The sequence below is a fragment of the Polyodon spathula genome, chromosome 17 (assembly GCF_017654505.1).
Source record: "Polyodon spathula isolate WHYD16114869_AA chromosome 17, ASM1765450v1, whole genome shotgun sequence".
NCBI classification, from domain to species: domain Eukaryota; kingdom Metazoa; phylum Chordata; class Actinopteri; order Acipenseriformes; family Polyodontidae; genus Polyodon; species Polyodon spathula.
Window position 1 is genome coordinate 26087352 of NC_054550.1, and position 54086 is coordinate 26141437.

The 54086-nt window shown below is 36.5% G+C and overlaps 3 protein-coding genes across 14 annotated transcripts; 2 read left to right on the forward strand and 1 right to left on the reverse strand.

Annotated features, from left to right (window-relative positions):
- The first annotated feature begins 5685 nt into the window (after positions 1-5685).
- LOC121329951 (cell division cycle-associated protein 4-like) lies at positions 5686-11942 on the forward strand. Of its 10 annotated transcripts, none has more exons than XM_041276066.1 (4): positions 5689-5947; positions 8130-8221; positions 9014-9117; positions 9850-11942. In XM_041276066.1, the coding sequence occupies exon 4, from the start codon at positions 9856-9858 to the stop codon at positions 10648-10650; it is 795 nt and encodes a 264-aa protein (XP_041132000.1). In that variant the 5' UTR covers positions 5689-5947; positions 8130-8221; positions 9014-9117; positions 9850-9855; the 3' UTR covers positions 10651-11942. The 10 variants fall into 10 exon arrangements, with proteins under 10 accessions (XP_041132004.1, XP_041132000.1, XP_041132003.1 ...); XM_041276061.1 differs by lacking the exon at positions 5689-5947 and adding an exon at positions 6024-6492; XM_041276063.1 differs by lacking the exon at positions 5689-5947 and adding an exon at positions 6024-6464.
- A 3521-nt stretch (positions 11943-15463) lies between these two features.
- On the forward strand, positions 15464-26804 carry LOC121330260 (SERTA domain-containing protein 2-like). The gene is made up of 4 exons (XM_041276633.1): positions 15464-15613; positions 15728-15785; positions 17087-17153; positions 25703-26804. Exons 1-4 carry the CDS (start codon positions 15530-15532, stop codon positions 26553-26555), a joined length of 1062 nt encoding a protein of 353 aa, XP_041132567.1. The 5' UTR covers positions 15464-15529; the 3' UTR covers positions 26556-26804.
- A 3008-nt stretch (positions 26805-29812) lies between these two features.
- Positions 29813-40633, reverse strand: si:dkey-229e3.2 (aftiphilin). Of its 3 annotated transcripts, none has more exons than XM_041276794.1 (6): positions 40503-40633; positions 36693-37382; positions 35729-35883; positions 35323-35449; positions 32606-32707; positions 29813-32266 (listed from the first exon to the last, which is right to left on the reverse strand). In XM_041276794.1, the coding sequence occupies exons 2-6, from the start codon at positions 36960-36962 to the stop codon at positions 32147-32149; spliced, it is 774 nt and encodes a 257-aa protein (XP_041132728.1). In that variant the 5' UTR covers positions 36963-37382; positions 40503-40633; the 3' UTR covers positions 29813-32146. The 3 variants fall into 3 exon arrangements, with proteins under 3 accessions (XP_041132728.1, XP_041132730.1, XP_041132729.1); XM_041276796.1 differs by lacking the exon at positions 40503-40633 and adding an exon at positions 39792-40446; XM_041276795.1 differs by lacking the exon at positions 40503-40633 and adding an exon at positions 39787-40446.
- Positions 40634-54086: the final 13453 nt, after the last annotated feature.

The following is a 54086-nucleotide window of genomic DNA, read 5'->3' on the forward strand; positions in this document are numbered from 1 at the left end:
AGTCTGTTAACCAATTCGAGCCCTTGCTATATAGTCAAGCTGTGTGGGATTGCAGACTAATAGTGCTCCCTGAGTTCACACATTATTGCAGCCTTATGTGGAATATAACAGTTTAACCCCTTAAGCTATGTCAGGGCAACCAAGAGAAACTTCTTTAAAACATGATTGTGTTATTGGGGGGAATATTGCAACATTAAGGGCAGCTGCTATTTTTTTTTTTTTAGTATGTGGATACAAATTTTGAGATTTGTCACAGCCCTGATAGTGTCTTTTTGGTATACCAGCTTTCTATTCTGGTTTATCTTAGCCTTGCAGTTTCTTGGTTATCTTTAAAGATGTCTTGCAGTGGTTAACTGTTAGTGTGTGGGTGTGTGGGTCAGGATGGTGTGCAGTCTTTAAGATCAGGAGAGCACTACAGTGTCTGATGTGCCCTGTGTGGACCGCAGATTTGCTGCGGTTATAACATGTTAAAAGACAACTGTGGAACCATGGTACAGATATAGGACAACGTGTTAAACTTCAAAATGGCCATGCCCCTGGCTAAGGGATTGCATTCAAATGTTTTGAGAACAGTGTGGTTAAACTCGCTAACTGCTACACGAAACAGTTCTAGTGTACGACTGCACTTTAAATTACTGAACTGCACAATGTACTGTATTTCTATCAAATGGACAGGTCTCCCTCTGCAGTCTTTAAAATGACTTACACCATGCCTCATGTCAAGTCTTGTATAAAACTTATGTTATAGGGCTGTTGAGGTCACCTCAAACATGGTATTTAAAATATATATTTCATCTTAAATGTAAACGATAATAGATTCAAAATATACACGAAGATATTTCATATTTATGTGTACAGTAGTATCAGTAAATATGTGTTTTAATTGCATTTACTGTTAAACTGCAAAAATAACAAACCTCCACAAGGGGGCACTTTTGTTCATAAATGTTTTTCTTAAACATCAACACAGTATTTCAAAACTGTTGTAAAAATGGTGGAAAGACAAGCTACTGTCTTGACTCTGGTGTAGTGTTTTACTAATAAAGAACCCTTGGATAGATAGTCAATAGACTGGTATATTATAAATCAGTGATGTTATACTGGAGTCAGCAATTATCATCATTATTACCTTATTTTTTAATAATGAGGGTTAAAATGTGATTTCACCTAAAATGATTGCTTTCATTAATGCTATACAGGTATTATAACTCAATGACACTTTCTTAAATAATGAGCAGGGTGCTTTTAGTAAAAACAAGTACAGATTTCCTTTTTTAATAAGTGTATTTCTGTCAGGGCAGTTTCATTTCAAAACATTTTATTAGCAGATAATTAGACATTTTATATTTTCATCATACTTCATGTACTTGCTTGTTTGGCATCAGACTCACCTTCTGAGGCACTTGAAGCTGCCCAAAAGCCTTCATTGATTGAATCTCTTAGGTGATGTTTAGATAGAGACAGGGAGGCAGTTTGACAGAGATAGAAGCAGGCAGGCAATTTGAGAGGGATAGAGATAGGGAGGCAGTTTGACAGGGATAGAGGCAGGGAAGAGTTTGAAAGAGATAGAGGTTGGGAAGCAGTTTGACAGAGATAAGGAAGGGAGGCAGTATCTTACAATTTTGACTTCTCAATCCCTGTTTTCTGGCCCAACAATTTAATATATATTTCTTCCACTATACAACCATGACTCATCTTTTCACTAATCGGTTTTTCACATGCTTAGAAACTCTATCAGAAATGCTATTCTCCTTACATTGTGGCACCAGCGTATAAAAATGTCCCCATTTTTTTTTAGCTTCTCCATTCTCCATCATTGCTACTAATCTGATTCCAATGTACAGTATTGTGTTTAGCAAAAATTAATTTTGAAGTGAGTTGAGAATGTACTGCCATCTCTTGAGATAAAAATTGATTGCAGATAAACTGAGTCAAAGGGCAGATGTTGTTTCAATAATACAGTATCATTTCTATCTGTGAGGAGAGGCTGCTGGATGCAATGCAACAGAAGACTGATACTACCATACTGATAAACAGATAGACCAAGCACTGCTGTGTTTTACAAAAGATTTTTGTTTTAAACTCAAAGGCCATTGCATATGCATTAATGGGTTATATTTGTTAGCTGGACTACTACAGTGCCAACTAGATTTTATTATAAGTTACCTTTAGGAATTGGACCTGATGTATCATATCATAGTCAGGCATTTGAGAAATATAACAACAAAAAAAAGAAAGAAAGAATTGAAATACCTAGCAACTTTGTGTCACCGGGTTGGTTCTGCACTCAGTCCGGACCTGAAGAGGTCTGACCTTTGTTTCAACCCTGTTCTAAATTGTCTATTTGGAATAAATCTTTTGCACATAAGGTACAAGAGCAATGTAGAACATAGTAATACAGGAAATAGCAACAGTGAAGAAGGAGAAGGGCAGAAGGTGCTGCTGGAGAAGCTGAAGAGACAGAGGCACCGCCCAGAGGAGGAGTCACATTCAAGGGGCAGGGTTAGTGATGACAAAGAGTGTGTTACCAAAGATCTTAATGTTACCTGCATACTTTCTTATTTACAGTATTAGGTGGTAGCAGACACCTGAGTGCAGCATGTATTAAAACATGAAATTAGGGATGCATTATAATCAAATATTTGGCAGCAGCATTTTGTGTAGTCGCTTTATCATTAGGCACATTAGATTTACTGTTACTACCTTATTACCTTATTTACTTTAGTAAATAGATTTTAACAATAAACATGATCACTTATATCTTGTCTGTAGCTGTTACTGGTGCATTATTATATTTACAGCCCTTATTTCATTTACTGGACTATGGGACTGGTTCTGTCTTTTTAGTGGTGTTTCAGAACCATTTTGAGGTGAATATACATCATTCCAGAGCTACAACTGGCAAACATGTTCCATAGCTGACACCTGACGTTGCACAGGACATCCCTGTAAACATGACCCCTCAGTGGGGTTTTATCCTGTATAGATATATTGAAATTAAAATAAATTTTAAAAAAGTTTCGCTCCTCTTGAAGGAGCAACACCTTGAAGAAGGATGTGTCTATATAAGGACAGCCTCATTGTGAACTGCAATATGTTATGCAATGCTAGTTGACAAAATTGGCTTATAAGGTATCATATGCAGTGGTTTGTTCTGTCAAGAAGTAATGTACAAGCTTGGCAAAAAGCAGGCTAACGTGGATCTTCAGCACCTAGTTTAACATGATCTAAGTGTTATAAACAGGTTTCTTTCAGATAAGTGAAGGTTGTGACATAACAAATTGAACAGTTATGGTCAGGGAGGTGGCAGCTGTGCGTAACTTGTTCTGGAAGGCCACATGGCTGAGAATGAGTGAAGCCCAGTTAAATAATGATCCAATACAGATAGAATACAAACTGAAGACCGTACTATGTACGTGTATCAGTTGTATACTGTCAATCAACTTAGTGGCAACTTTTTTCAGCACAATGAAGAATTCCTGCAAGCACAATTACAAATATTTCCTTATTTAAAAAATGCTTTTGGAAATTCTCATTTTCAACCCTTTTGGATCGATATAGTACATAGTATAGTGCAAACAAATAGCTAAAAGGTCAAAGAAACTTGTGACATAACAAAAGATAACAAAAGACACATAGCTCCACAGCCAAAAGCAGTTACCTGAATATTAAACAAAATTGCTGCAGCAGAACACGGAACATATGAAGACGATAGCCGTCATCAATAACGGTGTAAGGGGAAGTTAACAAACATGGAAAATGCCTATTTGCTTTCTATTTACTCTTTAATACATAGGGGAGGTAAAGGACCTGGTGTGACACGAGTGGCACATACTGACTACCCAGAAATACATCAAATAGATTAAAATTAGTAAATGTCATTAAAATTGTCAATTTAATAGTTGGTGTCTTGTTCCTGTTTTTCAAGCACTTGTCGTGTTGAATTAGTACCATGCTAGTTACATCATATTTTCAGGTCAGTTATAAGTTATAAGGGATACCTGTCTCCAAACGACATGATGCTTTTGCTGTAGGGCCTGGACCACCAGAGTGAAAGCTACATAAAGCTACCTCGCTCACTAAGAAAATACAGGGTGCAGCCACTTCATCACAAGGCAATGTTACATGAAGAATCTGAACTATGTAACATGTCATCTGATTTACTGTTCTGTATATAAGACCCATGGTAGTTAGCTGTTAATTATTTAGCAGTGATTGAAACAAGCCTGTTATTGGATGTCCAGCAAGGCAGAGAATCTGCATTCCAGAAGACAACTACTGTTTGGTGCATGTGTTACTGATGACTGATTGGGGAAGATGGCAGATACAGAGGATTGTGAGATCTGAAAAGCATCAATCAATATGAACTATAACCCAAACACTTAATATAGACAGTGAGCAAGCTGTATTGACTGGGACAGGAAGTTTGGAAAGATGGATTTTAGTACTACAAAAGTACTGAAGTTTCCTTAAGTGTCCACATCCTGGAACTTGCAATAGCTGTATGAGAGATATGGGCAGTTCAGAGTGACAGCTCTGTTTATACCAGATGCAGTCTGTTGGTATGTTAAATCATTGCCCCAGAATAGTCCACCTAGGACACAACTTTTAATTTTTACTGGGTGACGGGCTCCTTTTCAGTTGCACACTTGCCCAAGACCACATAGTCTATTTTTAATGCTATAAACAGGGGCATATCTAAGACTGGTGTCTTTCCCCGGGGGAATTAGGGGAGTGAGAGAGGGGAAATGTTTATACCACCTGCTCAGAATATTCCCAAAGTGAAACACAAAGTGTGTTATGCATACATATTCTGAATATAACATATTTAATTACTCCTGTACAGATAACACTACCTGTAAACTAACATCATCGGCTGGTTTATAAAGACGATTAGTTTATCTTATATTGGCCTACCATACCTAGTTAACAGTCTAAATACAACAAACTGACAGCAAATGTTGGTGAAGAAGGAAGCAATACTGCATTAATCTGCATCTATCTAGGAATCAAAGTTTCAGACTATATTTAACTGTGCACACAAACATGAAGAAAAGAGATATCTAATATTAGTCTTCCAAAAAAGACCAACAAACCCTAAAGTCTTTTGTATCATTGCTATGGACGGCTGACAATAATACAAACTGACAATAATACAAATAATAGATAATTTACCAATGGGCTGGGGGAAGAAACTCTGTTCAACAACTTCTGTTCAACTGACAAATGTATATGTGTATATATATATATATATATATATATATATATATATATATATATATATATATTATTATATATATATATATTCTTAGATTTCGATTGGTTTAATTGTAGTCTGCCATTTATGCATGATTTACTCTTTTAAAAAATAAATAAATAAAAAGTTATATTACACCATCTACTGGCAATATCAAATTAGTTGTAATTTTAGCCATTACAACAAATAGCATTCAAGCCCCCCAAGATGTTCAATATTTGCACCAGTTTTAGGTAGAATATAGCTGTCACAAAACTAGTGGGATGCAACTCAGAAGGTTGTGTAATTTAAAAGGGCTGTGGAGTTGCTTCTTACCAGTTTTCTGTATTTACTTTAGTATTTTCATTTCACAGAAACATGGTGTACATCGTGTTTACAATGGCTGAAATAAACTGCTTTGATAACAAACGGCTATAGTATTAGTAATCTGCGGGTCGTCTTCCTTGGCGCTTGCTTCTGGTTTCTTTGGTGTTTGCCTTTTGTTAATGTGATTCCATCTTAAACCACCGGCTGTCCATCAATTTGTATAGTAACCGCCTACTTCACCCTTCCTCTGCGGCAGCTGGAGCTCTCAACAACCCTGTTCAGCTTTACACAGCGTCGGGGAGGGCGAGAGTGGAAGCGCTGTGCCTTTAATTCTCGAAACAGCCTCTCAGCTCACCAGCAGCATATGACCACCGCCGATAAAGAGTAAGATTTAAAAAAAAAAAAAAAAAAAAACACAAAACAAAAAAAAAAAAACACAACACACACATCTAAGGTAAGCGTTGAACAACAAAATGACAGTTACTTTGTTTTCTTACTGAATGTCTGAAATAAATATGCTGGTATTTGAAAAAAAAAAAAAAAAAGCTTGCGTGTAGGTACATGCCAGCAGTTTTATGCGGAAGTGTCTGTGCTGTTTTACCTTTTTGCCACTAGGGAACAGTATTTAATCGACGCGATGTGAAAGTAAAATATATTTAAGAGAGTTTAAAAGTAGATCCGGAATCAGGTTGGCGCTGACTTTAACGGCTAGGGGGGTTATTTCCAAAGCTTGAAAAGTAACTGGACGGGAAGGAGTTAGCAAATCCAAAATGGCTGCACTCTCCTTGTTGTCGTCTCCGCAGGCTTTTATCACGTCTTAACCCGGAGACAAAGCGCGCAGTCACGACAAGCTCTGGGAAACTCGACGTGATTGTGCGGGGAGAGGACTCACGACTCAACGGTTATTATTATTCAGAGGTTATTGCGAGGTATTTTTATTTCGTTCCGTGACTGTATTAGTTTATTAAGGCACAGTCTAACCAGTAGGGGAATACCACAGTAACGCCAGGGTGCTGTGGGGGAGGGGAGCGAGGCCGGGGTGGAGCTTGACTCGTTTAGGGAATGGGATTGATTCATTGTGTTTTATATCAGTGTCGTATTCAAGAGTGCCACTTTAATTTGCTAGGGGTTGGCATTGTCAAACGTGGAGTGGGAAATTCAAAAGTGCAAATAAACACTGGTCAGTGGTTAACGTAAATGTTATAACTGTAGTTATTTTTTTTTTATTTTTTTTAAATTTGTGATGCAAGTGTAATTCATTCCAGAAGAGGCAGTGAACTCAGTGCACTCGGAGCTGAAGTCAGGGTTGGCCCAGCTCCAGCTTGAGAATATTTATGGACGGATGCCACGGGTACAACCACAGCACTGGCTCCTCAAGCACAACTGAGAAGTTACTGTTGCTAATATATGAAACAATATATGCTAATAGACGATATATGAAATAGTTTAATCCATATAATTCTGTTTTTTTTTTTTTTTTTAGCCAGATGGGGCTTTGTGGCAAAAGTGTTTTTTTCTTATTTTTCTTTTTTGTAATGTACTTAATGGAAGATGGATACATTTCATGTATGAACATATTGAAGGGACACACTTTTCTTTCAGGCTAAAAATTTACGTAATTCTTACTTGTTTACTCTTCAGTGTGTTTGTTGTTCAAAAAATCTTGGTTTTCCTGAATAGTTTATGGATCAAACATGACAACCCATTCTTGGAAACTAATCAAACCCTTGGCCTGCATAATCAAACACTGCACACATTATGCAATGCAACTTATTCTGCCAAGCAAGAAACTGTGCCTTTGTTTTGGTACGCAAGTATCAAATGCTGTATGTATTTTTTTTCAGAAATGCAGTATGGTATAATTGCAGCATATTTATGATCAAGTGCAAACCCACAGTTTTGGTGTCTAAAATTCTGCAAGTTTGCAGCTAGGTAGTGCCTGAGATTATTTGCAGTTAAGGTATTGACCTGTTGAAGCAGTTCAGGTGTATTTTTATCTGCAGCAACACCAGTGTGGATTTCGATTGAGCACGGGGCAGGTAGGATTGATTTACGATGAATTTTATTGACTGCACCCTGATTTGTGTACTGTTTATAGCGTACCTCGTGGAACTGGTGCATTTTGAAAACCCTTCTATCTAAACATTAGCAAGAAATAAAGTTCCCATATTTTTTATTGCGTCAATGGAAAGTGAACCGTGAATATTGTAATCTTGATAATATTTGTGCTACAGCACCCTTAAAAATAAAACAAAACGTGTATTCACTTTTATTGTGTATGTTCCTCAGCCTGTTATGCATCCTTCCTGGTTTGTTTTAGGAGTGCACTGAGTAAAGTGTTCCAAGTATCAAAATACAATAAAAGGAAATGTCAGATAAACTAAAAATAATTTACATGGATTAACTTTTGTAAGGTCCTCTTGCTTTGAAAATATTATGCAGTTTATGGCCCTTAATGATACAAATGTGTAACAACAAAACTGGCTGAATAACAGATCACAAAGTAAATGTGGATATTATGTATGATGAAGTGTTGGTTATTGTGATTTGTTCTCTTTGCTTTTAGATGCATGTTTGTTATTTTTAGGCTCAGCAGCCCTGGCTGGCTAGTCCTGTGACAGTGGAAGCAAGTGCCCAAATTTCATTTCAACACTAGATGTATGTACTGTGTTTTTAGTGATGCTACAGTTTATTCAAAATATGTCTGACAATAAAGGGTAGCATTTAATATTAAAAATAGAAACCATCTTTACTGAAAAAAATAAATAAATACTAGGCTAGACCTAGGTTTTCCCCAGTGCGATTTCACTACAATATTTTGGTCTTAGTGTCTTTTTTTAAATTATTATTATGTAACCTCCCCTAGTTGCTCTGAATGCATGGATTAGTATTTTGCAATCTAGTCTTTTCAAATTGATAGAATAATAGAGTATCTGGTTTACTTGCTCTATTGCTACAATCCTAAAAGTAATACCTGTAGCAGTCATTTTATTCTTTATTACTTGTAGTTGGAAGATACATTGAAGTTATTTGTTTTACTATGTACCTGTACAAAACTTTGTGAAAATGCACAAGTTCTGTAGTATTTAACAGTTCTATTGAAAGGAAGTTTATAACTTCATGGAATCTATGTATCTATTGCATTTGTAAAATCTTGTACAATTGACTCTCATAGCTTAAATATTGTTAAAAAAATAGATATTTGATTTAGTCTGTCTATAAACTAAATTGCATGGAGGCAAGATGTCCTAGATTTACTTATATTGGGGAAAATAAAAAAAACATATTTACAGTCACATGGGTGTTGTGGGGTTCATGTCTCTGTGTTATCAAAGTAGATGTTAAAATGTAATAAGGTGTTAAAAAGAGTTAGTTAAAAATCACTAGTAACATTCTGTACTTTGCAGTGGATTAGGGGCTGTTTAAAGCTTCATTATTCCACCCACGCAGGAACCTTACTTCTGACTGGCCTAAAATGGGCAGAAAGAGAGCAGAACAAAAGCTGTTTGTCGCTAGTACAAAAGTGCTGAAGCAGTTCATTCAGGAAGAAGCTGGTATGTTAATGCCTTTGCCTCTAAACAGGAAAGGTATAGCCTTTAAACTTTCAGAAAAGAAAATCAATTTCAGTCAGCTGCTTGTTGTTTTTTTAATTATTGGGGTTAAACAATGTAGTCAGTAGTATTTAAAATAAGATAATTCTATTTATTGGATGACTAATGGTTGGGAATATAGGCTGTGTTTTAATTCAAACTCAACCCCCCATAAATTTCATGCTTTAGAGATTTGGGTAGTGCGTTAAATAGTCACTTTAAAAAGCACTTTTAACACATTTTATCTGGCAAATTTATTATTGAAAAATACTCATCTGCATAAAAGTTAAGGAGGACAATCATAGTGATATATTGGAAAATTATAAGCCAGTACAATTGTGTGTACCAACTGTTCTGTACTTTTAAAAGAGCCTTTAGTATAGGGCACATAAAACAGTTTTCCAAACAGTTTTCCTTTGTGTGATTTTGAGACAACCTTTTAAGATGGTGAATGTCCAAAGTGTGAATTAAGACACAGCCAAAGTAGTCTACAGCTTAAATGACATTTTCTGTTGGCTTGGAAAGCTTCCAAAAGCTGTACAGTTCAAATAAACCAATTTTTTTTTTCTTTTTTCTTTTTGTTTTTTTACTCGGTTGTGAGTTAATGTGGAGTAAATATTCAAACTGTTGTATTTATTAATTTACAAGCCTTGTTGTATATTGGTAGCTAATCACAAGTTCTCATTTCATTTACAGAACAAAATGTTTCCAAAAGGCATAAAACGTAAATTTTCTGATGGCGAAGAAGTTCCTGATGAGAATCCAGCTGATCTTAAAGTTATGTCTTCATATAACCTTCAACGGCAGTCTCTGCTAGACATGTCCCTGATAAAGCTCCAGTTGTGTCACATGCTGGTGGAACCTAACCTGTGCAGATCTGTGCTCATTGCAAACACAGTACGGCAGATCCAAGAAGAGATGACACAGGATGGAAGCTGGACGATCATGGCTGAAGCGCTAAATTCAAGTCAGAGCCCCTCAGATCGCCTGGTTGCAACAGAAATTCTTTGCAGACCATCACCAAAGGACCAAGACGAGGAAAAGCCTTTTTCTGTCATCAGCTATGAAGGCTGTGACTCTGTCAGCTGTCATTCAGAAGAAGTGGTTGATGATTCTTTGTGTGAGCCATCCGCTGAAGCCCCAACGTATCTGCCAAGCAGCATCGGTACCTGGGAGAAAGAGGACCAGAAGGAGAACTCAGAAGAGGAGTCTGAAGAGGACCAGAAGCCAGAGGAACAAGTCTTTGGAACTTTTGAAATTAAGAACCCCACTGCCACTCCAGACCCTGCCCTTGACGAGCTCTTTTCAGATGTTGACACTTCATATTACGATCTTGACACCATGTTGACAGGAATGCAGAGCAGTCCTAAAATGGGGCCCTATGACTTGTTGGACAGTTTATCATCTCACAGTCCATCATCCATCAGTTCAAATTCTGGCTGCAGGCCTGACCTCAATGAACTTGATCACATTATGGAGATCATTGTTGGGTCCTAAAACTGACCTAAAAAATCAACTGTACAGATATGACTGGTATGCAAAACTGCTATCTCTTGACTGTCATACACTATGATGAAGTGTAAGTTATGTTTTTTAAGGGCTAATATTTTTGCATGCCAACCATTGGAACTTTATTTACATTCATTTTGTATGTCTTTATGTGGGTTATGCTTTTTTTTCACTTTATTGTAACATTTACTCTGAAAAATGATGTCTTTACACTACATAATTTTGAATTGAACAAATTGTGTACTAAAAGTTTGAAAGCTACACATATTTTTCCTAAAAAAAATGAAATAAAGTATATATATATATTTTTACAACACATACAGCTTGGGAAATGTTACAGTACTTTTAGAATTTTTATGTGAAATATGATAAAATTGTAACAGATATCTATTTGAAATGGTCTATATTAAGTCTTCCTTTTGACTTTATCCCAAAATGCAATATGTGCCTATTGTGGAAAATGGTGGAAGGCACCTTTTATATTAGTGCTTAGACAATATGTATAGCCTACATCTCAGTCAGATTATTTTGGCAAGATTGCATAATTGCTAATATATATCCAACTTACTCCTGCTTTTGCAGTTAGAAACCATATGTTCTTACATTTGTATTGCTACAAATGAAGAAGTGTGGGTCAAACCCAGTTTTAAGTTATTAGTTAATTTATTTTTTTTTAATTTATTAAATGCATGTCAGTTTGAAGTTTTGAGTTTAAACTAACTCAGAAATGATATCAACTTTATGAAATACTTAATTGTCAGGGTATACTTTGAAACTCTGTACTATGTCTTGGGATATCAGGCTGTGGCAGTTTTTCTAGAATGTAGAAATCAGTGGTTACCACTTTATAAACAGTATTTAAGTAGAGGAATAATGGCCAACAAAGGTTCAAACTAAGGTATTGTTGATTCATTCTAAAAGAATGACTAGACTGTAGTTTGGTTAGTAGTGTTTCTTCTAACATACAAGGGTCTTTTTTACTAAGAGATTCATAAGCATAATATTCATGGTCATGGCTAATTGATTACTCAGGCAAGGTAAATAAGTATGAAAAAAGCCAGTATTATGAAAGCCTTGTCAAAAATCTCCCTTCTGATCGATGTCAATTAATTCAATGCAGTTTACCATAACACCTAGGATGTAAGTTGAGTACACGTGGACATTAATACAGTGAAACTATAATAGACTATATGCAGTTTTTTATATTTGTAAAAAATACATTGTAGCAGTTTTTTGTAAATACTTTTTAATAAAAAGGTACAAGCTAATTTTTATCCCTCTTGGTGTCTTGATTTGTGTCCATTCAGATTTCTTTTTTTATCTTCACTAATTTGTATTATTTTTACATGTGCCGCACGTACACCTTTTAACAAAATGATACCTAACGATTCTTTCAGAACCATGAGATGAGTCCTACTTTTTCATTATTCTCCGACACCATTGCTAGGGGATTATTTATTTATTACCTGTATTTGAAAATATATTTCTATTTATGAATTTCGGTACTGTGAGTTTTGTGTTATTTTATGATGCGCAAAAAGGTTCTGAAAAAGCCAAAAATAAGATCCTATGGGTGCATTCAAGTGATTTAGGAATGAGTAAATTATAATTTCTGAGATGAGTGATCTTCAAGGATAAAACACTGACCATGGCCATTACTTTGTTGCTGTCCAGTTTTGTAGTTTTCTGGGCTAGGGGTTAACTGGATGACAAATATAACAATTAAGAGTTGGCCAAATTCTCATGTTATAGTTAATAGCCTGTTATTTGGAGGATCTAATAAAATGGACAATAGCAGTGAATACCCTCCGCACAGACACTAATACTACATTTACTATACATGTATGCATGCAACCGTTGGAACACACTTTACGTTGCCTCTTTTTATAATGGGTGTATCCTGTAGCTGTTATTTTCCAAATGCTTAATTCTTAGAACACGATGTTAATGTGAACTCAAATGTTTAATCTTAAACAGAATCCATGCATATTTTATCACACTGCTCCAATCTTTTGAAGGCCTTACAAACTGCATGTTGTAGTAAAAGTGTGGTAAATTATGTAAACTGTTGTCTTTAAGACGCTAAACATCTCCCACCAGAATCTTTCCAAATTTGCATTTTTAAGACCTCTGTAAACAATAAAGGAGCTCTGGGGTGGCTAAGTGATTCAATTAACGGTTCATTGGTGTGAAAAAAAGCATCATTGACACTTATTTTAGTTGTGCATTCCTGTTTTTATAAATTAAAATGTCAGGGTTTTCATTTTAAATAGTTTAGCTTTATGGTACCCCTATATTCCTGAATTTAAATAAATGCCAGATACTGCTTTGTTAGTATGGTATAATATCACTGCAGTAGCTAATCTAATACTGTATATCCAAACGTAATATATTAATAAAAAAATAAAAAAAAATGTACACAGCGTTTGAAAACGAAATTACTAAATTCTACTCAAAATAATGTATGATATCAAGTTACAGGCAAGGTGTTTCAAAACGCAATATTCGAAGCGTATTGTTCCCGGTGTACATTCAATTTTCACATGCAATCAGACAAAAGAAACATAAACAAGCGATGCAATTAATACAGGTGACAAAATCAGTAGACCCATGGACTGTAGAAGCACTTCCCTGTTTTCAAGAAAATTCAGCAGTCATTACGATTTTGTTGCTGCTTGTTGCTTTTGTAACCCAAAAAAAGAGAGTGGCATTGCACTCGCCTACTGCTCCTATTTTTAAGATCGCCGAAGGAAAAACAAAAACAAAATAAAACGCAATATGTTGATTTCATGATGCATTGAAATGCTGGTATAAAAGTCTGGACCGAGCTGATGGGATAGATACAGGGGTGGGGGGAAATATATCTACGAATAACAACACTACGCCTACATTTAATGTTATGTCTAAAATAAAAGCAGTAGAAAATAACACACAGAAACTATGTGTTATCTTGATTTATTTCTTAAGATTTGCTACCAATTATTTTGAAATATCTTTCGGTAGCAGAAACGAGATAACTCATGTAGATGTGCTTTGCTGTATCTGGCGGTTATGGTTGCATGCAGGCCATGATACATGTCCTACGGTAATCCACGTTCGATTTGGTTTATGCAATGCATTTAATGTATCAATCCTGTAGACAAGGCTAACAATAATAATGTCTTGATAAAAACCACACTGTAGCTTACTGAATTTATGAAGGAGCTCCCGAATAGATCACCCCCCCTTAGTCACTGTATGACTCATTACAAAAAATAACGGTTTGTGTTGCATTTTACTTTAAATAAACAATCCTTGTTTTACGTGAACTCCAACAATCACTATCCTACATAGCCTACACTGCAGTAGGTTTGCGAATTAAAATACTCCCAAGTCTCTCAGTTACATAAAGGCGAAGCATGACTGAATTTTATTGTATTCTGTAACTTCTATTATCTGTAATGTGATACTTTGTAACAACTGTAAGTCACCCTGGATATGGGTGTCTGCTAATAAATTATTACTATCTATCTATTTATTAATTTATTAATTATTATTATTATTATTATTATTATTATTATTATTATAGCTGAGGGAGAATAGAATGTATTTAGAACTGAGGAGCAACAGAGTGTGATTACGTCATCTACCAGAGAGAGAGAGAGAGAATATGAAGAAATTCACTAGATGTGATCGAAAAATGATAAACACTGTTTCAGAGCAGGTGCAGTGACTTTTTATTGTGCTGATTTACAATTGAAGAAGATGCTACAAAATGATCTGTGGCAGGTGTTGTGACTCCTGGTCTCCCAGTTTGTGGCATGTCATTGACAGAGTGTGTCTGGTTATATTGTCTTGCCAGGTTTGAAATTGCTGGCTGTGAGCACCCAAGACGGCTAACCTCAGTACGCTGCTTAAACCAGCCTCCAACATGCCGATTGCATGAAGGTGCTGCTCTCTTGACAGCTGTGGCATACTGTTGTTGTTGTTGTTTTTTTTCTGTGTTATTTTCTTTATTGCTTTTATTCAAGCTTGCAATTCAACAGCTGAAATCACTCCATATCCAGTGTCCAATTAACTGTCTCACTAATTAGGTGATTAAGTGCATGTCATGGTCAATGATGAATGATCGAGTGATTAAAAAGAAACCAAAAACATTTCATCAACGTCCATCATTTAGATACCTTATTTTTTTCGAAAATAAATGTTACGTTATGATATGCTACGATGCTATATATATATATATATATATATATATCTATAATATTATATATATATATTATATATATATATATATATATATAAATCCGTCAACCAAACTTTTGTCTTATTTGAGTGACTGGTTATTAGTTCATTAATTTTATTGTATTAAGTAACCGGGACTATTTTAAGGGACGTCTGTACACAGTCATTGGGTAGTCGGGACTGTGCTACTGTACAAAATAATGTTAATCCTGTTAAATCTTTTCCCTCGTTGGTCAGCGTCCAATAAACAAAAGCTTATACAGTGTGTAAAGTCTCTGGCTGGCGAGTGCTGGTGACGTACACCTATCATTTATGGCGAGCGTTTCGGGGAGGGCTCTGTAATTTCTTTTTATTTTAAACCAATCAGAAAATAACTCGAGACGACCTGACGTACAAGGATCCCTTTTTACTCGATTTTAAATGGTCACATTTCAGACCCGTGGGCGAGTCGCGTTGCCAAAATATTAACCAATGGAAAATGGTTGCTAGGCGGTTCATCGAGTATGCAGCCCAATTGTAACCAGGGCACCTGACGAAACGTCAATCAGCTGAGAGTCTTTCCCGCAGTTTCTATGCTGTCGATTGTTTTATTAACCGGCTTGTGTGAAACCTAGCCAGAGAGGGAGCCAGTAGTGAGAAGAATATGTCGTTAACACACACCACGGTAGTAATCAAGTTCTCTCTGGAAACAAGCCTTACCACACACACGGAAAGGACACAAGAAGACGTAAGGAAATATAACTGATTAGGAGTTTTATTATAAATTATTTATTGATAATGTTACGGGTAAATGGAATTTTACAAGTCGAAGAGACGCCGTCTCAGCTGTGTTTTTTTTTAGCGATTGACTGCTGGTGTTGATAAGGAAGTTTCTAAACCTAAAGTTCGTGCTTATGACGGTAAGTACAAAGTGTTGGTCACTTCATAAAATTCATAAAACTGACCCTTTTCTTACTGGCTTTGAAAAGTAAGTACAGTGGCCAGTAGTAAGTCTGTGTGGTGCTTTGTGGTATAGCGTGGAAATAAATGCGTACATGTTTTTGTATACCGGATATCTTGGTATTTAACAATGTTTGTCACTTTTGTTCGATTTCATCTCGTTTTATTTTCCTAGTATCATTGAGTACAGTTAAAGTTGGTGGATCTGACATCGGTGTAGGCAAAACATGAGTCAAAAATGAGTCGCATACCCCGACTCCTACCCCCACAGAAGTTGTATAACTGTAATTTACATTTGCGTGACAGCGTTTGAATTAAACTTCGTTGTATAAGGTTGTCCAACTTCCTAGTTATGTTTTGTAACTCCGTGATAAAGTAGGCATCCAAGTTATAGGCTGACATGCTGCGTAGTTTGGGTTTTAAGCTTCAATATTTTATTCACCCTTTGTTTCCTTATATACAATTAATATAAAATAAAAATTTGTACTATACAATGAACCGGGTAGAAGATGCTTTGAGTCACTCAGTACAAGTGAAAACGTTATTTGAATTATATTTAAATACAGTGATTTTTGACTGACTGACAATCAGAATTTGGTAAACTTTACTGACTGTTCCTGTCAGATTCGGTGAATAATCTTGTTCAGAAACATCAAATTACCTGTATATGTCCCAGCAGAACCGTGATGTCTACTAATTATATTCTGTTTCTATTAATTTGGTTCTGACAGGTGGGTTTTGGACCATTTGCATAAGCACAAGAATAAGGTCATTCTAATCAGAATGTGCTTGTGTGGATCTTCAAATTAATATGGCGGGGGTGCCTTTGCAGCCACGTGACCAACAAATACATTCTAGTTTAGCCTAACCAGAAACACCAAATACTGTTCCATAAAATGTGTAAATGTAGAAAAAGCATCAAACGCTTTGGAACTTTGCTGGTGTTACAGTAAGATCACACATTTTTCTAAGCCCCTTGCATTGTGGAAATGCTTATAGAAGTTTCCCCCTATAAGAAAACAGCCATGCCTGCATGAAGGATTAATTTCTGTAAGGAACATTTCTGTTTATTCTGTTTGACCATATTTTTGTTGATTGAGACACACCATTAGGTAGATTGCAGCAAAGATTTGAAGAAACATTTGCTCTAATCAACATTTGGGCCGATGGTTCAATCCAGAGAATCTTGGATAGAAGGGTCCGTAACAAGCTGTTTCCAGTGCATTGATGTGCGTGTTGTGTTTTTGCTTCTGTCACCCAGGTCAACTCTGCTTCTTCAAAGGCAGTGTGAAGTCAGCCAACCCGCATGACACTAGGTCCAAACCTGGGTAAGGTCTGACCCGAGTAGAGCATGCCAGAGTGAAAAAGGTTTTCAACCAAAATTCGTGGTTCTGGAAAATGTAAAATGAAGGAGAAGTTCATTTTTGCCACTAGTAGTGTGTGACAAGGACACACACACACACACATATATATATTATATATAATGTGTGTGTGTTTGTGACATGTGGAAAAACAAATGTTCTCAGATCTCTGTAGCTATAGAATAATTCTAAAGTTGGCAGCAAGATGGTGCATCACAGCCCCTCTCCAGGCAGTGGCCCACCATCTCCTTTTGTTTTGTGTTTCTTCATACGCTATCCAAATGCTGTTATTTATTTTATAAAATTCTCCACTCCTCTGTCATCAGTGTGGAATAACTGGTGATCCGCAGAGGGAATTTATTGAAAACAAGATAAAGGTTATATAGCATTACAAAAATCTGGCACTGTGACAATGAGAGAGGTAGAGAGATTCTGCCACTAGAGTTCCTGCTTGTAGATTATTTCCTACCATCTTTGCATTGTTACATGTTAAAGTACATTCCTGTAATTTCTGTAAGTGTGGCCACCCTCCTGTAGTATTGCTGATGCTCAAGTATCCAATTTAAATACTGCAGACTGCTTGTACGTTTCTGTGATTTAACTATTAAAATGTATATAAAATAACTTTATCAACCTGATATTGTTACAGTTTTAATGGGAAGGAACATTGAGTCTTGTCGGTCAATTAATGGTACAGCTTGGGGAATATTAATGTTATATCTTGCTCAAATATCAGGTTATACTAAAGCCTGTCTAGTGTTTAGTTGTTAGCTGTGGGTGGTCTGGATGATGCATTAATAACACCAGTGTTCATTTTGAATTTATTTTCATTTCGTGAATGCTGATGTAGTTCAGGTGGATTTAGACGAACACTGGGAGACTTGTGTTTTTTGTTCTAGCACTGTTTTTTCTATGGGGCAAGTTGCTTGTTTATGAGCACAAATGATGGTCTTGATGGAGGTGAGGTGTCCTGTATCTGTGGGATGATACAGGAGGAATTCTGCATCCATTCCCTAAGCTATCAAGAAACAAAGCATCAGAGAGTCAACGATTTGAAGATACCAACAGTGAATTGAACTGCAAGAGCCCACAGAGTTGATGACTATTTGCAAAACCAGAAGACTGCTTGTAAATTCAATCACTCACAACTACAGTAGGTACCCACACTGTGGTTGCTTAGCTACCAAACCAGAGAGTTAGGGAATTTTTTAAATCCTGGAGTCGGACTCTTTCAAGCTGAAACAGTGTGTGGAGAGCTAGACCTGGAGAACCACTGCAAATAAAAAATAAAGTATACATATTTGTTTGTAAGAAACAACCACAATATTCATAAATAATTGCCATATAACTTAAATGTAGGGTTTGAACAGCATTACATTACTCAAGTTACTCTTCAAAATACAGCAGCATGGTTAAAAATATGCAACACTGCATACAACAAACTAACGAGTTTGTTGTAAATACTGCACAGAGTTCTGTAACACTTAAATTTATTTTTCTAAACTAAAATAGTGAAAATGAAGAATAAATAATGAAAATGACTTTTTGGAATTAATTTGTTTTTCTTATCAGTGCTGAGCTTGGTTACATTTCTCTAAATTAAAATAGTAAAATTACTGTCAATTGAATTCAGGTTAGCCATGTGGCTCTCAGAAATGTCTGAAGGCCGTACCTGCAGTCTTAAGGGTAGCCGTGCTGTATTTAAAATCAGGATGAGCAATCCAAGGTTTTGCTCTGCTCGGTTGAAGATCTGGGGAAGTGGTTATAGAACACACTATCAGGTTTTCTTACAAAAAATATGTGACACTGCTTACATTGTCAGACCATGTGGGTGTGCATTGACAGTTGGATGTTGCTACTACACAAGGAATCTGGCATCTTGTCAAAAAAATATCCAAATGCAAGCATGTTATCCAAATTCAAACCTACTACCACTGTGCCTTTATTGCTGGCAAAGTTGAAGACCAAGGCAGTTGGTGTACTGTGTTCTGTACCTTCTATACATTGGCTGTAGAACCCTTAAACACTCAAGATTTGAGATGGAGATAAGACTTCAGCCTTTGGTGCTGTCCTTTTCTGAGCATGGAAAATGTCAGAAAGGCCTATTTAAACAGTAAGTACAGGGGTTCCAAAAAATATAGCGTTATAGGTTCCCACGTGTTGCTGCAACTGTTTAAATAATGTACCATTCATTTTTCTTTTCATTGTTAACATCCTGACAACTGTTTACATTTAGAACTGTAAACTCTGTTTCAAAGTGCTTTTCAAAATAGCTGCACTGGGGTTTGAGATCTGTCCTCTAAATCACTGCAGGAAGAGCAATAAAAAATAACAAAAAACAACATTAAGCGCTGTGGCTTTTCTGTTCTGTACCACTTCATGGATTGTTATTGTTGTTACCTGTTTGACAATGTGGGCAATAGTACCTATACTACCACTGCACTAAAGTGGACATTTTGAAAAGAGCTTTGAAACAGACTTCAAAGTTTTAAGTGTATGAAGTTTTGTCAGGATGTTAACAATGAAAAGGAAAATAACAGGTATGTTATTTAAACAGGTGTAAAAACACGTGGGGACATGTAATGCTATATTTTTCAGAACCCCGTTGTGTGGATGTAGGCTCAACAAGGGATTCATTTGCTTGAGGCACCACATCACTGACTATCCCCGTATAGGTTGTAGGATGTTCAAATTGAAAGCATGACTAACTTATTGCCACATGGAATTGAGTCATCATATTGGGGCGGAATCAGCTAAGCTTTTCTGAAATGCGCAACTGCCTGAGTTTAATGGTAAAACAGCCCTTATAAAGACATCTGTTGCCTGTCTATTGGATTAGTCAGAATGCAGCCCACTCCTTAATGCAGATTCAATCATTGTTGTCAACAGTCCCTCCCTCTCAGGGGCTGTTTCCTGCTTTTGCTGTGCCATAGTCATGTCTCAGATTTCTGAAGTGGATGAATACATGAAAGCATATAGCAGGAACATAAAAAAAAAACTATGAAGAGACTGGATTACATGTGGTTTTCTGTGCATCTTCTACACAGAAGATGATTGTTAGATGGATTATTTGGAAAAGTCTAAACACAAAGCTGTTATAGCCCATGTAAAATGAAAAGCATTTTATATAATCTGTGGTGCTAGTGCATTGGAACTTCTTAAACAGTGAGGTTTTTTTTTTACAACTTGCTTTAAACACCAATAAAAAAGCGTGGAAATCAAGCTAGATGGGAAGGAAACCTGTCTTTCCATCCATCTGTCTGCTTGTCATGATGCTGATGACTCTATAATTTTGTATTTCTTGATTGATTGTTTTGTTTTCTTATCTGTAAATACTTGTTTTTACTGGCTTCACCAGATGCAGCTACATTTTAATGTTTACTTTAGTCCAAGACTTGCCACTAGAAGGGGAACTATCTCTGTGCCATCAACAGTACATCCCAGCTTGAACTAGGCCCACATTTTGCTGTTTTGATGTTGGATTAAGATATTAGCAGGAGACTCATTTTCTAGCATGTTATTCATTTCCAGCACTCTTGTTTTCTATTTATAGAGTTGCTGTTCACATAAAGCTTCCCCATTGTTCTTACAAATGTATGCCATGGAAAGAACATCATTTCTTGCTTTTTCAGAAGAGAGCTTTAGAATTATTCTCCATTCATTGCATTGAGGTTAAACCAGCTAATAGTGTTCCAAGTAGACAGTGTGAGTAACTTGAATTGACATTTTCTCCCACTTCTGCCTACCTACTACTGGTGCACCTAAAAAGTTATCTGTACTCTGATGTACTAAACACAAAGTGAGTACCTATTTTACTTAGTTTACTGAACAGGCTGTAAAATTTATAGCAATACATAACTTACTGTTGCAGCCTGCTGTGTTGGACATACTCCCACTACATGTATGTCTGTTTTCTAAATAACCATGATATTTCTATTCCCCAATATCATTTGATTTTACAGTTTCACCCAAACTTAAATTGGAAACATGTCATGTGTTCCCCATTCCTCTCACAGAGACTATATAAAAGAATAAATTAAAAAAAAAATAATAATAAAAACAATCAGATCTATACAACTCTGCAGGCAGCAACAATACATATGTGTGAAGAAACACCTTTTAATAACACCTTCAGTAAATTATAAACCCAGTGTATTAGAAACTGAACAAGGGACAGAGCAATTTTAGACCTGGTGTTCACATAAAACCAGGTCATTCTAAATAATTTAGAAGTATTGTAACCGCTAGGGTCAAATGATGACAACATGATTCAGTTTGAAATTAGCAATTCTAAGCAAAAAGCTACGCTAACAATAATTTCAGGAAGACTAACTTTGAAAGGATGAAGCAGGAACTGAGAAATAGACTGGAGGAATGGAAGGTTGAAGTTCATTGAAACAGATTTAACATTATAAACATACAGGATATGGGTATACCTTTAACGAAGAGGTCAGAGTTTAACAAGCATTCACCAAGGTAGGTAAACGTATCAATAAAATAAACTAAGAATAATAAAAAAGTTATGCTTACAAAATCCTAAAACAATGTATAATATTAAAGCAAACTACCTGTTAAAGAGGAAGTTAATGTAATAAGGGATAAATCTAATAATATATCTCAGTTCTCATAAGCAAATGTATAATTTTCTGTGTTTTCATCAGGGAGGGTATAAACCATATACCATCACACAGTTTTTAGAGATTTCAGCCTCAGTGAAGCAGCTCCAAGAGCTTAAAAAAAAAAAAAAAAAAAAATCACCTGGCCCAGAGGAAATGTATCCCAAGAGCTTAATCAAACAAGGGTAGAAATATGTAGCGAGTAGCGCGAGAGGACAGAAATGGAAGTAGATAAAAGTATGTTTTGAATCGAAAGGAGGAAGCAGTTGTTGGGGTTTTTTTTTTTTTTTTTTTTTATACAGATTTATCAGTGCGTGGAATAGCCTATTAGGTGAGGTAATAGGATCATAAGCACTGGGAACATTTGAAAAACAACTAAATTATGCCCTATTAAATTAGATCCTCCTAGTAGAGGTAAATGTTGTGTTAAGAATGGCAGGCCTTGATGAGCTGAACAGCCTCTTTTGTTATGGTCCAAACCCCTTCACCCAAATGCAATCCGAAATGTCTATGGAGGCTAAGAGTATAAAAGTCTCCTACCATGTTCGTTCGTTTTATGTAACATTAAACATTCAGCCAGGTCCAAGAAAAGTTAATTATTTCATTTTACTTACTAAACATGGTGTAATGGCACTACAGATGTAGAATTTGAAACCTGATGGACATGATCAGCGTAAAGCACAGTGACCTTCCAAGTGTCCAGCTGCAAGACTGGATAGAATCTTGGGGAATACAGAGACCTGCACAGATTGTTCACTTTGCTGTACTTGGTCTGTGATTAATTCAGACTTCATCTCCATTTCTGATGTAGCCCATTTCAGGAGCACAAAATTCTCCCTATGGGCTTCACCCTATTGTTTTAAATAGTAAGACCTACCTGATGCAGGGAGGACACACTGGGAGCAGATATAACAAATCTAAAGTTGTACAGTTCATTAAATGCAGCAAATGAAAAGGAAGTGTAAAATTGTTCAATAGTTTTTGGATCTCTTTTCAGATCTACAGTATTTCTGGGAGGAAAGAGGAAAATAGTGAGAGGCAGCAGCACGAATAGGAGAACATTTAAAATGTTTTGCAAGAGGGGGAAAAGGGGACAAGAGCGAATGGTTGTGAATACACAAACGTTTGCACTGGAAAGCTGAAGTTAGCAGTCCTGCACATTCGGGGCCCCATGAGGGCGATTTGTCTCTGAGGAGCGAGTGGGCGTCTCCTCAGTGCAGCAGGCTCGCGCAGCTCCTCCTTTTATGTTTTTTTTTTTTTTTTTTTTTTTTTTCACACAGTAGTACCCCCCCCCCATTTTGTTTCCTCACTCCACTGAGCAGTAAAGCATGATTCTACGTCAGCCAAACCCTATTCCGTACAGTTTCTTGTTTGTCAGCTGTCTCCGCGACAGAGGGAGAAGACACAGCTGCTGCAGTTTAAAAGTATTTTTGCCTCTTCAGTTTAGCAATTCATTTTGTACACAATCGAATACAGCAATACATCACCGACTATAACATCACTAAAAGCACTGTGTACGTGCAGTTTAATCATGCTCTGCGGCAACTTTATGGTAACGTGTTTCAGTGAGGTGGTTTTACCACGAAAAGGTATGCATAATTTTAATTCTTTCTTTTTACTCTAGTATGCTCTTGTTTATTTTACAGCAAATGTAAAGCGTTCGAAACACTCGCAGCAAAAGCAATGCTGCGTTTTCTGTACAGGTATGCTTTTCATTGTGTTAATGCTAGTACCGTCTAAAGATATTTGACTACCGACTGTTAAAGAGCGATCTTTAGTGCCTCTTTGAGTAGTTTCTTCCCCATTGACAAAGTATCAAGCAGCACTAGCTACTGATGTGGCAATTTGATTAAGACCTACAGCAACGATCGTTTCATTTAGTTTAGGTAAGACTAACACGTTCATTAATAGTGGTCTCGCTCCAATAGTGTTTTGGTACTAAGTACTAAGCTTTGGTGCAGCGAACACTCAATACAATAATTATTTTAATAAAAAATAAGCATAGAATTAAACTACTGGAAATAGGCTGTTTTTTTTTTTTTTTTTTTTTTTTTTTTTTAAATATGGGTAGAATGTGCAAGAAAGCTAGCAATAATTTAGCTAACCACTCTGAATTTCACTTCAAGTTCTTCTTTACAGTTAGTAGGTGCTTTTTGCAGTTTGACAGTTCTTACTGAACTGGGTAGGTCAGGGTTCTGATTTTTTTTTTTGTTTTATATATAATGGAACCCTCTTCCATTTTTTTGTGGCAAACCAGAGGTAAGAGCTAATTTCAAAGTCACATGATGTTTTGAACATGATTGCTATAATAGTCAGCTGGCCATATTGCACTGCACAACAGCATATAGCTTTTCTTTCTCTGTCTTCTGTTCATACAGACAGAAGCTGCTCAGCCACAGTGCAGCTCCACTGGTGTTTTTTTTTTTTTTTTTTTTTTTTAACGAACATGCAAAATCCTCTGGGCACTGCCCTGCACTTTGTCTCCTTATGCTATTTCTATAGCATAGTTTTTGTTCTGTTTTGCTGTGTGTAATGTAGGAATGGATATATTTGAAGAGTTTCAGGTATGTGAGTGTATGGTACAACATGCTTGCCTGGTTTTACTCTTGTGTAATAAATCCCTACAGGCTTGTTTACAGACAGTAGAGAAGGTTGGGCAATACTTTAGAACAGCTTTGTTGTTGTATTGTTTAAGAGTGAGCTTTGTGAAGAAGCCTGCCTGTAGAAGTAGTCTCTGTGCACAAGGACATATATTGATATGAGTCGCCACAGTGATGGGAGTATTCCACTCAGACCCCACTGCTCCTGCAGGAGAGGAGAAGTCCCTTGAGACTCAGCTTATGAAACGCTGCAGAGCTCCTAGTACTGCTGACGAGTGCAGGATTATGCAGATACACAGAAAGACAGATATCCTAGGGTCTGACTTTAGGATCTTCTGCAGACTCCAAACTATTTGCAAGTTGGTCCACAGTTTCCAGTATATACATTGTGAGGGTTTGAAGGTGTTTAAAATTTCAGATCACTATTTTAACTTGGATTACAGGATTTTTAGAGTGCCACTAGGTGACGCTGTGATTTTATTACTCCAAAGCCCCTACCCTAATAACAGCCCCTAATAACAGCAAGTGGAGAAAACTACCGGTTAGTAACAAAATTAAGTCATTTCTATTTTGTGAATACCCCATGGTAGAGTAACTAATGTTTTTAGCGCATAATTAACCACACAAACAACTCTCAAGAACAAATGACTAGCAAATTTCACTCAACCAGGAATTATGTCCCATTTTGTTTGAATCATATACAAACAATGCAAAATGTTGGTACTTCAAAGTCCCAAATGTACTGTATGTGGCTTATAGGAGACGGAATGTGGAAAAACAGCTGCATGGAAGTCACTTACACAGAACTGCACCTGGAGTTCACACTATAGACTTGAAACTAACTCTTGAGCATATTATTTATAGCAACGAGGAAGGACTATCGAACACCAATCTAATGCTCATTTGTAGAGTTGAGTCACAGAATCAATTCATTACAACCATGAAGAAAAGCATGCATGTGCAATCTACACTACTCCTTTTTTTTCAGAAATGCTTTTTTTAAAAGCTGTATTCGACTTATACAGAATATAATAGAATATAATTTAATAATGCTTAGAGCATTCCAAAGATGCATACTTGCATGTACAGCTGCCACTTGATTTTCCAAGCATTTTACCTTATCATTATACGAATATGCAATGCAGCCCTAATAAATGACCTATTTTGTTTTATTTATATATTTGCTTAGATTTATTTTAATCTCAACAAAGGTGAACCAATAAGTAAACTTGGTTAATATGAGTGTATAGTGAACAACTTAATGATACACTGTTGATTTGCTCCTTTTTTTTTTCTTAAGATACATGTTGGGCAGAGGAGTGAAACGCAAGCTAAGTGACTACGACGAGAGCATGGCTGCTGGTCCTCCAGGTCCCTTTGACTCCAGCCCGGCTCTGCCGTACCCTCAGCAGAGGCAGTTGGTGCTCAACATGTGCCTGAGCAAGCTGCAGAGCTGCTGCTTGAAGGTGGAGCCCAGCCTTCACCGCTCCGTCCTGCTCTCCAACACCCTGCGCCAAATCCAAGGTGAGATGCTCAATGAGGACTGCAGCACATCTCCACTCACAGTGCAGTCTGATGGGAGCTCCTACAGTGCCGACACAAACCCCGCTGCAACTCCCGCACATATCCCTGACCTGCCCCCGTTGCCATGCTATAGTCAAGCAGAAGAAGCTAACCTGATGACAGTGCCATCTGATAACAAGATGTCTTCAACCGAGTCCAGCCATTTAAGAGTGGCTGGCTTTGTGAAGGACACAAGCCCACCGCCCGCTTGCCCCAGCTGGGCTGAGAATGAGGAGCTGGATTTCTTCTCTTCCTCCTCCTCCTCTTCTGAGGATGAAGGTAACGATCATCTAGCAGGTTCCAGATCTCTAGATTCCCTCTTTGGTTCCTTTGAAATGCCAAATTCCACCAGCTACTTGACAGACCTGGCTTTCGATGATATCTTTGAGGACATTGACACATCCATGTATGATTCCTCAGACTTCAATTCTGTTCTATCTTTCACTGCCCATTGCTCATCAGTCTCCCCCACTGAAGACAGCCTCAAGCCATTCTCCACTTGCACTTCCCTCTCCACTAATGGCATTCAGATCTGTATTACAGACTTGAACGATCTGGACCACATCATGGAGATACTTGTGGAATCCTGATATTTGTTTCGGTGGCACAGGGGAATGATTGAGGATTTATATTGTAATTTATATCTATATTGTTATACAGATCATGTTATTTATATATAAAGCAACAAAATGTCTCAAATCTAAAAATCCTGAAATACTGGACACGTTTTAAAGACTATTCAGAATAAAGGTGTAACTGGGGCGGTTTCTAACTAATCGTAGTCTTTCCTCAACATTTAAAAAAAATATTTTAAATATATTTATTATGGACTTGTTAAGAAACTCTTGTTTTTTATTTACTATAATTTAAAATACAATGGAAAGATATATATATATATATATATATATATATATATATATATATATATATATATATATATATATATATATATATATAAAATATATATATATAAAATATACAATGTATATGTTATATCAATCGTCGAGTTTAGCAGCTCAAGACTGATTGACCGAAAAAAAAAAAAAAAACATTTCTCGATTTAATCGTGACCAAATTATGGAGATCGCAGGTTCGAATCCATTGCCAACCGTGACCAGGAGTTCCTAGGGGGCGGCGCACAATTGGCCGAGTGCTGCCTGGGTAGGGAGTGCTTAGGTCGGCAGGGCAATCCATGGTTCACCGTGCATCAGCGACCCTTGTGGCTGTTAGGGTGCCTGTGGGTCTGCAGTGGTGCCATTCAGATCTGTGTTGTCCTCCGGCACTACAGGTCTGGTGGCTTCGCTGTGGATCCGCAGTGAGAAAAACGACAGATTGGCAGGAACACGTTTTGGAGGACGCATGTTTCAGCCTCCTTTTCCTGAGTCGCCAGGGGGTTGCAGCGGTGAACCGGGACAAAAATAATAATTGGGCATTTCAAATTGGGGAGAAAACCGGGGTAAAAACCATTGGCGATGACTAAAAAAAAAAAAAGGTGGCATACCCTGTGCGAATCCCAGCTTGTGCCACTTTGCAATCTATTTTATTTTGAAGAGAAATGCACAACATTTTAAATTATGCCCAACTTGTTGTGTCGCATCCAGGCCATGAATATGATACTCAAACACCTAAAAAACATTTATTTTCAGTCTTTCCAAGTATGGTTATGTTCAAATCTAATTAATTTTTTCGGTCAATGTCAGAAATCACCGATTTGAGTGTAACACACGTGTGTGTAAACAAACCATGAAGAATGATGTTTTAGCTTTTTCGAATGAATATGAACTTTATTTTTGTAATATTTTCCTACATTTTTAAAGGGTCTTTTAGTCACTTTAAATGGTTGTTTATGAAGCTGGACTGGCTCAAATGATATGGCTTGTAGTACTACAGAATTAACTCTTGAAGTGAGTGCTGTTAGTTCAGGAACAGGAAATTAATTCAGGAACAGGAACTAACACTTCACTAGGCAGTAGGTGAACCTGGAAAACGTTCTCCACCTGGTCTCTGGTATTGGCTTGAAGGTGAAATGGCTCATGTTCAGGATTGGCAACAGTATACTCCAGTTCTGGAATTGAACTCGAGCTTGTTTTGGGAGTTTTCATTTGTCTTTGAGATAATGGGTGTGTTGCCTCCTACACACAGTATCAATTTTAACACCAGGGAGCAATCTCATCTGACTAACATGTCAATTTTCCTGTTATATATTTTTTTTGAGCAAATCATTTAGAGTTTGTATGTGTGTGTATGTATATCTGTGTGGATATGTATTTTTTTGAGGTTGTTTATTACAGAGGAATGAGATAATATATGAATATAAGGTCCAGTCTAGTTTGTCTTGGCAGATTGTGAAAAATGCTGGTGCCATAAATTCTGAAGGGGTTTTTCGCTAACCTTGTCATTTTCTAGTGCAGTTATTGATCTATTTATATATACAGTAATGTATCCTGTATAATTAGGAATGTTTATTGTTTTATTTGTCACCCAAGCTCCGTTTTAATTGGAGTTGTTTGAATCTACTATAGCTCATTTAACTACAGTTAAACAGATAGTAAAGTAAACACTGTTGAAGTTTTTTATTTTTCCCTTTTATTTTGCTGTTCACTGACTGGGCTACTGCATGACCACTTTCCAGTTTACCTACTGTATGTATTCATGCTGTAATTCTCATTTTCTCTTGGAAGGTATGAAGTCATGTGTGTTGCCAATTGAACTTGCAAACGGGTCTTTCCTCTTAAACCTTAGTCCATTCCTGTTGCTCTCTTATGATGCTAAACTGAATTCCACAGCACCTGAGTTAAAGATACACAACCCCTTTCTTGTATACTTTTACACATACAAATGACCTATTTCTCTGCCAAACTGTACAGTCCACATGAGCATATCTGTCCACCTGTTTACTCAGTGTTCATATAAGACTGAATAGTTATCTGTTTTGGTTGACCTTTTGTGGTCAATCTATCAAACATGCATGCTCAATACAAAATAACATACACATTTATTGAACCACAACTTAAAGCTTGCATTGCAATTGCTAAATTTGAGGTTGTTTGGTAAAAAAAATACCAACTGCCTCTAAACTCAATACAGTATAGAATGAATACTGAGATGTCTCACTTTTATCTCCTAAGTGCAATATAAACGTATGTTAAAAACAATAAGTTGGCTAAGCTACCAGCAAGTCAGAGACATTTGACATATTCCACTTATATAGTTTGTTTTTAAAAGAAAACCTCTCTTGCATGATTAACATGCATTTATTCCCTTTTTAGGAAGTTTATTCTTCTGTTGGTGGTTAAAAGTTTAAATATACCTTTTACCATGTATGTGTTTTACATATTTTTACAAGTTTGTTTTCTTTGTGTATCCTATGCAATACTAGTGTAGCAGATCATTAAAATTATAATAAAACAAGTCATCTTTGTATTTTTCTTCACTATTTGAAATACAATTTATACTTGTGTGTGGTCCAAAACTAGTCTTCAAATAATTGTTACATAGAAAATCAACTGTCCATCTGATCAAAGTTGCAATAATTCTTAAAGATGCATTCCTAGAGATTAGCTTTTACTTTCTTCCACGAGTGATATTGAGTTCAATAGCATTCTGCCTCCATAGATGCACTAAAGCAGTATCTGCTGAGGTGGTAACTAGTACCGTTTTCACAATGACACTTTAGTGTGTTGTTGAGTGAACACTGAAGCAAGACTCACACTTATCTAATGCGTCTGAGTGCAGCTGACTACTCGACTAACTAACCCTCCTCATTCTTCTTGCTATGTAGGGCAGCTGTTCCTCATAATGCTTCAAGATGAGTTTAAATAAAGCGACCAGGATTGGATTATTTAAATACATAATTTATTACAATTCCATAAAAGGAATACAGTGTACACTAATCATTTCACAGAAGTAGTATTACTGTTCAAACTGACACCTTAACATTGTGCTTTCTTTTCAACAAAATACACACAATTTTACCTTCAGTTCTAAAGGTGTCTTACCTGAGCTACATAACCGGTGTGTGCGGAGATCTGCATTTAACTCTTTGGACCATTTGTTAACAGGGTTAACCTGAAGCAGGCACAGCAGGTTCAAATAGTCAAGATAAATTGGATATTTAGTAAACACTCAAATAGAAAGTGCAGTGTATGTAAACTGATTAAAACAGAAGTGCGTACCATCCAGAAATCCGCTTGTATCAGAAGAACAGCCTATGCACAATTAAACCATGCATTATGCTTGTCACAGTATATTTAAACTGCTCTAACTGCAATTTAACCACAGCTGTGCTTCAATCAGCTGTGTAACCATAATTAGTAAATTGAAAATTGCACTGGACCAGTTATGATTCAAAGCCAATTAAAATCCTAACACCTCAGTAAGCACCTTGTTTGTTACTGGCTGACTCGTTCTTGACATCATCAGTTTTTTTTCCTCTGTGGTAGCAGGCACCTCTGTGTTACATGCCCCCAACCAACTACACTACACTACACTACATTACACTACACACACTCACAAATCAGTTCTGAATCATACCTCCTAGGGCACCACAGTGAGAACTGATAATTAAAACGTGTTCATGGTTCTTTCGATTATTGCTTCCATTATTCAGACATTCAGATAATGTAGTAAATGGAGCATATCACAACAAGACACCTTGTAAATAATGAAATGGTGCTGACTATGGAACAGCTATTTGTCCTGGGTGAGCCTTTTGCTATAAAAACACAAACATTGTTCAAGCAGAGCAGTTCAAAATGTGCATCGGAAGTACATTCATAGAAGAGGCAGCCGTCTGTCGTCCCCCTCAGGAGAAACAGGGAAAAAAAAAATCTAAAAAAATCACTGCATATTACATCACGTGCAGCCTGCTGCAAGAATATTCATATACAGCAGTAAAATAATTGTGATGGGAGGGCGCTTCTTGGATACTTGAAGAGCTTGGAACAAGAACAGTATGTATTGATCAGCTAAGAAACATCAAGTAATATAAGCCAAGTAACATTTTATATAAATTTAACAAAGCTAAAAGGTCTTACTATTTATGGTAATAGTTTAATTTAACTGCATAAACTATGTTGGTGTATGGTGTTAAGTTTTTTTTTTTTTTTTTCCACAGATTTTACAGCTCAGCAAGATAGAACATTTACCAATTTGTTACAGGTATGATGCAGTTTATCTTCACATCCACGTTGGAAACACCAGCTATCGTTTTGTATTCTCTTGGAAGCATTAACAGATAACATGACTGTTGACAGTGTGTAGCCCGTATTCACAAAGACAGTGCTTTTCTTAAGGCTTAACCGTATTTACCAGTAAAAGACCACTTTTCTTCCTTTTGTTCTTTTGCTAACAATTCTACCCTTACAAAAATAAAGTACATTTGAAGAGCAGGAATTTATGCTCTTTAGTATTCCAAAAAATTAAGAAGATTTGTCAGTCCTGGGTGCCTGAGATCTCTCAGGTTTAGAGGAATGTTATATAAATGTACTAAATTTGTAATTAATAAAATATTTGAACATTTAAATACTAAACATTATTGCCCTACTTGTGCAGGAGGTTTTCTTCAAAATCTTTTTGTAACAATGATAACCCAATTGTTAAGTCGGTTTCAATTTGCATGTCATTTAATTAGGTTTGCTGACTCAAATCCTGGGAGGAAGCAGCAGTTCTTAGATAAACACCCAGTTATACACTTAAGCATCTAAAACTAAAGAAACTTCTTGTAAACACACGCTTTGATAAAACTGTCTTGGTGGATTAAAAAAAAAAAAGTGAAGAAGGTAAACATGGTATGTTGCTGGGCATGGAATGAACAATCATTGTCCCTGTGGAAAGCCTGAGTTATTTTTACACTTTTATACATATTAAGCATCATCAGGTCTTCATAAAAAAGTCAAATATTCCTCATCTTTTCCCCCGTCTTTCCCATGTGCAGCTGTAAGATGGTGCCCGATTATTACCTTACAAAAGAGTATAAAAAGGTGCCACCTTACATATGCAGGTTTAAACCTCTGGGCATCTAAAATGTACTGACATTGAGAAATTCTGTAAGAAATGATTACAGTGAGGTTTGCAGTCAGTTGCAACACAAACACATTAAACTAAAACAAGACTCTTTGTTCCACAATTATTCATTACCTGACTTGTAGTCCTATAGTGCAAATGAAAATAGCAATAAGAGTTAAAACAAAAAGCCTTTCTTCTTGCTTTGAATGCTCAGTTGACTGTTTATCTGTAACCACTGATGAGATATGTGGTAGATAAAACTTTGGGCATTTCGTGAACACAGAGGCACAAACAGCTGTGAAAAACAGAATAAATAAAAATGTTGGTATTGTATCAGCAGGGCCTGGCTACAGCCTACAGCATATAAACTTATTGTGAATCACATACATTTCTCTGCATTTGTCTGAGTATCTCTAATCGGATTCAACATTGTTTTAAAACATGACACAAGAATTTCTGTGACAAAATTGTAAGAACCAAGTCAAGTAGTCTCCATTACTGTACTGACTTACTGCAAGATGGCCGAGTTCAGTTTTATATTTATATATAATGGCATGTACTGTTGTTTATATTTATATAAGTTGCTGCAATATGCATGCAGCTCCACTGTGATGGTTTATTGTTATAATTTCACCTTGGTTTGAATCAGGTCCTTAGTTCCAGTGCTTGGTAATGTAGCAGTGTCAGACATTTCCTCATCGTTTTCCCAAAAGTCCTCCTTTACAGTTTCTAGAGTCTACAATGTAAATGAAAGGAAATACAGGGATTAGATTCTCAAAGCTATTTATTCATCGGCTTTACATCATTTTTTTTTTTTCAGAAAGAAAAAAAACACATCCAATAAAATTACCAAAACAGCAATAAACAACTTGGGCATTTGGTTTAGAGGCTTGTAAGCAGTTGTTGTTTCTTTTTCATGTTAGAATTGCAATTGATAGTTTAAAAAAATAAAATAAAAGAAGAAAACTCTTCTACGGACACAGATCTCTGATCTGTGTCCGTAACTGCTATAATTGCTTTCAAGATGGCAAAAAAAAATGCATACATAAAGCTTGACTGTCGTTTCTGTTTAAATATTTTATCAACTCTTTGCTCTGAAAGCTGCAAGTGGGAGGCTAAAATGATAAGAGCACACTAACAATAGGGGGTTCAAACCAGCAGTTCTTACATCAGCGAATGCAAATACACAAGGTAAATGGAAACCATTCCACTGGGACTGTGTGCTCTCTTTGAACAGTGATCTGCCTCTGGCAGCAATCACGATTGTCAAGAGCGAACACTCAGCTATTTTTAATTGGTTAATAATAATCTTATTTTGAGATTATAATAGTTTAGATGCAGTGAGTGAAGAGAACAGAGAGACACAAGTTGACCCTCCAGGGCATGCTTGAGGCTCACAGTTAGCGCTGGTGTGTGGAAATATAGGAAGGGCTTTTCAAGAGCACCTAATTTCAATACAACAAGTAACGAAAAGATGTTTCTATATGTTATTATGATATATTTAGATTATATGTGGTGTTTGTTGCGCTACTGGGTTTACAGATTTCTTTAATCTTTTATCCAGTAAATCTAACAGAACAGGACTGGATTGAATGGTCCCTACTAAAGCTATTTCCTACTCCCATCAACTCTAACATCTAACCTAGGCTCTTAGAGATGCACTCATCAGTACTATAATACTGTGTCATTTTGCTACACTATTGTGATTGCACTTTAATAAATCGGATGACTTCCTGGAAGGGTTCCCAAGCCATTGAAGATTTTCTCATACCTGTGCTATGGCACCACCTCCTGGTCATAATCTGTCCTAACCACAAACTACTGTCAGCAAAAAAATGCCTTTTTTGCTGTGGAGTTTTCATTCAGTGGGAAAACCCCATTATTTTTCCAATCTGACATTTCCTTTTTATATCTGAGTTTTTATCTCTATGATATGTAAAGTTCTTCTCATCCATATGCTGCATACATTTGGGGGTCAATGTGCAGTGCAAATAATTGCAGATGCAAAATTAAAATTGCATTGCAGCTTGGAAATTATTTTATACTGTGCCCTATGTAAACTTAAGAGTTTATTACTCAACACGCACAAATAATGATCCGCAATTATGATAATGAGGGTCTCAGCGAGTGCATCGGTATATTTAGCGGCTGCACGAGCAACCCAGAGGTGATGGAGTTAGGCGTACAGAGAGCAGTAGGCACTGTATGACATTTGTGGAGCCCAAAAAAAAAAAAAAATAAATAAATGTCAGTGCAAGGGCAGCAAAATCCTCTGGGGCACGGAAAAGAAAATCTGAGAAGGAGCTGAGAGTCTTTACGGCTGAGGTCACTCAACATGAAACAGAGTTGTTTGAAAAAGACTCAGCCAACATCAGTTATGCTAGTATCCTTAGGAAATGATATGTATTGACCTGCCCTTTTTAACATGACATCCAGAAATGTGTCTAGCACTCTGGAAAAGGTGGACTGGGCTATCCCTCCAGACATTCCAACTGTGCTCTAAAAGGAACCAGAGGCTAAGTAGTGCAGAGAACACAGCACTTTCACATGTGCAGGGATCGCGGTCCCTAGATTGACGCTGGGGTCTAGCTCCTCACTCAAATCAGCTATTAGGTCTAGGATGACCTGCAGAGTGAGAGGAACACTTCAGCACTGCATCCTCTGGCATCCCAAACAGATGACCCTGGGATTGAATATGCAGGTTCCTGTCTCTCCTCAACAAGAGCCAAGTGTTGCCGCATCAGGAAGTGTACCACAGCAGCCACCCTGAAGCCAGTGGCTTTTATAATTACTTGCTTCTACAATGGTTTGCACCTTATAAGAAAAGGTGTAAAGTTTCTGGAGGGGCACCAATTGCCTAAGTGCAAGGCAAAATCCTTACATCCCATTATAATGTTTGTACCTGCTTAGTATCCAAAGCCCACCCAATTCCATGCTTTCTTCATTCGAATGCATTTCGATATAATTTTAATGGATTAATGATGGCAAAGTGCAAATTTGATAGTGGGTGCAGAATGCCAGGTGAACAACATTCTTTACATATGCCCATTATGGGGGTTTTGCACCCGCAAATCAGTTTGCAGTTATTCTTACATCTACCCAAAGACACCTTGCAATACCTAGTCCAGTTTCATCAATCTGGGATCGGTCAACTGCATGTCAATAGCTTCTTAATGATTATAGGGGCTTTGAGACATATGTAAGGTTCTATAGAAATGTAAATTCCTGTCAAATACCTTCAGGCCACTAGAGGGCCATAAAATAAAACCCTTCCTATAGATTTGCTGGATTTTGTATCGGTTTCCTGTACTTTTGAAACTGTCAGCTTCATTTTAAAGTTTGATACTGCACCTGCAGGGTTGTGTCGATCCCAATTGTAGTGAACAGTCTCTTCTGGCTGTGAGACTCTTTCCACTGTTCTAAACCCACAGCATTGTTTTCATCCTGCAGACTTCTCCATAATGACCCAGGGCTACTACTGCAAGGGAAATGCAGCATGTAACTATATGCAGGCTGAAGAATGTATTCCTATCTTAATCAGTTTTTTCATGGTAATTGAACAAAATTCATTATGAAGGTAGAACAAGTGTTCTCATCATAAATAGTTCTCTTGTTTTCTCCAACTAGCTTTGAATGTTTTGGGGCCTAGTAAGCAGTTTGTGAGATTTCCCTTGCTCTCTCTGATTAGAAACATGTGTTTGAGACACTTAGGACTGTTTACGGTCCAACAATCATAAATATTTAAAAGATTAAGTACCATTGACTGGTGATCTGTTGGTCAAAAGGAGCCTCTTCCTGCGGAGAGTCTTCAAGTAGCTCCAGTAGTGGCCTTATATCCTCAGTTCTTTCTTCAACTTCAACTAAAGGGAAACTGTTCTTAAAAACCATCTTGAAATCTGTCACGTTCTGCACCTAAACAACGAGAAATGCAATGTCAACCACTTCTATTGGCTGTACTACAATGTTTGTTTCAATCTCAGAATTAATCTATTACCATATTTAACCGTACATATTAGCTAGGTTCAATGGTGTAATACAGTATCGACAGGATAACAAATAGTGCTGGACAAACTGATTATTCGGAATTAAGCTCTCCATGGACGAGGGTCATTGATTGGGCTAATTTAGCATTTCAAGTGAAACACCTGAAGAAACAGCTGCTTGGCTTTGTGTTATTTGTAAGAAAAGCAGCAATTATCACAAATCCAAGCAGCTGTTTCTTCACTTCTTGCACTGTGAACAGTAAATTAGCCCAATCAACACTAATGACTCTCACCTGATTGTCAGCATTTCTATGGAGGGTTCAAGCTGAATAATCAGATTGTGCAGCACTAAAAGCAATACACGTATATATATACCAAATTATATTTAAATTTACATATGCAACTGATTTGAATCAGTGAAAATTCATACAAGAAAGCTTGTGTACTGATGGTATTACTATACATCAGTAAATTATACAGTAAAACTAAAACAAGTTTATATGGAGAAAGTTCTTTCTCAAAACTACAACTGTTACTGAAGAAGACTGACAGAAAACAATCTGATTGCATTGTGCTTTAAAATGGAACAAGATCCTCCGTTTTGTAATGGGCAGCATTAGTAACAGTTAAACACACCTAGTTGAAAGGCAGGTGTCTTCAGTTCTAGCATGAGGACAGTACAGTATTCATTTATGTGTCTATGTAAGTTTCAGTATATTCACAAATGTAATATTTTACCTTGTCTAGAGAACTTGCATCCATATTGATGGTTGAAGTTTTCCATTTCAACTGTTCTCCAGGTGGGAAAGCACTATTGTTCAGCTGGTCACTTTCCCCAAAAGTACTCCACTCCCCAAAGGGGTTATTCAAATAGTCAGGCTCATGGAAATTACCTGCAGGGTTGGACTGAGGAAAAGAACACCAAGCGGACCCTTCAAAATCGCTCCAGGAATGAGAGTTTCTACAGTTCCAGTTTCCATTGCAATCCTCAGTTTCCAACTCATCCATGTCTTTCAGATCCACCCTCCAGGTACTGTTACTGTACTTCCAATCTGCTGCTTTTTTATATATGTTTCAATATGTTAACATACTCAACGCTCATAAAAATGTGTAGAAATTGAGCACAAAGCCAGATACCCATCTTCCACCGATTAACTCTCTTCACAAATGAGCTGTATGTTCATAGCTCTGTGTGCTCAGTATTGACTTAACCTGCTTCCTCGCTTACCAGGCTGTGTGTTTCAACTGTAGTTAGTTTCTTTTCACACACTGCATTGCAGAATGAATCACTCTTTATTTGCCAGGGTTGCTGTTTTCGTGCAGAAAGAAGAACCAGAACATTGTTCTCCATATCAGATTCCAGATTTAGGTTTTAGTTTCTTTTTTATTGAAGTTTGACCTTCCTTCTTCATAAACGTGTTCTTCAACCTATGAAACAGAGACAGGCACTTTAAAAGTTTCTCTCAAACCATATTCTTGAAAAGCAGCTAATACAATTAGTTGTAGCATAGCTGGGGGCCAAATACATGTCAGTTTCACTACTGCACAAGCTCATTTTCAACAATAGGCAGAACAGGTCTTGCACAATCATTCCCCTTTTAAGCTGCAGTCTTATATTACTTGCGAAATGGAAAAGGCCTCATTCATTCAAATGACGTAAAACATTTCATCTCTTTGACAGGTGTGTCGGAATTAGATGTTAGTGTTTGAACAGCTCCTATTTATATTTATTTTATTTTATTTAAAAACACTGGGGGCTAATTAATTGGTCTAACAATGAATTTAAAATAATTAATAATGCATACAAGGTTATGAAAATCAAACTTATAAACAGTGCATGTTTGTTTTTTAGTTTATTTCCTCAAAGCAACATATCTTATTGATTTAAATGATGTATTTTGAACTACTGTAGACAAATAATTTTCATTTGTTTCTGAATTATCAATAAATATCACATAACCATCCCAGCTCAGTTATAGTTAAATGGAGCAACACAACACTGCAACAACCTTTTTAAATCTGTTAAAACCTTTTCTAAAACTATATAGGACACACCTCCTTTTGTTATTGAAATGAATACAGATAATAAGGGTTAAACTGGATCTCTACTGATCGGTTGTTGTTGACTGTACCCTGTGTAACTTCTGCGTGATAAGATACAAAGACAAACAGGACCATTAAGCTGTCAAGAGTCTGGGAATCTGGGGGAGTGGATGACATGTACGATGGTGAAATTTGTGCTAGCATTCCGAGATGGAGTTTAAGCATTTCGTTTTTTATAAAAAAAACAAAAAAACATTTGGTGTATTCCTCTAATGAATTAATGTCACTGGTACATTTTTTCACAGAAACCTGTTATTTTACTCTGTGGTGAATTTAAAAACAAGTCTGGTGACATTCCAGTGTCCAGAATGTATTTGTGTATCATGGGTATATCTTTTGGTTACTACAAATGCTAATAGCACCTCCAGGTAGCAAGTGGTTCCCATGACGGTAAATTAAGATAACCACTTGCTACAGTAATTGAGTAAGAAGGTGGAATAGCCCACCACTACGTCATCTTCTCAGGGTGACAAAACCATTTGATGGAGATATATATATATATACTTATATATGTAGATGTATATAGATATATATATTATCCATTATATATATTATATATATATCTAAATAATACAGAAAACTATATTGGTAAACACCTCTAATATCGGTTGGGCGCTTGGATATATATTCAGTTCTTCTGGAGAAAATGCAACTTCAAAAGAATTAACAGAAAACCTTTTGAGGGCCACAGGGGAATACTATAAATAAACAAATCATTCCAGTTAAGGTTTACTTCCATATTATGAATGAAAATATCAGTCAGTCATATATATTCATTGTATTCTAAATTGGGAAACAACCCCTGAATTTCTCTGCTTCAATTCAGAGTGGAAAAGCAATACCTTGCCTTAAACGTAGGTATGCTGGGTGCTGCTGTCATGTTGCTAAGTGTTGCTTCCTCATCTGGTTGTAACAAACCTGTATCTACACTGGGGATATGCAGTATGTGATCCTATGTTTATATGTTTCCATAACACTGAGATTATGAAGTCAGCAAGCTGAATGGTTAAATATATTAAAAGGTAATGCTCATGTTAAACAGCTTATGAAAATAAACTCTGATCTAGCCCCAGCTAGATTTATCTGGATTCCCTTAAAATAATGAGCTGGCACAAAGTATGTATTCTAGGACTTTACTGGGTTTTACTATCAAACTGCATGCATTACCTAGCAGCAGGCACACTTGCACTTGGCTTAACAAAAGTTTTTTTTTTTTTTTTTTTTTTTTAAACAGCAAGCTACAAATGTCAGCTTTCATTTAGGTTTTGTAAAGGCTGACGTGTGCTGTCTGTGAAACAAATGATTCTGCTGACATTATTCATCATCTCAAACTGCTGTACTTCGAGCAAACATGCAGAAATCTACAGAATTCATTCTCTCTCCTTTCTCTCTCTCTCTCTTAAAATTATAGGCATTTCATGATATAGGAAAACGATTGGTTTAATTTTAGCAGACACACGTACAATATGCTTCAGTTCTACTAAATGTAAACTGCAGGCAACATTTGTTTATCTAAACTAATATTTGATACTGAGGATCTCAGGAGACCGTTAATCTTAATCCTTTCTCAATGAAGACGAGAGAAGCAAAGGATTCACATACAACCTCTGTGGAATTAGCATGTTTGGTAGAACGGACTTCAATCCCTGCGCTGCAATATCTGCATACAAATGTTTATCGTTTTTGTTTTCTTCACTAAATTATCACACAAGAACACATATTCAAATACCTTACATACGAGGTCAGCTTCCAATCCAAGAGTATAGCTACATTTAAAAGTACATTGGTGACCATAACAGGTCGAAATATTGTCAGCTTCCTCTTTCTGTTTGGACACACCCTGATGATTTAGCACCCGACGTCACGAGCTGGTGGAGCTTGAGGCTTCGTTACCTGATACAGGTACACGGGAGAACTGCAGGTTCTGTATACTGCGCCTTAATCTATTTGTAAATATACTCCTCTTTTTATGTGGTGAAATACTGTATCCCACTGCTTTGTTTTGTTTTTTTTCATTGAGTTGTAAAATTGCTGACCCAAACTACAATCAAATAGTAGCCTAAAAAAATAAATCAATAAATAAAAACATTTAAAAAAAATAGTATTATAAGTTATAACAAGTCCACATTTTTTTCTCAAATAAGTGTCAAACATAACAAGAATATTGGACCTAGAACCACTGGAAAGGTCATTTGATTATTAATTATTTTTTAAAGCGCTTTTAACTGTAAATCTTGTCTGTTGGCGTACGTTTATTTAAATCAACAGAACATACAGTATACATAGAAATTAGATTTCTAAATCGCTAGAGTTTAAAATCTAGAAGAAAAAAAACTAAGAAATGTATGCATTGTAAATTACACGGTTGTTACGACATACAGAAAGTGTAGTTCGTAGTCATTCACAATGCTTGCCTGCTTTTATTTTATATTTATCCTTACGTACCTTTCCTGAAGTTGTCTTGGAAGTTTTACTATTCGTATTTACTGTTTTACTGCATTGTTCCATTAATGCTTCCCCGATGATATTTGCAAAAGAATGCCGTATTCTATTATGTCAAAATGTTTTACTGCCCTGCTTTGGGAGGTGTGGTACTGTTTCATATGACGTGAATGGGATATTCGACGCTATTTTTAATTGTCAGTTTATTGTGCAACACGTTTAAAAGAGTCCGTGCTCTATTCAGCTTTAACGACTCCACCCTTTATAAAAGAAGTGCATTGCTAACTACCTTTACATAGTTCATAGTGATTTACAATGCTTGCCTGTGCTTTTCCATGTGTCCACTATGCCATTTTTTATTAACAGTAAACTTTTATAGAGATATTGTATAACATTCCTGACATCATATTATTTTTTTCCTTCAAGGAGGTTCTTTGATATAAAAGCACATATATAAAAAGTCAATTAAGTGTATACTCCTCAAATGACCATGAGCTAATAAAACCAAACAAACTAAAATTTGTGAAAATATTTGAGAACAGTGGAGAAAACTGTAATTCTTGTACCCCCCCCCCCCCCCCCCCCCCCCCCCCCCCCCCCCCCCCAGAAAATAAATAAATAAATAAATTTGAGAAATTGTGAAAATTTAAAATTCGAAAAATGTCTTGTTTATTGAATAAACGCTTAAATAACTGTCTGCAGCATTAACAGGCGCAGGTAATGAATCAGAAAAAAAGTAAAACACGTACCTCAGTTTCTTCTTTCACCAGCAGAGGTCTCCACACATGCCCTTTGTGAACTAGCCTGTAAATGTAAAAGTCCCCCTTGCTAAATTACTCAAGGTCTCTCAAAATCCCTAGAAAAAACACTGCCTCTCTCTTACACAGCTGTGTATATTAACACTCCCCCATAGCCCATAAATGTACAACACAGAGAATGCATTCTACAAACCCTCTGTATGCCTACACATATATAATATTCTCTAAAATGAGTGTATAGAAATATCACATTTCAGTTATTTCCTCCCAACAGAAACCCCCCTTCGACTAACTTCATATTGCCCTTGCTATAACAAACTGGTATTAGTCAAGAATGTAAAAGACCTTTGACACACAAGCTGGAAATGACACCTTAGAGAAATACTGTACCATATCTGCTGTGACTTCATACTTTTAGTTTATATTGGTAAAACAGACCTTGAGCAAAGCAGAAGTGTGCAATAGTCCTTAGAATGATTGGTTTGATCTGTTTAACCTTTCCACTACCAAAGGGCATGCTAGAACACATTTAAATGATTAAATTAAGGTGGGTCATTCAATACATACCGCCAAATCATTATTTGGCAGAAATGACCAAAATCAGATCATTATTAAAATGAGTCAAATCAAAAGGTTTGACCTAACAGAAGTAAAAAGCCTGGTAGGAGTTAGTTGTGTGACAAGGTACAGAACAGAGCTGCACTGCCCTCTAGTGTTTAATTATTACTGCTGCATAATGTAATACTGTATATGTGATTTAAAACTAGCTATATGCCTGTAAAAAGATTTGCCTTCTTATGAAATAATACTAGCCAGACCTAATAGAATGTATTTATTTATTTATTTTGAATGCATATCGTGCACCATTTAATATATAAAAAGGTTGGACACACGTTTAACCTATGTAAGAATGTAGTAAACAGACTCCAAGGTATTCCTCTGTACAACTGAACATCATTTGTGTGACACTACAGCTTCAAGTCCAAATTCAGTATAATTTGTTCCTTGGTTTTGGTATTAAACATGTGCCCATGCAATTTTACATACTGAACAGCAGGGGTCACCACCTGTTCATTATTACCTCAGGCCCATGTGACTGCAGAGGTGGAAGTTACACTGGAGTTACATTTCTAGAAGCTTGGGTGTAGTGCAAAAACAAATTGGCAATGGGTGTCTAGTGTCTCGTGGGTTGTTATCTATACTGTTAGTGGAGCCCATGCCCAAATAGACACCCTGTCCAGTCAGGGTCACAGGATTTAAATTCTTGTAATTTTTGTATTCTTTCACAAGGTTTCTTAATCTTGTGGCATTACTGGGGTTTTTGATGACATGGTTTTATGTTGGCAGTCAATGGAAAATCTGCAAATATTAAGAACGACTAGCAGAAGGGGTTCAGTAAAAGGAATCATTTCCAGTATTTTAACATTTTATTATTGTATTATTGTCTTTTAGGGTTGTAGTGATCCTTTCTAAAATCAACTCCAGAAATGTAGCTTTTATTCCTGGAATAGTAAGCATGACATTAACCACAATGGAGAATGCTAGAAAAACACCCATAACATGTATTACTATTGTAAGAAATGACATATTATGAAAATGTAGATGGTATAAACTAGCTATTTCATCTTCAATTGACTAACAACCTGAATCAGAATAATGCTACAGTAAGTAATCTCAACATAGTTATCTTTCTAAATGACGACAGTGCAGCTAAACTATTCTTATTTCACGTTGTTTAGGTTTGAGCCCAAGAGCCTTGGATTTAGAGCATAAAGAAGCTTTATCCCAACTTAAATCAGATTAACATCAGTAATAACGGCAAGACAATGAAGTTCTTTCAACTGGAACTGAATACAGCTGGAAGAGAAAACACTTAATTGCTGACTACTACTTTCTGACACGCCCTGAGAAGTTTAGAAAAGCAGCAACAGTAACAGTAGAAATGCCTGTCAGCAAAAGATATAAACCTGTTTTTGAGCACAGGGCAGACCTGCTTTACCTATGCGGGATCGATGAAACATCATGCAAACAGATGCAAAACATTCATTTGTGCACAGCATTCATTATCTAATGTCATGTTGTGTACACTGGTAATACTGGTTCATGCCGGTTTTGTTTTGATTATGTTTTCAACCTTTTAATAAAGACTTAATGCTAAATCTTTCTTTTGAAAACAATAATGCCAGAAGACAGAACAGAGCATGATTGCATCTCTGTTTATGCTGCAATGCTTCACTAGGAGACTGCATGGATTTCTTTATTAGTCATGGTCTGCAAAAGAATGTAAATATCTGGAACAAATGGGCCTCTTAGATCCTTGAGATGTTTTTACAAGACCAGTGCAAAAAAAAAAAAAAAAAAAAATTGCCTTTAGATATACTTTGTGCATACAGTTAAGAAATGTTTGTGGTCATCTGAAGGAAGGTGTCACACCTGTTCATCTGCTTATAACCCCACAATGCTTCTTTTCAATACAAGTAAATGACAAAGGCACCCAGAAAAAACACCAAACATCTGCTTAAAGCACCTTATAGTCTCGAATTATCTGTTCATTTTAGTTCAATTATAGTTTCACTGTACTATATATATATATAGTTTAAAATGACTGGTGACTTTAGGTGGACTGGTGTAAAAGGGGACTCTTGTTCACGTTCATTTATTTCTAGGACTCATTGGTGCAAGAACACAGTCTTTCAGTTATACTGCCCCCCCCCCCCCCCCCCCCCCCCACACTTCATTATTTACTTGTGTGGAGCCAGAAGACATTTCTGATGCAAGTTTGTAAAATCTGAAAGTGAAGTGAGGGTTCTCATACATTGCTGCAGTGACTGTTTTATTGTATTGTTTTGGTTGTAGTGCTCAACAATTTGTCAAAAATACATCAAGATATGAACATAATTTAAAAAGTTCTTGGTGCTTTAGAAATAAAGTAAAACAGTGATGGGCAATGTAGATGCAATTCAGGATCACAATAATTAAGCTGTAGCTGCTGTTTGAAAACACGTGGAAAACAGCATGCTCTAATTTTTAAACTGCAGTCTATATTTATTTAACAGTTTGCCTTTGTACAATGGACACTTAGGCTTACAGAAACAGTTTTCCATTTTAATCAATAAATAAAACACACATAAAAGCAGTGGATTTAGATCCTAAATCGTATTATATCTATATATATATATATATATATTATATATATATATATATATATATATATATATATATATATAATAATCATATTAAAGCAGACAAGACTAGCAACCTCCTACACGTACGGTAGTCATGCCTTTAATGCAATCATATTAAATCAATATAAAAAGTATGTGCAATGCACTAGAACTGGTTATCCCTAGCAGTGCTTTTGATTTGTATAATATAAGAATATTCATTATTCAATGACACACAGGTCTGTAATTTTACACTTACGTATAATTACGTATAATGTACAAACTAAAATATTATGGGACTGAAATTATCATGGCTATATGTTATACATTAAAAAAAAAAAAAAAATCCTCACAATTCCAAAAATTGCACAATCCGTAAATAGACAGCCACATTCTGTAATAATTAAACATGTTTTTTCATGATTGAGTCATATTGTCTAGCGATGGGATTTATGCTGGGAGGGGAAGCTTATCTCAGTCTATATTTTGAATAAACAAAATAAAATGAAATAGTTACCATCATGTGATCATGTGATGGAAGAGAGTTGGGGATTATATAACAGGTAGTACAAGCAATACTTATTTGAGATATAACAGGCACACCCCTGTATATACAATACTGTACAGAACCTATACTGTGTGCTATACTGTGCCAGCTTACTACCTCCCTAAGTAATGCCGTGTTTCCATCAGCACCATGAAACTGGTTTGTATTTAATCTCCTTTCCATCTCGATTCCAATATCAAACAGAATTCGAAATAAATATGTCTACCTCCAGTTTTCCTTATCCCTTGATGATGGCAAAGTAACCTTGGTACTTTTAACTGTTTGTGTGCCAATTTCAAAACTTGTACTGCAGTTTAGTTGATGCAGCAAATTGATGTCAGCTACAGTACTAATTACAGGGAAACCGATAAAACATTGACACACAATGTCTTAGGGGATGTTTTTACTGCTCAGCATGTGAGAACCAAGGCATGTATTTTCTAAAACATTAAAGACAGTAATTATGCTGAATTAGTCACTGGGGTGGGGTTTATTTATTTATTTTTGTCAAATAGTTGCAGACTAGTCAAGATTAGAAAAACTGTATACAATGAACACTTAGTATATATATATATATATATATATATATATATATATATATATATATATATATATATATATATATATATATATATATATATACACACACACACACAAATGAAAGGAATTTAAAAAGAATTTTTCTTAAAAACCATAAAACCGACCGTGTTGTACAACATTTTCAGTATCTTTTGCAACATCATTTCATATAAAAGCATGGGAGCATTAGCATTTATCAGAAAGGTATTTTACATATATTGTAAAAGAATAGGAAAAACAACTGTCGTGAACTTTGCAAACTTGACATGGCTAAGATCATTTTTTTTTACCGTACATGGAATATCTATATCTATAATTATGAGTAGAACTTTAACTTTTTGAGAGAATTAAATCCCTGATAATGAGTTCAGATAAGAACGTTTTAAATGTATGAACAAAAATGTGGCTGAATTTGAATTATTATATTTACAGCAGTTCTCAATGAGGTAAGCCTAAGCTGACAGACATAATTACGTCATCAGCGGTGGAGTCATTTACTGTATGTAATTTAGCGAAATGGACATTTGGCAAATATTTCACAATTCATCAATCACAGAGCTAATGGTGATCCTTATAACCTTCATTACAGTATGTTGATGGAGTAAATGGCCACCTTCATTGCAGTATACTGATGGCATATATGGCCAAAGTTTTGGCTCTGTTTTAATCTCAACTACTCTATTTCAACCCAAAGATAAAATTTAGGTTTGCTTTTTTACATAAGAGAACAAAACATTAAAATAAATCTGCATATGTTGTTTGCCACATTCTACTTAGGTTTGGTTAATCTGTTTGCAAGAATCCTTGAAAAGATGTCATTGTTTTGCACTTGTACTGTGCATTGCCTAGATCTTGTAAAGACAGCAACCTTTGCACTGTGCTTTCCAGACAGTTAAACTCCACCCCTACATTTCCACTTTTTCTAGGCCTAGTCACAGCATTTAGAAAAACTATACATTCATGGTACAGTCCTCTGTTATAGACTGGACCTTTTATACTGCAGAAATAGTTATAAGGCAGTATGGTCATGGTTAATGCATAATTAAATTCTGTGAGTATTTTCATTCTTGTTATAAGGTGGAACACAAATAGCCTATATAGTCTCTTAAGACTCCTGTCTAAAGCATTATGGTATTAATCTACTGGAAGGTAGTCCCATCTCTTAAAATCAGGGGTCACCCTTTATAGCAATGGTGTTTCAAGTGAACGCAAGGGAAATTGGCCTTGAACTCTAACATCAATTTAAAGGGAAAAATAACACAAATGACAACATTTTAGTACTCAGTATCTTTCACCCAGTGGTTCTCATCGCTTAATTAACAAAAAATATATTGAAAAACAAAATAGTACAAAGCTGTGTACTTTGGAATGACTTGTGTGTCATTTCTGCCAAGTTAGATTGAACAAACACTGTGTTTTTTCTTTTTGACCTGTCTTTGTGCCAATGGCATAAACACAATAACACATTACAAAGAGAAAGCTGGTGATAATAATAAAATGGGCGAGATTGCAAATTCAGCACCCTAAGCCTCTGAACAATAAATTGAAGCCTGAGGTTATCGGATCACCATTCTTGGCTTGAAGACATTTGTAAGTGTGTGCTACAAATGGCATGTATATCTAATATTTTGTCCAACCCTGTATATTGTACAAACACTTTTATGCAATTATAAACACTATGAGTCTAATTGTTTCATCTGTAGTCTTAAATAATGATAATTTAAAACTCTGGATCTGCTCGTCACCAAGGGTCTTGACCGCTCCAATCTTTCTGTCTCAGAGAGCTCTCTCTGACCATTTCTTAATTACTGCTAATATTAATCTCCCTGCTCCATCCTCTGCTACTGATGCTATTATCTCCTTCCGTCCCAAGAATCTGCTGAATCCTCTGAAACTCTCCGAATGTGTCTCTTCATCCCCTCTAACTGGAACCCTCCTGTCCTCCACTGAAAATGTGTTGACCCTCTACAGCACCACCCTTACTCATATCATCGACACTGTTTACCACTTAGAGCCAGAACTGTCAAGAAAGATTGAAACTGCCCATGGTACACCTTCAAACTTCGATTGCTTAAGTCTGCCTACCGCAAGCTTGAGCACAAGTGGAGGTCGTTTGGACTAACGGTTCACAGAGAGATCTGGACTGACCATCTCAGTAGATACAGGTGTGTGCTCGTCACTGCCAGGGTGAAGTAATTCTCTGAAATCATAACTATGGGACACAGTAAACCCATTGTTCTCTTTAAGACCATTGACTAAATCCTACATCCAGCCACCGACATATCCATCTCCCGTTCATCCTCTTCTCTTACCTCTCATGATTTCTCCTCTTTCTTTCAGAACAAAATTGACAACATCTATTCTATGCTCTCCCACCACAAACCCAGTCTACTATTTGACCACTTTGATGATCCTCCAGTTGATCCTCCTGCCCTCTTCTCTTTCTCTCCTCTCTACATTGCTGATGTCTCTGGCTTACTGTTGAAATCAACTACTGCTATGTGCCCCCTAGACCGTCTCTGTGGTTTTGATCTTGCTCCTTCAATTATACACACTCTCAACCTGTTCCTGGAGACTAGCTCGGTTCCTGCTACCTTTAAGCTTGCCCGAGTTACCTAGTACTCAAAAAATCCTCCCTCTAATTTCCGTCCCATCTCCAATCTCCTTTTCTCTCTAAAACTCTGAAAATGGTTGTAGCCAGTCAGTTGATGAAACATGTCACGTATAACAATCTGTTTGAATCCCTACAGTCTGGCCTCCGGTCACATTACAGTACCGAAACTGCTCTGCTCCAGATTGTGAATGATCTCCTACTCAATGCTGATGCTGGTGCTCCTCCTTGACCCAGCAACTGCTTTTGACACCATAGATCATGGCATGCGCCTTCAGAAATATGCTGTGATCTCTGGAACCTGTCTCTCCTGGATGTCCTCTTACCTATCTGCATGCTGGATGCAGTGGTGTTGCAAACCCAGTCACTTGTGGTGTCACCCAAGGATCTGTTCTTGGGCCCCTTCTCTTCAATATCTACATGCTTCCCTTCGGTCACCTCATCCACCAACACAGCCTCATGTTTCACTCCTATGCTGATGACACACAGCTCTACTTAAAACTTGACCCTGGAAGCCCTTCTGCTATGGTCCGCCTCTCGGCTGGCATTCAAGACATCGAGGCCTGGATGTCTGCCAATTTTCTTCAGCTGAACACTAGCAAATCTGAACTCCTTCTAGTAGGATCTAAAACTCAAATTAAAAATCTCAATATAGCTGCCCTGAACCTCGTCTGCTGCTGCCTTCGCCCACAGTATGAAACCTTGGTGTACTTCTTGACAGCAACCTCTCCTTTGATGCCCACATCTCCTCCGTGGTCTTCCTTCTACCATCTTTGCAACATCTCCAAAGTCTGTGGAGATGTGAAGATATTTGCATGCATTTGTCTCCTCTCGACTCGACTACTGCAACTCTCTATATGGTGGTCTTCCGGCATGCACCATAAACCGACTGCAGCTTGTTCAGAATTCCGCTGTCAAGATCCTTACCAGATATAAAAATGCCCTGCATCACATAAGTCCAGAGTACCTCCTCAACCTGCTGACCCATTATGTACCTGTCCACAAACTCTGGCCTGCTTGTTATCCCCAAGCAAAAGTGCACCACACTTGGAGAATGCTCGTTTAGCTTCATGGTTCCGACTCTTTGGAAGTCTGTCCCAGTTTTATGCTCCCACCGTCGCTCAAATCAACTCTCAAGACCCACTTGTTCTCTTTTGCTTTCCATGCTCTTTAAGCCTGATATCTGCTTTTAGCTGCTGTGTTGTTGCTACTATATCATGTATTATGCATTTTTTTCACTGTATTGTATTAGGCATAGTTTTTTTTTTTTTTTTTTACTGTATATCATGTATTATGCCCATCTCTGTATTTAAAGTATTATAGATGTTGGTGTTACTGCATATTGTAAAACACTTTGTGATGGTGGTCCACTATGAAAGGCGCTATATAAAATAAAGATTGATTGATTGATTAATTAAATATTTTAATCTCAGTACTGCTTAGACAAGCCCATTATAAGCAATTCACATATGCTGTTTTCAAGCCCATAGTTTCTGATTATGCATTTTAGCTAATATGCCAACCTGAAAAGAAACCAATATTGTTTTCTGCAGTAAAGCTTTAGAAAAACTGGCAACCACAGTCATCATCAATGTGAACTAAACAAAAGTTATATACACTCGAAGTGAAGTAAAACAGTAAAACAAAAGGTATGCTTAAATAATATACACATATGACAGGTTTACCCAAACAGACTTGTATAATGTGAATACAGATGATTCAGCAAGCCTTTAACAGAATACATACAGTTCTGAAATGTGTTTAGTAAAACAGCTAGCACATATTTATGCAATGTGATATTATTATCTGCATTGCAAATACAGCACAAACTGAGCTTTCATGTACACGCATTGTCAGTCAAATGCATGAGCTGGGCAGATAAAAAAAATTGTGAAAAAAAGACGTGTTTTCCTCATATTTCAGTACTGGGTCCTCAGGTGGAGAGTGTGAGTTACTGAACTCAGCACATGGGATGCATGATTTGGACTGAATTGCTGTTTAGAAATGCCAGACCTGAGACTCCTAGCAAAAACATGGGTAATCAATCCAGGATGATATGAGGCGTGTGCAACAATCGTTAATGTAATAACGAACCGATAATGTAAGAATTTTTTTGCCCATTAATGGTTGTTACAGGTGTGGAGCTTTGATATCCATTTGTGTCAGAAATGGCCTAAAACCTAATTCTCACAATAAGTCTCACCTTTGAATGCAGTGCTTTGTAAATTATTGGTTATGAGACCATGGTAGAGATGTATGATTCAATTGATCAAAATGACAATGGATCTAGATGCTGCCGTTGTTTAAATCATTATAAGAAGGGAACTTTGAAACCAACATTAGTAACACTGTGTTAGTCCCTTTAATGTAGTTTGTCTTTACATTTAAGTTTTACAATAAATGCTATTATAAACCACATAAAGAAAAAATGTGTATAAAGACATTATATTAATAAGCAGCTTGAAAACAATCTATGCTGCTTTAAAGGAAATCTTAATAACAGAGGGTAGCATGATACTAAAAGTAGTGCTTGCATAAAATTAATAGCCACTGCTTTGGTATTGTTGACTAATTTTTGACTTTTAGTCCATTTAAGTTAAAACTGGAAACAACTGGTCTTTGCATAGCTGTAAACTAGTTTACAACAAAAAATAAATACAAAGTATTATGACTGTTACTGTACACTGAAACCAAATTATTTAGCATATTAAGCATTTCAAGCAGATAAAAGAACTGGCTTCAAGCCTCTGTTAATTAAAATAAAGTAATAAATAAATAAAGAATGGTAAGCAAAGTAGCAAGGCGTTAATTTCTAAGCCAGAAATGATTTAACTTGGCCAGAAGTGATCATGAAACATTTTATTACACTTTTCAAGGTTGAGTGATTAATGACAGTTCACCCCCTGCTTCATTCAGCTGCTACGCTTACAGTGCTGGATTATGAGAATGACAGAGCTGCTCTGATTTAATCAATTAAGATGCAAGGTACACAGTTCAATAACAATGACTGGGCTGTTTTTATGCTCTCTCCTCTGGGAAGGGCAGACATTTCCACTTTATAAAATACTTTGCCAACTTTGTGTATTTTCCAGTAACCTAACAGTATGTAATAGTCAGAACACAAACCCCTTTTTTTCATTTGTGACATAAAATGAGTTACAAAGAAGAAAAAATACATGTTTTTTAAATGGTTCCACCTGTTTTATCATGTGCACCACACCAGTTGACTTGTTTACTCATACATCTATCTGTTCCCAGGTTCTTGGATATGATATTTTATTCAATAATCCAATAGAATTTCCCCATCCAAGTCCTTGTTTACGGAGAGGTTTGAGACCTGTCTAGGATACAGCATCATTGTATTAACCTCAAGAAAACAAAAGAGAACACACCACTCTGGTTCTGTATGGTACCAGTGTGTATATTGGTTCATAACACTGTAATACCAGTATGCCAAAATATGAGCGGTACATTTTATCAATGTCTAATACCATTGTAGATGTCATTGTCCTTTTAATCATAACATTGCTGGGTTTATGCAAATGTTGCAATTTAAGGTTTAAGAGCCCTGGCACTGAAGTGCAAACAAAATCATACAAACAAGAACTTGTGTATATGAAAAAGTCAAATGCTTAGGTGTTTGACAGCTAGGAAATCCTTTGTGATGGAGCAGGCAGCGGTGGAGTACGAAGGAGCCCCAGCCACAACAGACTTTTTTGGTTATAAAAGTCAGTTGTTTAAAAGCCTGAAAGAACTCTTTTTTTTTCCTTAATTTTGTGTGTAGGAAAAATATTTTGTTCTGTAGCACATTTTTGTTCAAAATGTCAGACACAAATATTTCAGATACATTTAAAGAGACATCTGTTTACAGTAATACATTTGTGTAAGTTACATATAATACAAAAGCTGAATTAAAAATGTGCAGGAAATTGTATTTGAGTTATAGTTGTGTGACTATTTCTAATTGTGATGCTGTAGTTTTAAGGGTTGACAGGGACAGAGTGCAAGGGTATAGTTAGTGTGTTACTGTAGAAGCCTCAATATTGCAAGTATATCAGTTCATGTTTCTGTTAGTTAGAAAAGGTACCATCCAGTTACTGTATGTCAGGGCAACACAAGAATAAACGTTGTATCAATTGCTTCATCACAAACATCTGTCTCAAGTGGTTTCCTTTCACTGATTGGCCGATCACACTAGTATAATAAGTATCACCATTGTATTTTTATATGTACAATACTACACAGGATGTCAGAACACCATTGTATATTGGAGTTTCACATGTATGAGCGTTAACAAGTATAGAAAAAACTTTCTCCTGAAACCCATGATGCAGTTCATTGATGTGCAGTCCCTTAAGTGGCACAATTGAAGACAAATAGAGACCTGTACTGCTCTATAGCTTTATCCACTGCAAAGGACACATTATTTTGGAAAACAAAAGTCTAACAATAGATGCTCTACTATAATAATTCTCTAAAACACAGAAAAGTGTTATCTATGATTAGTGTGCAGTGCAGCTAGCCAGAAACAGATTCCATATGCCATTGAAATCAGCAGGACATTTTATTGTACACACGGCATTAGACACAAAGAGGGAATTGATAACTAGTGAAAATGTTTATTTTTCTTACAAGTTACATAAAACATCCTCTTATTATTCTTTTTGGACCTTTGGCTCAATAGAAACAAATATAGACACTGAATTGCCAGTAGAGGTGCATGAAATTCAGCAGCTTTGAGATGAGATAACATCATAAGTCATCTGATTCTTTTGAACTCCCTTGAAGTCACAAGGTTAGAAGCTACATAATATCAAGTTAAACATATCAAATAGGCTGGCACTTTGAATCTAATAATGACTCAAGCAAAGGTCTGTGAGCCTGGTGAGCGTGGGTTTAAATTGAATGATGGGCTGTGTGTTCTTAGGCAAGTCGCATGACTGCCTTGTGCCTCACTCCCACTAAGCCAGAAAATCCCATTGAAATGAGCTTGTTGTGCTGTTCATATGAAATATATTTTTTCAATTAAATCCATTTTAAAAGTAGGTGTATGGTAGGCACAATTTGTACCATTTGTTGTGAATATAAAATAAAGCAAAGGTGTCAGAAGATCAATTTACTATGAAGACAGAATGATTTATCCCCTAGTGCTGTAAAATGCTCCAAAAAAAACCAAATAGTATATCTTGGGTGTCTCTATCAAGGTGATTTGTAAAAACAAGGTCCTACTGGCGCTCTCTCCCTCCCTTCTTACTTTCCAAAATTATATTTTGGGTGGCGCCTTAGTAACTCTCTCCAGTGACTCACGAAAAACTGCATCTGAAATCCCATTAACTCATTCCATACAAGACTAAATAAGTTTCACCTCTCTCTCTCTCTCTCTCTCTCTCTCTCTCTCTCTCTCTCTCTCTCTCTCTCTCTCTCTCTCTCTATCTCAACAGATTGTTCCTGAGCAAGACCTCACAACTGGGTCACCAAGGAATGCTTTAAAGAATAATGAGATGAGAAACTTCACAGCAGCCAGACATTAACCTTATATTCTATCTGTGGACTGGGGGATCCACACATGTCAGCCCTGTCAGCACTGTTTATTAAGTCTGCACTTTCCTTTCTGTTTTCAGAATGACCACACTGAGCCCTGTTTAGTTTCAAGTTGGCCCTGTATCAAGCCTTCTAGCCTGCATTTTGAATACATGGAAGTTCAGATACATCAAAGGGTTTGTTCCAATTCTGTACCATTAGGAAAAACAAATGTCTTTGATATAACCAGACCAAATAATAAAAGCCACACTGAATTTTACATAGACCTAAATTATATTGTACAATATTGTAGAAGATTTTTGGTAACTGCAAATCCATATGAATTTAAATAGAACAATCATCAGCAGGGTCTTCAAACGGTCTTCAGCAGCTAGGCTTAAATTTAAG

Coding starts and splice junctions, on each gene's coding strand:
- LOC121330260 (XM_041276633.1), top strand. CDS start 15,530: ATGTCGTTAACACACACCACGGTAGTAATCAAGTTCTCTCTGGAAACA. Junction 15,614..15,727: donor CGGAAAGGACACAAGAAGAC/GTAAGGAAATAT, acceptor GTTTTTTTTTAG/CGATTGACTGCTGGTGTTGA. Junction 17,154..25,702: donor GACACTAGGTCCAAACCTGG/GTAAGGTCTGAC, acceptor TTTTTTCTTAAG/ATACATGTTGGGCAGAGGAG.
- LOC121329951 (XM_041276070.1), top strand. CDS start 9,856: ATGTTTCCAAAAGGCATAAAACGTAAATTTTCTGATGGCGAAGAAGTT.
- si:dkey-229e3.2 (XM_041276794.1), bottom strand. CDS start 36,962: ATGGATGAGTTGGAAACTGAGGATTGCAATGGAAACTGGAACTGTAGA. Junction 32,708..35,322: donor GGATCGACACAACCCTGCAG/GTGCAGTATCAA, acceptor TTTACATTGTAG/ACTCTAGAAACTGTAAAGGA. Junction 32,267..32,605: donor AGGACCTGATTCAAACCAAG/GTGAAATTATAA, acceptor TGTTTTTCACAG/CTGTTTGTGCCTCTGTGTTC.